The following is a 72089-nucleotide window of genomic DNA, read 5'->3' on the forward strand; positions in this document are numbered from 1 at the left end:
TCGGTTCCATTAGAGTCTCTGAGTGGCTCCGGGTTAAATAAAGTGAAACGGGCATGCCAGCTGCTGGGAATACTGATTTTGAGAAGATCATAAATAGATATATATATTTTTTTTTCCATTTGTGGAAACTGCACACATGGACATTTCTGGTAGGCAGACACGAAAGCGCACAAGAGGGGAGTCTTGGCCCATCTTATGAGCCAAATTGGATCAACTGCCCAGGTTCCTTGATGGATTGGGCGGGGATTGTTTAAGAGAGCCAAAAGAAACCAATTTGGTCCAAAAATATCAACTTAATGGCCATTGAGCAAGACAGTGAGAAGCATGGAATTACCAGAAGATGTGAGAAACCTCACGTTTCAAGGTGTTCCTTTGAATCTTTTGTGAACAGGTGGGATGTGGGTTTCTCTACACAAATAATTACATCTGTGTTGATCTAGTGTTGAAATAATGGCTGAAGAGTAAAAATCATATTAGTTCCATGAAGCCAAATGACATTTGCGTGGAGGTTTGAAACCCTGACTCCCTTCCCATCTTCTTAAGGGTAGGTGGGGCCTTTCCTGTGTTTCTGTTTGGGGTGAGGGGAGGAGGGACTTGGCTTTGGGTCACTGGATTGCCCCCCCCACCCCGCCCCAGTTCAGTTTGCAGGGATGCTGGGCGGAGGAGGAATGTATCATCCCAGTCCGTGAATCCTTCTGAGATCGATGGGTGGTGTAAACATGAAACAATGGGTTCACTCCTCCTACCCAGCCCTGCTCTTTTTACAGGAACTCTCCTTCTCTGGTATCACAGTGTATTCTACTGTTGGGACTCCAGGAAAACTACTTTTGCTTTTACTTTTCCTCCAGTTTTATGCTTTTCTCATTTGGAAGGTGATCTGCTCTCCTATGAATGTGTCCTTGGTAATATGTTTGTGGCTTTCTTCAAACATGGATCGACCATTTCAGAAGTGCATTATTGTATGCCCTGGATTCCTTTCATTAACACATAAGTTTGTCCTGTCACTCGTAAGCATGTACTTACTTCAGACTTGCATTTTCTCAGTCCATGTAAAAGGAAGCTTCTGGATTTTTTTAAGACTACAGGTTATTCAAGTTACTAGCTTCCAGTAAATGAATTTCTGAACAGATGTAAGAGACAAGACAGATGATAATGTGGGTGAGGAAGAAACAAAATGACGAGGAGTTGTATTTGACTACTAAGGACCCAGTTCTTGAATCATGGACGTAACTGGGAGCTGTTGCCATCCAACTGTGGCCTCAGGAAAGGCCTGATGGGGAATGGTGCTCAGGCAAGAGGGCAGGCTGCTTTGCAGTGCGAGGTGACAAGAAACACCAGACTTGTCCTGGAAGGCTTTTGGGCACAGTGAGAAACTGCATAGACTGCCCGGAACCCTTGTAGGAGAACACTGGTCAGAACTGGGGCTCACAAGACTGTGATTTGAATGGATTCTCTCCATATCTGTTCTAATTTTATGGTCGCACCTTTCTTCCTTCCTTGGTGGGGATTCTGGCCCAGGAGACCATCTGTCCCCAGAGCTGTATTTCAGAGCTGAAGAGGTACATGGAGAGTGGCCCCATTGACCCTATAAGATCCAGTGTATAGTCCAAGAGTGTTGTATCTTTACTGTGAAAAAGAAAAAGGAAAACCAAACAGGATTCAAAGTACAATTACTCCCTTTCCTAGGATTGGCCAAAAATGTTGGCTTTTATGAAAAAATAATTTTTAAAAAATTACAAAGATACAGAAAGAACTTTGGTTAAGTAGTTATTTGTGTAGAAGAGGTAACAGGGTTAAAGATTTACATGTCATTTTCAGAGGTATAGCTTTTTGAAAGAAATAGAAAATCTCCCACATACTACTTCTTTTCATGGAGTGGGGCTTAGGAAAAGCAAACTCAGTGGAGATAAAAGGGGGATCGTGCCATTTCCCAGTCAGGATCCTGAAGGAAATGTCGGAAAGCAGTCTCTCCACAAGCCCAGTTTGCTCTAATTTCTCTAAGGAACAAATACTTTAACCAAATGTATTTTATGTTTCACCCTTTTTAGAACTGTCAAGTCTGTTAATAATTTTCTTCCTTGGTACAATTGGAAGAAAGATTAATCATTTCACTCTATATATACCACGGCATCAATCCGGCATTCAATCAAAGCCTAAAATTAGCTACTAAATTAAAATTTCTCTTGGTTTTCTACCTTTCTCATGGAAATTAGGTACAATTACTCATGTGGTTTTGTAGTCACAGTCTCTTTCTTTTTCTATTTAAAGATATCTAATAAAACTACTATGAATATAGAAAACAGGGAAAGAATGGAATCCAGTGGTCTAAAAATAATTGTTTATCAATGGGCTTTGACACAATGTTTGTGACAAGTTTTCTTTGTAACCTTCTAAATGTCAAATTCTCTCCCATTAAAGTGTATATTCAGATGCCCGAGTACAGCTTTGCTCTGATGTTCATCTGCGTAACTAATAGTTGCTTGATAATGAAATCATCATAAAATGCAATTTCAGGAACATTTGACTTATTTAATCCATGCCACCTTCCGGGAAATAGAAACACTTAAAAAATCAGCAAATTTCTTTAACGTTCTTTGAAATGTTTAAATAGACAGTGTCATGAAAGTCCAAATAAATTTAGATTTAAACACCGTCATCACCAGGCCCCACTTCCCGCTCCCAAATTCTGGAGCCTAATTAATATCCCCAAAGGCAGGGCTACCTACCTGTCCACCTGCCCTGAGACAGAGAAGCCAGGATGGGAGGCCACCAACCAATTAGAGAGAACAGAATTTCAAAAGCTCTATAGTATTTCTCTGAGAGAACATGGTCCCTACTTGAAGATGTCAAAGTGTAGAATCTTGCTGATACTGTAAAATAATGTTTCCTCATTTTAAAGAAGCCAGTGATCAGATTTTTATACCTGTTATCTTCTGAGAAGTTTCTCTTGGCTTCCATAGCATGTATGAAATCACTTGCTTCTGAAAGGTCAAAATGCCATTTTCCTCAATGACCAAATTTAGCTGTCATTTGACATTTCTGAGCCTCCCTGTCCCCATGAAAAAAGAGTTATTTCCCATATTTTTGTAAGGGATAATTGCCACAAGGTAGTAAAGTACTTAGCAAAGTTATCTACATTCAAGGGACTCACAAAGCATATCATAGACAGACAGCAGTCTGTCTCTGTCCTAGTTGGCAATGTTTTCAATTTACATTGAAAACATTTACATTTTTTCAATTTACATTTACATTTTTGTTTGCATAATGAGTGACCCAGAGAAAGAAAACCTGGGTTTGCTGCAAACACAGAGATGTGTCCAGACTCGGGCGATTCCTCTCCTTCAATCCCTATTCCAAACTGTGGGTTTGCTCCAGTTTGCTACCTTTTCATGTCAGAGAAGTGTCCGTCGTTCCAGGAATCACTTTCTGACATGAATGTTTCCAAATCTGCAAGGGAGGATTGAGGATCAGATGGACTTTCTCATCACACTTTCATCTGTGCATAATCCTCCCTGTAGCTCTTACTAGCTGGAGATGGACCATATGGGCAAGATTGTAGAAACCCACTTAACAGGACTTTTAAGACTCTTTAAGCTCTCTGTAAGTGGGTTGAGAAAGAAAAAGTAGATGGATATCGTATAATCACCCAACAATATTTTCATTAAATTGGTAATCCTATTTTTTATCCTGAAATTATCCATTCTGCGACCGTTATGCCCCTTTTCTGTTGCACTGAACTGTTTCCTTTAGTTAATTGCTAGCATCTTCTAGAATGTGTTTTATTTGGATTGTTGCAAATCCAGACGAATTAGATGACATAGCTCCTGGATGGTATAAGAATGCACAGTGAGTCCCCTTTTTGCCCAAGGCCAGAGGCCAGCTGATATTTACCAACTGATTGCAAAGCCAAGGGTGTGTCAGAAAGAGGCAAAGTTGTCACAGTGTTCATCTCTCCCCTAAAAGAATGTACTCTGGCAGTGAGTTCAAAGAACCTAGAAACAATCACATTCATCACAAGCCCTTATTCATGTTAAGCAGAGAACTATCCAAAATTCGGTCCAACAAAAAAATGTTCACTCAGTTATGCGCAGGAATATTTTTTAGCAATACTTGAAAGCGCTGTTTATTTAGTAAACAAATCTCTCTCTGCCTGTTTTGCTGAATACATTGAACACAAATCACAGGCTCCACAAAACGTATTAAGTGCAACAATGATAAATTCTGACATCAATTTTTTTTTCCTTCAATAGTTTTGGAGTAGAATGATCAATAATTACTCTGTAGAAGACCAATTCTGTAAATGCCTCTATGTGGTTTGTGGTGTGTGTGTATTTAAAGGTAAATTTTGTTTTTCTCTATCCAAGTGTTCTAAATGTTCTTGAATCAAATATTTTTAGGTCTTCTTTTCAGTAGACTTCACTGTTTTAGGGCACCTATTTCATGAGTTGAGCTGAAATTGAGAAAAATGAAAAATGCAAATGACAGAATTCTAGAAACAACACAAAAATGAAAAACGCCACCATGTTGACTCATAGCCTGGTACTAGGCACTGCCTTTAATCCAAAGACAGAAAGAGAGAGAATAAATTAAAGGGTCAGTATTAGCTGCAGAGGCTTCTCTTGGCAGAAAAGAATGCTGGGCATGGAGGGGCGTCTCCCATTTCTCTGAAAATACTGTGTTTCATAAACAGTTCAGTGAGGATCAAGGGGCCTGCTGTTGGCATGTGTGGATTTGCAATGTTTCTGATAAGAAATAAGACTTTCTCTGTCATTGTAAAATCACCATGGAGTGGATTTAATGATGTAGGCACCAGAAAAGATGACATAGTGAGGGGAAAAAATGGCAACAATGGTTATTAATAGAGAAAGACAATCTCAGCCCTGCCAGAAATGAATGGAGACGCTTTGATAATGAGCTGTGGCCTGATTTTACAGGTGTAAACCACAGCAAGCCAACTTTGGACCGCTGTTTATTTGTGTGCTAAATTTGTCAGTCTTAGAAACAATACATTAATATCTCAATGTAGTATTTTCTATAATTCTATGTATTTTTTTTAAGATTTTATTTATTTATCAGAGACAGCGAGCGAGCACACAAGCAGGAGTAGCAGCAGGCAGAGGGAGAAACAGGATCCTTGCTGAGCAAGGAGCCCAGCACAGGACTCAGATCCCAGCACCCTGGAATCATGATCTGAGTCAAGGGTAGAAGGAGCCACCAGGCATCCTGTATTTATTTTCTGATACATGTTGATTTATGTGTTTATGCTATGTTGTTTGGCTTCCAAAGGTTCATATCTATTTAACTACATTACATACCTATAATGAAATGGAGCAGCAGTTTTAAGAGTGGAGTCAAACCACCCTCCCTCCCCCCCCCCCAAGAAACTCGGGGAGAGTAACTACTTCGTGCTGTATATCTTAGGTCTCATGTATGTAAAATGGGCATTACACAAACTTCTTCACTAATGAAGAAGGAAGCAAATGATTAGCATAATCCTGGCACTGTTTAAACGTAAAATAGAAGTTAATAATATTAGCTGTGCTCTTATTATTGTTAATATTATCATGACATGATTAAAGCAGACATTAGCTGGGAGTAAGCCTTCTTATTCTTGTTTCAGAGAAAATTTTCCCAGGACACAAGTAAAAAGCCTTTTGATAACTACAAATAAAGCCAAGTGTTAGTATGAGACCTAGTTTGCTTCCTATCAACTGCCTTAAGTGCGGAAACCAGTGGATGCTGTGTATGGCACAATGCTAAGATGATTTTGTAAAGAGAGCCAGGTAGTTGTACAGTATTTTGCTCACAGGCTGTGTGAAGTCTTTATTTTATGACTATGAGCTATGTTTGGCAGCATTCCTTCTGTTATGCAAATACACAGTCTCATTACCCAGAAGAATAACACTCATTGACATTCTCTACCTTCTTCTTGTGTTCTGGAGGAGGATCAACTATTGATTAGGGAGCCATCAAACAACAGATTTTAAATCCCCCTTTCAGATAAGGTATGTTGCAATGGCTAAGATCACTTAGTTATTCAGAGCTTTGGAAAGTGTGACACAACAGTTACTCTGACGAACATAAACAACTCAACAGGGCATGTTTCAAATAAATAAAACATTAGTAAGTTGTAGGTCAGCATTGGAGAAGATCTCCACATTATTTTACCTTTTCTGTGACTCTGCAGCAGAGGGGACCCCCTGACAGTGTGTAATGGAACCCTTCCCCCCCAAAAAGAAAGAAAACAACAGAGAGAAAAAAAGAATACAGAAATAAAACCAAAAGGGGGGGGGGAACCCTGTGGGCTGATACGATGAAACATTCATTACTTTGTGGGAAAGCAGCCAAAATGATTTATACTTCAATACTCCATACTGAAATCAAAGAGAATGGGGTAGAAATGCCGATACAACTCTGGATGGAGAGAGCTCGAAGCATGGTACTGCAAAAGAATATTTTGATTGAGACATTTAATGGCAATTCAAACAGACTAATTATGAATTAAGGTACTAAAAATGCATGTGATTTCACTTCTAAGGCAACAGCTGAATTTTTATTTCTAGATGCAATATTTGGCTACTCATCATAGTATGATTGGGACAATATAACTTTATTGTGTAAGTGATTTTGTGCCAACAATGTGAAAAACGAATTTCAGAGTCCGCTTTTATGCAAAATGGAATGCATTGAAGATATCACTTAGACTCTCTTGGTTCTTTAGCATTTACAAACAAATCACATGAAAACTAATGTTTTTCATGTGTTTCCAAAAATATTGTTATTAGCATTAGTCTCACAAAAATAGACATTTTCATCTTGACTACATACCATAATGCATTATGTTCAAATTCAGTTTTCCTTACCAAGAAGTTTTAAGAAAGAGTTATGATTATAAACTATACATAGTGTAATATCAGAAATTGAAGTATGAGGAATTTATATATTTAAACCCCTTGATATCATTTATGTGCAATTTATGTTTACTGTAAAGGTGTGTAGACCTGCATAGTACTATGTGGATTGTTATGTAGTTCAAATCAGTGAGGTTGGAAGTGCAAGTGTGTGTTTCAGGTTTCTGGTTGTCACATACATGATTCTCTATAATAGATGAAGTGAATGTTGAACATTTATTCTAAAAACACTCTAAGAGTCTCATTTAGAAATAATTCTTAAGGGGTGCCGGGTGGCTCAGTTGGATAAGCAGCTGCCTTTGGCTCAGGTCATGATCCCAGGGTTCTGGGGTTGAGCCCTACATTGGGCTCCTTGCTTAGCGGGAAGCCTGATTTCTCCCTCTCCCTCTGCCTGCTGCTCTGCCTATTGTGTTCTCTGTCTCTATGTCAAATAAATAAAAAATTAAAAAAATAAAAATAAAAAAAAATCTTGACCTTATTCTTGTTTTTCTTTTCCTTTTTATTTGTTATGATGTCCTTATCACTGATAGTTTAGTTCTGCTTCTCCCTGAGTTATAGAAATGATAATGCCCAAATCAAAATGGTACCCTATCAACTTCCATCTCCTTGCTTTACTCAGGCAACTGAATCATGGGTGGTGCGTGCTTTAAACAAAATAAGCAAATGAAAGCACCCTGAAATTAGTTTAGAATATTAGTTTTAATATTTTTGTCATTGATTTGAAGGTAGCTAACTTTAATTTTATATCATGGGGCCATTTCAAAATAAAAGATTATAATCCACAAAATCCTTTTTTTAAAACTTTTTAAAACATTTTTTAAAGATTTTATTTATTTCTTTGACAGATGGAGATCAAGTAGGAAAAGAGGCAGGCGGGGGGGTGGGGGGGTTGTTGAGCAGACTCCCTGCTGAGCAGAGAGCCAGATGCAGGGCTTGATCCCAGGACCTTGAGATCATGACCTGAGATGAAGGCAGAGGCCTAACCCACAGAGCCACCCAGATGCCCCCCAAATCCTTTTTTAATAAAGGGAAAATACAGTCCATCTTCTCATAAGAATAACTTATTTTAATGATCCTATAAATGGGCTTTCTTCTTAAATATAGGAAATTTGATGTGATTTAATCATTTAAACATTGGTAAACATATGCCTCTTATGTATAAACACCTGAGAAGGAATATCAAATTTTATAGAGGATTTAAATTCATCTTTTCATGATAAATTAGAAGCATTTTAATATGTATATTGCATTACATAGTTAATTACAAACATGTATTCAAGTGTCACAATTTCATAGAAATAAATCTAATTACAATGCAATATTTCTCATGGAAACAACAAATGAACTGATGTATTTATAGCTTTCTAGAGCTTTCTAATTTGGTAAAAGCTAAGCACATTAAAAGTCATGAGTGTCTTATCAACAAAATTAAGAAACACTATTATTACAGAGTACCTGTGCAATGGCTATTAAGAAATGTCTTAGCTATGAACAGCATAAAATATGTAGATGAAAATAACAGAAAAATTGCTCTAATCAGACATCAGTTGATATTTTAAAGTATCTTTCCACTGAAAAAAGATGACCTTACTAAAAAATATTAAGAGTCAGAAAACCAGGCCTGATGGGACAATTTTTTATCCATTAATAAGATTCTGAAAGAAAGAGTTAGAGTGTGTGGGCAGTCAGTTCTGATTAGTGAGTATGTTACAGTACTTTTAAAGTTCTGATATATTACTTCCTAAATGTACTTCCTGAAGCATGTCCCTCGTTAATTAAAATTTCTGAATCACCCAGCTTTAACTTTATGAGCTCCATTCTGAACTCTATCCCTGAAACTTCCCTAAGATACTGCGTAAGACCAGCCATTTCGGAAGGTAATCAAATACGGTCATGTAAATGGAAGTCTTTGGGGTCAAAAGACTCCACATTGGCATTTTAGGACTCATTTCTTGACATGGCCATGTAGGGAGAATAAATAAACATATAAATTTAAAATACTAAATAAACAGCTTTCTAGCTTGTCTTCCTGATGGCATCCTGCTGATCTCTAATGTTTTGCTTGAACACCACTTACTCCATGGTCCTTTCCATGACTGCCTTCTCCCTGTCTCTACATCAGGAATTTTTTATCACATTGTCTGCTAAGCTATCCACACACTTTGCCCCTGACATCCCTCTTTTGTTGTGTGTCATCGTGGTGCCTGTGTCTGCTGCACTCACTAGACGTCACCTTGGAAAGAGCATCAGTTATGTCTTTTTTAATGTCATGTCTTGTCTCTTTGGTATAATACCCAGTACAGAGTAAATGCCTCAATAAATATTTGTACATTAACTTGAAGACTAGATAAGCTCCTTCCAGAGATTTTTGTCTGGAGCCTTACTTCACAGAGGAAAATATTTCCACTCAGCTAAATAACTACATTTCTTAGATCCCCTAGAGGTAAGCTATTGTCATGTGACTAAGCTCTGGTCAGTATTACATAAAGCGTGTGTAGTCTGAAGTTTCAGAAAATCGTCTTAAGAAGGGGTGCATCCCTCTTTATACTTTCCTCCTAGGGCATGCATTAAATGTGTGCTAAATGCATCATAGACAGCACCTGGAAGTCCAGCCACCATCTTGGACCATGAAAAAAGGGCCTTATCCTGGGCATATGGGTGAAAGGAGCTGAAAGAATGCTTAGAGGCTTAGTGGTGCCACCACACTGGGCCAGTGACATGGGCTGAAGTGGTTCCTCCAAAGGTCTTATGTTTAAGTTGTAACCACAAGTATCTCAAAATGTGACTGGATTTGGAGGTTGGGTCTTGCAGAGGTAATTAAGATAAAATGAGATCATTAGGTTGGGCCATGAAGCAATACGACTAGTATTTTTGTGAGAAGAGGGACCAACTTGCTCAGAAGGAAGACCTGGTGAGGACAGAGAAAAGACAGCCATCTAGACTTCAAGCAGAGGGGCCCCAGAAGGAACTGATCCCACTGTTCCCTTGATCTTCACTTTCAGGTCCTAGAACTGTGAGGAAATAGATTTCTGTCATTTATTCCATACCCAGACCACAACACTTTGTTAAAGCAACCCTAGAAAACTAACACAGGTCTTGGTACAGAGAATTGGGACGTTGCTATAGCAAATACCCAAAATACCAGAACTGTGTCATGGGCAAAGGCTGGGAGAACTTTGAGGTACATGTTGGAAAATATCTAGAATGCCTTGACAAGGTTGCTGGTAGAAAAATGAGCACTAAAGACATTCTGGTGAATGCTCAAGAAGAAAAGAGAGCTGTAGAGAAATCTACATCTTAGTGGTATACATGTATTATTATGAACAGAATGCTGGCAGAATATGAACAGTGAAGTCACTTCTTGTTAGATCTCAGATGGAAATGTTGGGGATGTTACTGGAACCTAGAAGAAAGGTGATCCTTGTTAAAAAATGGCAAAGAACTTGTTTAAAATGTTTTCTAGTGTATTGTAGAAAGTCAAACTTGTAAGTGATGGACAGTTACCTGAGATTTCTAAGCAAAAAGTTGAAGATCCAGCTTGGTTTTTCCCTATTGCTTGTAGTAAAATATAAGAGAGAGTTATATAAGTTGAAGAAGAAATTGTTAGGCCAAAAAGTACCAGAATGTAAAGATTTGGAAAATCCTCACTCTATTCATATTGCAAAAAATTAAAATGATCTGGAGAGAATATCAGGAGTGTAAATGGACAACCATTTTTTTTAAAAGATTATAGTATGTGACTTATGGATACAATCAGCCATCTCACCAGAACTCAGGAATAGAGATGGGAAGCATACGGAGATTTGTGGGGGACCTTCTTATCTGGTGCCTTGGCCTTGGGAACTGTATGAAAGACCAAAAAGGTTTTTGAGAAATTGTTACTAGTAGAAATGTTCAGTTTTCACTGAAGTAGATAGAAACAAAACAAAGGAAGGTGTCAGATTTCTGTGATTCTTAGGATGGGGCCATACACATATCTGGTGGCAAATATTCACTATCCTCCAGGGAAGAATGACTTTGAAGGTGGTTCGGAGTTTGGCAGAACTGCCACTCCCACCATAAACCTAGAAGATAGGGGTCCAGAAGGCAGGGCTGTCTTCTTGGTCCCAAAGATTGGAGCCATGTCCTCAGATTCTGAGGGTGGGGCTATCTTCTGCAGGGCTGAGGGGGCATGGTTATTCTTGTAGGCCCAGAGGACAGATCATGGAGCCAAAGGGAATGATGCTCAAACCTTACAATCTATGGAATTGGGTAGTTCAGTTGGCTAAACATCTGCCTTCAGCTCAGGCCATGATCCCAGGATCCTGGGATTGAGTCCTATTAGGCTCCTTGTTCCACAGGGAGCCTGCTTTTCCCTCTGCCTCTTTCCCCCATTTTTTTACCCCGTCTCTCTCAAATAAATAAATAAATAAAATATTTTTTAAAAAATCCAATGCAATTGACTGTGTTAGCTTTTCAGACTTGCTTGGGATCCACGACCCCTTTCTTCTTTCCTCCTTTATCCTTCTCTGTTTTGGAAAGGGAATGCCCATCCTGTGACTGTCTGTACATTATATTCTGGAGGCAGATAATTTTTCATTTGGTTTCACACTTTCAGAGCTGGAGAGGACTTTTGCTTCAGGATAAATTATAACCTAAGTCTCACCCTTACTTAAGATGATATTTAGATGAGATTTTTGAATTTAGAGTTGGGGCTGTACTGGATGAGACTTTGGCGGCTGTTGTGATACAGTGACCATATTTCCCCAGGGGGAAAGATGTGGATTTGGAAGGACAGATGGAAGAATGTTATGTGTGGAATTCTGTCCCTTCCAAACTCGTAGGTTGATATCCTAACCCCCAGAAGCTCTGAATGTGACTCTTTGGAGACAGGGATTTTACGGAGGTAATTGAGGTAAAGTTAGGTTGTTAGGGTGGACTGTAATCTGATTATTACTGGTATTCTTACAAGAAGGGTTAAGGACAGAGAAATACAGAGAAGAAAGACCCATGAAGACGCAGAAAGAAGATAAGTATCTACAAGCTCAGGAAAGAGGTCTTAGAAGAAACCAAACCTATTAGCACTTTGATATGAATTTTTAGTTTCCAGAATTATGAGAGGGGCACCTGGGTGGCTCAGTGGGTTAAAGCCTCTGCCTTCAGCTCAGGTCATGATCCCAGGGTCCTGGGATCGAACCCCGCATCGGGCTCTCTGCTCAGCATGGAGCCTGCTTACCCCTCCTCTCTCTCTCTCTGCCTACTTGTGATCTCTGTCAAATAAATAAATAAAATCTAAAAAAAAAAAAAAAAAGATAGCCAGAATTATGAGAAAACAATTTTCTCTTGTTTAAGCTGCCCAGTCGATGGTACTTTGCTATGGTTGCCCTTATAAATTAATACATCCCGGAAGCCTGCCTCAGTACTTTTGTTAGGTGAAGAAGAAATACACGTATATCCTATTGAAGACACCAGTACTTGGGGATTTTAGATAACAGATAACTAAATCAAATCATATATAGTCCAGGGAGTTGGAGAATGAGATAGATCACAACAATGTTTGCAGACTTCTTAGTGGAAACTTTAAGCCAAAAGAAAACTTCACTCAAAATCATAAAGTATACTTTCCAGGTTAGAAGTCCATATTGATCAAATTAAGAATCAAACATAATAGATTTTTTAATGCATGTTTTCAGGTATGCCAATGGACCCTTTCTCATGGAATACTAGGGGAAATGATCCATCAAAAACAATAAACAAGTAGTGCGATCAAGTAGCATGAATTTCTCTCATGACGCTGAAGAGAAGCTTCAGGGCAAAAATGTTGCAGCTGGTTTTTAGAGCAATAGCCAGATTGTAGCTGGGGAATAAAAAGGTAGTTAGGGTGGAATGCAAACTATTTAATGAGTCATATGCCATCAGCACTGAGCAGTTAGAAGCAATGCCAGCCCAATCACAATGGATGCAAGCTGCGAACATGATGAATAGCTAGATTGTGTTTTACTGACTAGATATTAGCCTCACTTGGGCTGGCTTCATGGCACACCATTTATGCAGTATGCACAAACACTTTTTCAAGAGCCCTGCGTTTTGTTTTATGCTCTGTTTTTCAGTCATTAAATTCTCAACTTGATCCAAGCACTTGTGTTTTGTGTGAAGTCTGAAGGACCAGCGGAGCATGCATAAAAGCAGGGGCATCCACCAGGTGGCGTTGTGTGCATGTGGGCTCAGGCCCTGGGCGGGGCAGGCAGCAGGCCTGGGCAGTCTGTGCCCAGAGTAATTGGGCTGGAGGTTCTGTGTGCACATTAGGGCCAGTCCCAGGAGTAGAACCTGAGCTAAGATTAGTACCAGCAATGGCAGCAGAAGCAGGAGCTGCAGAGATAGCCAGCTTGCCTTGGGAAAGGAGCCACTCCTCATTGGGACAGTTTTCTCTGGCTTTTAAAACTGCAGCAGCATGTCAAAACAAATACCCACAATGTAATTAAATTTAAAAATCATCACCTTTGATAGAAAATAACACTATTTTCATATTGAAATGTTCTTGTCCTGAAAGACACAGCAATAAATGCACAAACATAAATTTTGAATTATATAAAAATCATGACGCCATTTTCATTTCTGGTACAACCACTAGAAGTAACAACAGGTAACAGACTAAGTATTACTATGCCATTTTATAAATTTACATTTAGCTTGGGTTCAGACTTACATGAAACTAATGTGTATGAAGAGTTAAATCTTTTGAGAAAAATCATCCCAAAAGAACTGTCAGCTCCCCTTATATTAAAATTTATATTCTGAAATAATTCAAGATGCATTCTAATATTGTCATTAGAATAGACTCAGCTTCTGTACCAGTTGCAACAGCAGAAAGATCTTTCTCAAAATTAAAAATTATGCAAAATTATTGTGATCTTCCATTTGCCAAGAACAGCCAAAGTCATTTTCAATTATATTGATTGAAAACGAAGCTGGTAAAATAATAAATTTTGTTGAAGTAATAAATGAATTTACAGAAAAGGAAGCCAATACAATCTTATAATCAATCTATATATTAATAAATTAATATTACTTATTGTGTTATTTTAAATTTGATAACACAATTTTTCATAATTTATAAGTTTATGTCATGATTCATACCGTACGATTACCCCTACTATGTTTTATAAGTAATGTGACATCTTTTAAGAAATAGACTTAATCTTTTAGTACTTTTATTTATTTTTTAAAGATTTTATTTATTTATTTGAGAGACAGAGAGAGAGGATGAGAAAGAGAGCATGAAGAGGAGGAGGGTTAAAGGGAGAAGCAGACTCCCTGCCCAGCAGGGAGCCCGATGCGGGACTTGATCCCAAAACACCAGGATCACCACCCGAGCCGAAGACAAACGCCCAACCAAGTGAGCCACCCAGGCACCCACTTTTAGTACTTTTAATGGGATTTTTGATCAAGGGAGCTTGAGTTTTCATTTTGAAATGATGCAACTAGACCCTAATTGCCAAAAAACAAACACCACAATGCTAACAGAATGCCAGCTATTGGTCTACAAAATAAAAAGAGCTATAAGTTTATTAAAATATTTGGAGATGAAATAATGATAAGTCCAAAGAAAAAACCAAACAAACAATAAAATAAGGCATTGTTTATCCCAGAGGAAACCAAAAAGCATTAAGGGAAAAAAAAAATGCAGGGCACTTGGGTGGCTTAGTCATTAAGCTGCTGCCTTTGGCTCAGGTCATGATCCCATGGTCCTGGGATCGAGTCCTGCATCGAGCTCCCTGCTTAGTGGGAAGCCTGCTTCTTGTTTTTTTTCTCTCTCTCTCTGTCAAATAAATAAATAAATAAAATCTTTAAAAAAAAAATGCAGGGGCGCCTGGGTGGCTCAGTGGGTTAAGCCGCAGCCTTCGGCTCAGGTCATGATCTCAGGTCCTGGGATCGAGTCCCACATCGGGCTCTCTGCTCGGCAGGGAGCCTGCTTCCTCCTCTCTCTCTGCCTGCCTCTCTGCCTACTTGTGATCTCTGTCTGTCAAATAAATAAATAAAATCTTAAAAAAAAAAAAATGCAAACCTCACTTCATGCTATACCATGAACTTTGATTATATTGTCATAATAATGACAATACTGGCTATGACAGCACCCAATTGTGTTATACCTTAATGGAGGCATTATAAGCATAGTAATATGAGGTGTGCGCATGAGTGAAGCTGTAGGTAAACTAGCTCCTCACTTTCCAAAGTAGCAAGACAAAAGTAAATGCAATTCAGAAATGTTAGTAGAAGCATGCTAATTAAATTAAATTATGGGTTTAAATAAGAGAAGAAATTTCCAACAGAGTTGAAAATATGACCTCCATAGAACACAAGTAAGTGAGGGGTGGAGGGAGATATGATATTGCTTTCTTTGTGATAAGTCTGAAAGAGCCTTTAAGAAAATATTTTATCGTAATATGTATCACTTAATAATTTAAATTGAAAAATAAATACTACTGCACAATATGGAAAATTTTTGAGGAAAATATTAAGTAAAAAGTAAAAAACAATTATTAGATAGAAAACTTACATTTGTAAGTCAAAACATAGAAAAATAAATTGTAAGTCAAAACATAGAAAAATAAAATAGGTTTAATAATTTTAGGGAACATTAAAACAAAAGTGATTCATACATAGATCATCCTTCTCTACTCTTCCCTGGGATATATATTTTTTACCAGTGTTATTCAAAGCTATAGTTTTAAGGAAATTTTAACTTTTTCTTTTAATCCTTCAAGGTTCCTTAAAATGTCTGCCATGTGTCACTTAAGAGCATGGGGAGCCCCTGAGCACAGATAACTCCTCACGGTTCTATCAACCTATTTTGTAGCAACCTTGCCTCAGGAGTGCTTTAATAACATCTGGAACACATGGATTCAAAATATTTGTTACTTATAGCAGATATGTGCATAAATACCCATGGCGAGTTTTTCAAATTGTAAGAAGCTGAAAATAATTTGTTGACTTAGAGACCATTGACAATAAATAACCTGTTGCTGTGTTGGTTTTGTACACATTTTTGCTCTATCGTGTGAATACTCAGAAATAACAAAAATCAAATTATGTTAATTGACTCAACAGTTTGCAACAATTGCCAAGTAAACATTGAATCCCCAAGGTTTGGTTACACAGAGTTGTTTGCTATCCTTAAATGAACAGACCAGGTCAGAGAACTTGGCTCTCCAGGGAAACAATTCCTTTAAATAGTGTTTAGGTTCATTCTCTTCCCTGATTTTAGTATAAAACAGATATAAACAACAAATACATTGTTGCTAAGAACTACTTTTAGAAAACACCACCACCAACAACAACAACTCATGGTTCAATTAATGGCTAAATTACTGCTTTAATCTGTTTGAGCATCAAACGTCTCCCTTCCATCACAAGGACCAGATTCTACCCACTATAATGTCATACAAGGGAGGGTTTCACATAGAAGGTGGAAAAGAGGCAGTAAAGAGTTTATTTTTTCCCACAAAGACCATTCATAAATTTATGAAAGTAAATGCAAAAATAAAACAAATAGAAAAAACAACACCAACAAAAATTATTTAGCCACCACCTTATGCAACCATATTGAAGATGACTGGAAAGTAGTAGCGCTAAATCAAAAATTGGCTTTAGGTAGAAGAGTCTAAAATAAGTGTTCATTTTTTCTTGAAAGCAGTCATGCTACCTCAGAACATATAAAAACCGTGAATGCGTATTTGACATTTGACATGGAGATCTCTATTAGTGTTATTTTCAACTGTCAAGCTATTGTTTGATTGTATAAATTTGTAATTAAATATAAACCTCTGGTGGGCCTGGGTGGCTCTCAGTTAGGTGTCTGCCTTCAGCTCAGGTCATGATCTCAGGGTCCTGGGATTGAGCCCCATACTGGGCTCGCCACTCAACGGGAGTCAGCTTTGCCCCCTCCCCATCTGCTGCTCCCTCAGCTTGTGCTCTCTTTCTCAAGTAAATAAATAAAATCTTAAAAAAATAATAAATATAAACCTGTGAAATAAGTCTTTTGTAACATGGTGGCTGTAAAGAGTTGGAATGACTACTGTTTTCTACCACCATTTTTTTTTTTTCCCTTGAAGACTTACTTTCCCATACTAAGTATACTGAAAGGTTGTAGAATTTGGATGGAATAGAGGTTATGAGATATTTTGTATTAGATTTCTCTTGATGCAACAAATCACCACAAATTGCATGCCTTAAAACAGCAGAATGTGGGGTACCTGGGTGGTACAGTCTGTTGAACCTTGTTCTCTGGTTTCAGTTCAGGTTGTGATTAGGATCATAATCTCATGATCAAGATTAAGCCCCACTATCAAATAACACGGTGGTAACCTTAATAAAGTATAAATTACACAAAATATGAAATGAGGTACTGCTTTTAAAAATAAATTACTAAATCTAGCAATTAAATGACCTAGGGCAAAGAAATCCTAGTATTAGTGACCAAACCCACTACCACCTTACAGTGCTCAGTATGGGCTTAAGACTCTTCTTTCCCACCCCCACCACAGCTATGGTGCTCCTCTCTCAAATAAATAAATTTTTAAAAATAAGAATTTATTATCTTATGGCACTGGAGGTCACACACCTAAAATGGATCTCAAAAGGCTAAAATTCAGATGTCAATAAGGTTCCATTACTCTCTGGAGTTTCTAGGGAAGAATCCACTTTGTTGCCTTTTCCAGGTTTTAGAGGTTGACTGCATTCCTTGGCTTATGCAACCCCCCCCCCACTTTTTTTTTTTTTTTCATTTTCAAAGCCAGCAACAATGATTTGAATCCTTTGTATATCACATCTTTCTGATCTGGCCGTTTTAGTTTCTCTGCTTTTAATGATTTATTTTCACCCAGATAATTAAAAATAATCTTCCCATCTCAAGGTCCTTAATCTTAATTACATCTACAAAGTCCCTTTAGTCATATAACCAGAGTTAAATTATCCGCTGGCTCTGGGGATTAGGCTGTGGACATTTTGTGCAGACTATTACTCTGCCTACCACGTATTCCAATATATAGGATGAAAGCGTATTTGCACTTGTATGTTCTAATAATATTTTCATTTATGTTCTAAAATACCATCCATCATTAGAAGAATCTGTTGCAGTCTCAAATAGTAAAGGTAGATATTTTATTTATTTAATTCTTCTGCATATCTGTGGTTCTCAAATTATATTTCAGGAAGAGCAGGATCAGTACTATAGGGAATCTGAATAAAATGCAAAATTTTTAAAAGATTGTATTTACTTGTTTGTCAGAGAGAGCACAAGCAGGGGAAGGGGCAGAAGGAGAAGACTCCCACTGAGCAGGAAGCCCGCTCAATCCCAGGACCTTGATATCATGACCTAAGCCAAAGGCAGATGTTTAACTGACTGAGCCACCCAGGCATCCTGATAAAAATGCAAAATTTTGAGCAATATCCCCAAGCTCCTGAATCAGAGTAAAGTCCCAAAACTGTGTTTTCACAAAGACCATTAGGAAATGCTGTTGTAGATTAAAGTTTGAGAACTAGTACTCTACCCCGTAGAATTGTAGGTTAAGAAAAATAGTTTGATACAAAGTTTCTAAAAAGCATAAGACTCCCCCATTATTATTTATGATAGAGGGTCATCAACAAATTGAATATTGCATATTTTATTAATTTTATATCCCTAAAGGAGTCCGTAAGGGTTTATTATGAGCCATATGCCAGGTTAAGCTCTCATAGTAAGATGGGTGTGTCTCTCCTCAATTCTACCTTCAGTGACCTCATTGAAGAGTATCTACAAAATAGTTGTGATAGTAATTTTATCAGGAAAATCATTACGTGCCACTAATCAAGTCAGAATCTGACTTTCCTCCAAAGAGCTGGCTGTTAAATATTTGCCAGCAAACCTTTCAAGATACTAAAATGTAATCTCTCTGTCCTTAAAGAATTTATATATAATACAGGATGAAAAAATAGTGAAGAATGAGAAATGAGAAAATAGGAATAAATGTGTCCCATAGAATTTGGAAATAACAGTGAAGGTTGTTTTTATGTTCTCAGTGTTTTTTTTTTTTTTTTTACAATTAAATTTTGTGGTAGTGCTACTATTCTACTAATAGCATGGATTTAAAAACAGTGAAAATAAATATTTGATCCACACTGGGTAAATACACATACACACACACACACACACACACACACACACACACACAGTACTTATTAAAAGGAAATGAATTCATATTGGATTGCAACCTGAAATCCAACTCATTGTGATATAAAAGAAACATGCCTACAAAGTGGGATTCAGAAATGCTAAAGATAAAAGAAATGAGGAAAACTATAACTAGGCAAAGTCAAACCAAATACACAGTGTTTGTAATCCTGCTACCTCACAAAGTGAAATCCAGAATAACAAGCATTAACAAGTAAAACAGGACAACCTTTAGGCTAAGGGCTATGCTACACAATGAAGATATAACAGTTATGGAAAAAGTACTATCAAATAACATGGTGGTAACCTTAATAAAGTATAAATTACACAACATATGAAATGAGGTACCGCTTTTAAAAATAAATTACTAAATATAGCAATTAAATGACCTAGGGCAAAGAAATCCTAGTATTAGTGACCAAACCCAATACCACCTTACAGTTTTTGAAATCCATTACTAATCAAAATGTTGTGATGTTTCTTGGAACAATGGCTCGTTCCTTGGACAAAGTTTGTGGCAAAAGAAAGCAAGGTGAGCCTGGAGCATCTTATTTGGGCAAAAAATTAAGAAACTGGCCAAAAAATTAATTGTTTCAAAAGTGACAAAGGACACCATGACACAGAACTCAATGAAAGAATAGAACTAACCAAAAAGGAACAATTAGTGCTTAATCATAATAATAATAATGTAACTTATAATTTTGGTCAAATAAAAATCCAGATATGTATAATGATAGTCACAAAAGCAGAAGACAAACTGGTCCCTTCCAAAAGAGTGTATCCATGCACGAAGTTGTTATTTTGTTATACTTGTTGTATACATGTTATACTTGATGCAAGTGGATATGGTTATGAATAAAAACAAAACAAACAGAATATAAAACTAAGCTAAAACTCTCTATTGCTCCTCTAGTAAAATTCAAGGGTTTTGTTTTGTTTTGTATTAAATAGACAGAAAAAAGATACCATGTATATAAAGAAGCGACTATAAGAAAATGAAAATCTCGTGAGAATGTGTGCAATTGTTTTTGGTTTAAGCAAGTGGTTGTGGGAAAAGCAAAGTAAGAGGAGTGATGTCAGCAAGATGGTGCACTGGGGAACCCTTGGCCCTCCTTCTTCCAGGAAGACACTGACTTCAAAACAATACATGAGCCAGATTTCTTTGCTGGATCTCCACTTGAGAAAGTATAATGCCTTAACCAGGCGCAAGACGGAGAAGAGGTGCATTGGAGCAGGTAGGAAACTCTGTTATACTTTCTCATCTTAGCCCAATACCTCCCAGCACATTTGAGTATTCCCAACTCATGGCATCTCCTTTGCGATGGAAAGAGGAGTGTGGAACATGAGTTCAGTATTCTGCCCTATGAGGATACTGCCCAAAGACTACTTTCTTTCTTTCCATTTTCTTTTTCTTTTTCTTTTTTTAAGATTTTATTTATTTATTTGACAGACAGAGATCACAAGTAGACAGAGAGAGGGGGAAGCAGGCTCCCTGCTGAGTAGAGAGACCAATGTGGGCTCGATACCAGGACTCTGAGATCATGACCTGAGCCGAAGGCAGAGGCCCAGCCCACTGAGCCACCCAGGTGCCCCCAATGACTACTTTCTATTTCACTTGACTGAGAGAATTTAGGAAAGAAAGCAGCACTTTGCATGCCTGGGTACCTATCACATTACAAAATAATGGCAAATCACACATCAGATATGTGGTTAATACCCACTATACATAAAGAACTCCTACAACTCAACAACAATCACAAGAAAGCAATCCAATTAATAAATGGGTAAAGTATATGAATAGATAGTTTTTCAAAGAAGATATACAAATGGCCAACAAGAAAGTGAAAAGATATTCAGCATCACTAGGTATGAGAGAAATGTAAATCAAAACAAGAATGAGGTATTTCCTCACACCCAGTAGGATGGCCACTATCAAAAACAACAGAGAACAGCAAGTGCTGATGGAGATGTGGGGACTCAGGCACTGCTGGTGGGAATGTAAAATGGTGCAGCCACTACTGAAAACAGGATAGTGTCCTCAAAACACTAAACACAGAATTATCATATGATCCAGCTCTCCCACTGCTGGCTATATATTCAAAAGAATTGAAAGGAGGATCTTGAAGATATATTTCCATACTCTTGTTCAGTGCAGCATGATTCACAATAGCCAAGAATTAGGAGCTGCTCAAATGTCCACCAATAGAGGAATAAAGAAAATGTAGTATATATGTACAATGGAATATTTTTCAGCCTTCAAAAGGAAGGAAATTCTGACACCTGTCGCATGTATGAACTTTGAGGATACTATGCTAAGTGAAATTGGCCAGTCACAAGAGGAAAAATTCTGTATGATTCCCCTTATGTGAGATATCAAGAGCAGGCAAAATCATGGAATTGGAAAGTTTAATAGAGTTTGCTAATGGCTGGGGAGGAGAGAAAATAGGGAGCTGCTTTTTGACGGGTATAGTTTTAGTTTTTGCAAAATGAAAAACTTCTAGAGAGGTGCTACATGACAATGTGAATATAGTTAACACTAGTGAACTGTGCACTTAAAATGGTTGAGGATAAATTATATATTGTATGCTTTTTACCACAATTTTTTAAAAAGCTGAATAATATAGACTACATTATTGATGAAATTATTTTTAAAGAAATACTATTAAATAAATGTTGGAGAGAGGCTCCTGGGTGGCTCAAATGATTAAGGGCTGACTCTTGGTTTTAGCTCAGGTCATGATCTCGGGGTCATGGGATCCAGCCCCCTCCGCACCCCCATGCCATCCCTGGGCTCAACACTCAGTGTAGAGTTTGCTTAAAATTATATCTCCAGGGATGCCTGAGTGGCTCAGTTGGTTAGGCAGCTGCCTTCAGCTCAGGTCATGATCCCGGGGTCCTGGGATTGAGTCCCATGTCGGGCTCCTTGCTCAGCTGGGAGTCTGCTTCTCTCTCTCCCTCTGCCTGCTGCCCCCCTCCCCTACTTGTGCTCTCTATCTCTGTCAAATAAATAAAATCTTTTAAAAAAACGATATCTCCCTCTACCTTTGCCCCTCCCCCCGCTTATACTCTCTCTCAGATAAATAAATTAATTAAATCTTTAAAAAGAAGTTGGAGAAAGTTGGATAGTGTAAACACAGACGGTGGAAAGGCCAACAGTCAAGGAGTCAATAAAGTGTGGGTTCAGTTAAAATAAAACAACAATAAACATTAGTCCACAATGGAAAAATGAATTAGTGACTTTAGGGATGGAACTGCCAACCAATTAAGTAACATTCTTGTAATTCAGTAAGACATTATAACAATCCAGGTTAGAATACAGGTAGTAAGGTAGATAATCCAGCAATGAGAGATGATAGCAGAGTGATAGAGAACTCATTAGTTATGATGACTAAGGAAAGAATGAGAGCTATTTCATCAAAAGCATTCAACCAAAAATTCCATTTCAACCATCCTATCCTTTAAATATTGGCTCTTACCTTTCCAATTACCTTCTTGTCCATTGACATAAAATTATACAGACCCAGAGACTTCCACTCCAATTATTTTACAGTATTTTCACTAATCCCTTGGGTCCTCCTTTTCTTCCTTAGCTTAGATTAGAACCCAGGCACAGCTGAATTGAAGGATAGGTAAAGAATGCTGATAATATTAATAATAAGTGATAACCAATCTGGATAGATAATTAGAAACCATAAGCTCCTTCCCCTACTTGGCTACAGAAACACTAAGAGTGAGACTTACATACCCTGTTATGTCCCACCATCCCTTGCTTCCTCATTCAAGAGAATGGAAGGTTTGTCTTTTGAAAAATAAGTCCAAGAATGGGAGCTAAACATAAAGATCAAAACTATTCCCTCCTGAAGACCTCTAGCCATCCTTCTTACTCCTCACAGATTATGCTTTTGACTTGTTGAACAGATGTTGGCTCAGATGACTAGCTACAATCTTCAAATATGTGGGAACCCTTCTTTCCAGGATTCCTTGTCCTCATCATTTTGTATTTACTCCAAAGTTTTCTGGAGCAGAAGACTTAAGAATATTCTGAGAAAAGGTGCATGGGCTATGTATTATAAATTTTCATTAACTGAAAAGCTTTAATTTTTTTTAGCTTTATGTTTTATGTATAGTTTATTTAGGTATAAAATTCTAGAGGATAAATGTCTCAGAATGTTGAAGCCACTGGTCCAATTTTCTTCCATCTTTCAATAATAATATGTGGATAACTGATCCCACTATGAAAAAAAAAATCTCATCATATAGTCTTACCTTCAGAGTTCATTTTCTTATTGGTTTTAGGTTACTATTCAACTATCATTTTGTTAAAATGGACAGCTATAACCCCCATTTTCTCCCTTACTGGATGAACTTTGTTGTATTTATATCTATTGCCTACGGAAAACACTTTTTCAGTTTCCTGCAGAGATTTTTTTTTTTTTATTGTGTTACATTAGTTACTATATAGTATGTCATTAGTTTTTGATGTAGTGTTCTATGATTCATTGTTTACATATAACACCCAGTGCTCCATGCAATCTGTGACCTCCTTGATACCTGTCACCAGACCAACCCACTCCCTACTTCCCTCCCCTCTAAAACCAACCCTCAGTTTCTTTTTTTTTTAAATTTTTTTTTTTATTTTTTCAGCGTAACAGTATTCATTGTTTTTGCACCACACCCAGTGCCCCATGCAATCCGTGCCCTTCCCAATACCCACCACCTGGATCCCCCAACCTCCCACCCCCCTGCCCCTTCAAAACCCTCAGACTGTTTTTCAGAGTCCATAGTCTCTCATGGTTCACCTCCCCTTCCAATTTCCCTCAACTCCCTTCTCCTCTCCATCTCCCCTTGTTCTCCATGCTATTTGTTATGCTCAAATAAATGAAACCATATGATAATTGACTTTCTCTGCTTGACTTATTTTACTCAGCATAATCTCTTCCAGTCCTGTCCATGTTGCTACAAAAGTTGGATATTCATCCTTTCTGATGGAGGTATAATACTCCATAGTCCAACCCTCAGTTTCTTTCTCAGAGTCTGCAGTCTCTCGTGGTTCCTCTATCCCCTCCAATTCCCCCACCTCTTCATTTTTCCCTTCCTTCTCCTAATGTCCTCCATGATGTTCCTTATGCTCCACAAGTAAGAAACCATATGATAATTGACTTTCTCTGCTTCACTTATTTCAGTCAGCAGTCTCCTCCAGTCCTGTAGAGAATATTGAGGATGGACTGGGCTTTTAGTTTTCTCAGAGCAAGGTGGGAAAATCAGTTAGAAGATCGATCATTCAGTGTGTTATTTTCATTCATATCTTCTCTTGGATTGCCCCACCCACACCTCTCACAGGGGGCTTTGTGGTCAACCTCTGACAAGGGAAACCTCACCTTGCCCTCCTTGGGAAGTCACCTCCAAGTTCAAGGTGGGGAAGGGGACTCGGTATCCACATGCTTCTGGAGGGCACAGCAAATGCTCTTGTTTTAAGCTCATATGCACAATTAATTTTCAGAATCCTTAAGTTAATGGTGGTGATGGTGCACGGTTGTGGATGCATTCGAGTGCATTAAAAGAAAGAATGGCAAGGAAACAAATGACCAATTGGCTGCATAAAATGATCAAAATAAATCAAATTAAGAAAATACAATGCAAAAAACATAATGGAAATCATGACTCTCAGAGTGTTCCTATAAATTATTTTGAGGGCAGAAGCTAGAGAATACACTTCAGAATTGAGATCAAATTGGCTGGTCAAAAGTTGGATTTTCTTCAAAGACCCACTTTTGCTTAAAATTAACCCAAATTTTATATTCTTTTTTATATTATATCTATTTATCACTGAAATATTTTAATGACTTTACATTAATGGGTGTTCTAGGAAGTATACCACATTAATCATATGGCTGTGGATACCTCCAGGATCTCTCCTGCCCATCCATCCTGGGAGATAAGCATCACTTTAAGTTTGAGAGTTTGGGCTGAATTCAGATGTATAAGCTATACTATGCATATATAAGCTATACCATGCATAAACCTAGCAGTCTTCCTTTAATTTAAGGTACCAATCACTAAAAAATGACAAAGCACTTGAAATTCCGTGACTCGTCAAAGTCTGTGTTACTAATAATGCTTCTATAACATTATAGCATATTGATGTACTTCTGAAGTGTGTATACTGAGAATCAAAAATTCTAAATGGTAATTGGTTTAACACAGTACATTCAATGTGAACTTTTATAAAACCACATATTTATATCTATTATTAATCAATCATTTTATAAAATATCATGTAGAGTTGGAGTTGGCATAGATCAATTGAATTTTTATGATCACTGATGCTGAGATATCAAATACAATTTGCCCAGCAACACAAAGATAATAAAGTAAGGACCCGATTCAAACCCACAGTTTGGCTCCTGGGTGCATAGTTAAAACCAGTTACTGCTGGGGTGCCTGGGTGGCTGTCATTAAGCATATGCTTTCAGCTCAGGTCATGATCCAGTGTCCTGGGATCCTGGGATAGAGCCCCACATCAGGCTCCATGCTCAACGGGGAGCCTGCTTCTCCATCTCCCACTCCCCCTGCTTGCATTCCCTCTCTCGCTGTGTCTCTGTCAAATAAATAAATAAAAATCTTTAAAAAAAAAAAAAAAAGCTACTGTTGTTTCATTTTTAGAAAAAAAAAAACTCTTTATTTTACACTCTATATTCATATGTTCTTCCCCAGAGAAACACAGTATCCCATGCTTATCACTGAAACAGCACTCTTTGCTTCTTTTCTATCCCTACATAGTTCTTGGACCTTGGTTCAGCTGTTGTTTTTAGCAGTAAGTCAGAGAATCAGGCTTTTGTGCTATCAGCACTTTATTTCCTTCTGCCAAACATAGCTGTTGTTTACCAACAGCTTAGTGATTCATCAAAATTTCTCATCAATTCATTTTTTAAAGCCATCAAACTCCTCCAAAGCCACTCTCTTTAAAACTGGGGGAGATCTACTTTGTCAAAATAGTTACAGAAGCTGAAGGCAGAAAGGGCTGCTACATCTTTCTTTATGTTCTGGGGTCCTTTTCAAAGTGCCAATTTCATTTGTACCTATAAACTTTAAAGATACTTAGTTCACCCAAACTTTCTGGCTGACACAAAATGGAATTCTCGGTACCTGAATTGCAATCATGGAAGATAACAGGCTCACACTGTGTGCCTTGTACTGTGATTGATTTTCAGATGCTCTTCAGCAAACCACTTGCAGCTTAATTGAAAAAAAAAAAAAAATCATTCCTCCAGGCTGTGTAAGGTGCAAACTTAGAGAAAAGTAGAATTTTTCTTGATTAGAAAGAATCCAAGTACATTAGAGAATAGGTATGAACAAAGACAATGCCTAAACACCAGGTGCCTAACCCCACTGGGATAGCTGTGATCTCCTGTTTTTCTATAGCATAGTGGTTTCAAGAGTTAGAGATTCACAACCAGTAAAATGTCAATAAAATATCTGGGGACTGATATGAGGTTGTTAATATTTTATTTTTAATTTTTTATTATAAGAACCCTTAAATAAATGCAGACACGCATTCATTCCCACATGGTCCAGTGATCATCATACCACGTACACACAGATAGTACCACGTATAATCTAACCTTTTGAAAATGTCACTAAAATGTTCTAATTTTTTCTAATTTCTCCATGAATCCAATACGATATCTCTATAGAATAAGAGTGGTCAAAGGAAGAAATTATTTTGGAGGCTAAAAAGATTCAGCTGGAATTCGAAAATCTGCTGAGAAATGCAATTCAATACCTTACTTGGATATCTATTCACGCAACAAATATTTGTTAAATTTCTATTATGTGTCAAATTTCTGTATCTAAGCCAAGATATGACAGCCTTATAAATGAGCAAGAAGCAAGACCTTGTAGATGTATGTGTATAAGAGGGTGACATATAAACACTGTGCACATACTCTATCATGAAACAAAATAAATAATCCCATACAGTAGCTCCCACTTGTCTGTGGGAAATGTGTCTTAAAACCTCAATGGATGCCCAAACCACTGATAGTACCAAACCCTATATATACTGATTTTTTTTTTCCTGTACATACATACCTATAATAAAGTTCAGTCTAAATCAGGCACAGTAAGATATTAGCCATGATAACTAGTCATGAATAATGATAACTAATAACTAATAATGAAGTAAGATAATTAGAACAATTCACTATAATAAAATTTAGATTAATGTGATCTCTCTCTCTCCTTCTTTCTCAAAATACTTCACTGTCCTATACTCACCCTCCTTCTCCTAGTAATGATGTGAGGGTAGTTGCTGACGCGATGAGATGTGGTGAGGAGGACAGAGCAGACGTAACATTGTGACATACTGTGAGGTTGCCACTGACCTTCTGACAGTGTATCAGAGGGAGGATCATGTATTTCCAGACCTATAGTTAGGGGAAGACCACTGTACAAAATGAAAACACAACAATTAAATAAATTTAACAGAGGTCACTATATTTTTCTTTTCTTTCTTTTTTTGGGGTTAAAGTCTATTTTTATTAATAGAAAATAAACACGTATTCCAGTTTCAGTTGTTATACTTGAAATTACTAATTAAAAAATTTTTAAAAGAATCGTTTAAAAATCCTGTTTTGACTAAGACAATGAAACTGTGTTTTGTTTTGTTTTTAAATAAGTATCCAACACCATTTTTCATAGACTTTTCAGAATTTGTTCTTAAGTTTCTGGAACTTTTCTGCCTATAAAGTATAGGAATCACTGAGCTACATGAGGAAACTTCTCTGGGACAACCAGTGAGAAGTTAAGTAATAGTCTTTGTGTGATTAGGAATCCCTGTACGTCAACTCGGTAACATGGACTATACAAGGGTCCCCTCCCCTCCAGCTTAGGAGGGACAAGCTTCCAAGCCCTGAGTTATGAAGAGTCAGACTGTTATTTGCTGTTAGAATTAACTAATAAGAGTAAATCTCTAGCACAGATGCTACTCGTCCTTAATACCACGTGCTTTTAGGAAATTCTGTAAATAGTTTTGATTTAATTTAATTTATTCAGAAATTAAACATGTTTAATATGGTTCACTCTATATCAGAGTATTTGCTGCTTTAGTGTCCTTATAAAGGACACTAAATACATGTAGGTGAAGCATAGTCTTAAAGCATACTTAGAATTATGCATTATTCAAACCAAGACCTATTTTAACAAAATGTCTATAATTAAAAGCAGCTGATGAAACGAAATCCAAAGTTATGACAAGGGAGACTCATCTCATTTGAAGCTGTGTTACTTAGAGAATTACAAAAAAAAAAAAAAAAAAAAAGTTCCCTTAAAGGCATTCAAGTACAGGTAAGGAGACACCATCTCCTCATTCTTTACCATAGGATTCCAATCAAGGATGCATTTAGTATACATGCATATATGTCTTGTGGAAATGGCATTGGATTGGGTATCAGTAATTATGAATTCTGGTTCCAGATGTCTTGTGTGTAAATCAGCCCACCTCAATTTCCCTCTCTGTAAAGGTAACTTTAATCTATCTCTCAGGGACAACATATTAATAAAAATGTCTCATAAAAAAATGGGCAATACACACATGACTATCAATTTTATTGATATGAATTTCACCCTGTGTAAACACCAATATTCTGAATGGGAGTTGTTCTGGGAGCAAAGTATTGTGACAGCAATCCAGGAGCTAAACAAGCTATCATATGATTTGAAACCTATTCCCTGTATTATAGAAGCAACACATAATTATGGAATTGACCAGCAGAGGTCAATGATACCATTTTCATATGCAAAAGCTATACACAATCCTTTTCAAACACTTTCTGTATGTTCTGCTTTTTTATTGGTTGTAATAGCCATAGTCTCTTGGTGTCTCCATTTCTTTTAATGATGTGATGAAACCTGATTATCTTCTTTTCAGACTTAATTTTCACAGTTTCTTTTGAACTCATCTACTTGAGATCTAACAAAGGAAGAACTAGCATTGTTGCTAGGGGCAACATAAGAAATGAATTCTGTCCTGTGTGAAACAGGCTCTCCCCTTGGAAAGTCTGTCAATAATGATTTCCAGTCCAGACATCTCCAACAGGTAGATAGTGACCTATCAATAGCTTTATCACCCTGTGTTCTCAATTGCAGAGCATCTTCTTCTGTGCTCTTCTGACCCACAAAATGGGTAATGATTGGTAAGACTTCCCCATATCTCTGCTGTCCCAACCCCTAATTGATTATTAGGTAATGATTACCAAAATTTGTTGGCATCAGGCAACTGTCAAGCTCTTTGCAAATGTTAACTCACTTAATCCACATGGCAATGGGCATGAAATAGGGACAATTAGCATCTCCATATTACAGAAGAGAAAAGAAAAGTATGCAGTTTGCCTAAATTTGTACAAGCAGAGCTGGGATCTGAACCCAGGTAATCTGCATGAAATGTGTTCAGCCACTAGCCAGGTTGACGCCCAATACTTGAGTTGAGGATTTATGTGAATGAGTAATAAATCCACCCAATTATATTTTAAAATTGTTTATAAAATTCTCTGATAAAAATTTGTTTCTATTTTCCATTTTTGCTTAATTTTTAACTCTGGTTTGATAGTACTCTTTTTGCTGTGACTACATGGTGTCAAATCAAGTTAGGACTGAGTTTACAGCAGAAGCTCAAGGGGATAGCATGAGGCTTCATTGCTCTTACGTGGACACAAAGCATCTCTATTTTTAGGGCAGCTTTTCCATTACTAAATTACACACCCTAGTGCTAGATCTGTAAACTGGTGAAGGTCATCTGTAAACTGGTGAAGTAAAGTATCTTTTTGTGGCCAGAAGCAAATGTTAAGATTCGTCCTGGTCTCCAGCATGGAGGAAACCAATACCCATAGTCCTTCACTTGCAACTGAGTTGATGTGCCATGATGTCGCTGAAGGCCTGCATGGGTGTCTTTCCTAAGATCTCCCACTGCCGTGTCCTTTGACTTCCCTGAGACCAGGGCTCATCTGCCGGTATTAAAGGCAGGGAGCAAGCTTGCCATTTGTTTACTTCAAGCCAACTGTGATCAAAAGCCCCTAACATAAGCTAAAAAGATAGCTTAGTGGAATCAACATCTGGTAGATAATACTTAAATTCCCTACAATCCTGCTTTTACATCCTAGTAGGGTAAAATCAATCTTCCCTTTACTGGGAAAAATGCAATAAGCTATAACTTTCTCAGTGTGAATTTGTTGGTTTTAAACTTTTAAAACTAAATCATATTTGTTTTACACAGAGACAACTGATAACTTTTGAAGTAATTTGTCACATCTCCGGACTAACTGAGTATCTGATGAAAATGTGTCGATATCTTTTTATGACTGTTGGATCAAACACAAGGTTTAAGTTGAGAAGCAGTATCTTAATAAAGTCTTAAAGTATATTTATTTTTATTATGAAATGATGTAAGTATCTAATAGAGAACTCAAAAGTAAAGCAGGAGTTATTCTCTAACTTAGATATATAGAAAGCTGGGTTTAAATTTGAAAATGACAATAATAAAAATAAAATAAAATTACATTTTACATGTATTTTTTTGTAATTAGGTGACTTTGAAAGATTTATCTTTTTTCAACTGTCGACCTTCCCATTCTGAAGTGAATCTGAACAAATGAAAGTTATGGCCATAGTGAGTCACTATTTCTGGTGAAATGATTTCAGTTGTCTTGGTATAGAAAATATTTGAGACTAGTAACTTGAAAATTATCATACACCTTCATTATATGTGATTTTATTGTTATTAACTTATTATTAATTATATGCTATTGATTTAACTTTCTCCAGACTGAATAAAGGTGTAAATAACTAGAAAAGTAGTACATTATAAAGAAAACAGACCCTTAAATAAATGTTTTATTTTAATTTTCAATAAAAGTCACCTTGCACTCAAAATTTACTAAGTCATATATAATTATAGGAATATTTAATTTGGATTTCAAATTCCAAAGACAGACCAAATCAAATATCCTTAAGATGCAAGTATTGAAATTGATACACCATAACAAGTAACCGGTAGATAAAAATTATTTAAATCAAACTTTAGTTTTATTTTGTAAACTTAAGTTGTAAGATAAATCTGGTTGAACTCAGACACCAATCTAGTATACTTTTTTTTTCCCAGTTCAAGAGATTCTCTACAAAGTCCTATTAGAAAGGAAAGAGAAAAGTACCCCTTTCTTTTCTCACAAATCTTCTCTTAGACTGCCCATTGAAAGTTATTTCCTGTATACTTGCCATGTACAGAACAGCTTGTTAGGAAAATGGATGGATAGGATGCTCACACCAAACGAACACATCCTTTTAGAAAACGTTTTGTGCATTTGGTCATCCTTCTTGGAGCAATGAGACCTCAGTGTAGCTTTTGGATGCTAGCAAAGCAATGAACCCACGTCCTTCTCTATGAAAATTCTAACAGTATTTCAGTAGTTTGAGATACTGCACAGAAAACAAATAGGTAATTTGAGAATAACTGCACTTATGCAATCCTTGGAGCTATATGAAATTTACATAATTATATTAAACAGTTACACAGCAGAAACCTATCATGGGACACATCCACCAAATACAACATCATGTAGTACATATTTGGATTCTGGTATTAATTTCTTTTTTTTTTTTTTAAGAATATTTATTTATTTGACAGACAGAGATCACAAGTAGGCAGAGAGGCAGGCAGAGAGAGAGGAAGGGAAGCAGGCTCCCTGCTGAGCAGAGAGCCCGATGCGGGACTGGATCCCAGGACCCTGAGATCATGACCTGAGCCTAAGGCAGCAGCTTAACCCACTGAGCCACCCAGGTGCCCAACATCTTTCTTTTTTTAAGTGTAGGTATTTATAGCTATAAATTTGTTCTTAGTACAATTTTTGCTGTATCCCATAGGATTTAGAATGTTGTGCTTCCACATTTATTTGTCTCAAGATATTTTTTGTTTTGTTTTGTTTTTTAATCCATTGGTCATTCAGGAGTCTGTTGTTTAATTTCCACATGTCTGAGTTTTCTTCCTGCTATTGATTTTTTGTTTCACATCTTTATAGTTGTAAAAGATACTTGATATAATTTAAATTTTCTTGACTTTTTAATACTTGTCTTATATCCTAACATATGATCTACCCCAGAGAAGTGATGTGTGCTTGAGAAGAATATGTATTTTGCTGCTGATGCATGTTCTGTTAGAAAGTTAAAAATGCCCTTTAGGTCCATTTGGTCTACAGTGCTGTGAAAATCTGCTTTTTTCTTATTGATTTTCTGCCCAGATGATTTATCCTATGTTTATAGTAGAGTCTCCTACTGAAGTTTCTTACTATTATTGCCTTGCTGTTAATTTCTCCTTTCAGTTCTGTATTTTTTTAAGGATTTTATTTATTTATTTGTCAGAGAGAGAGAGCACGCAAGCACAAGCAAGGGGAAAGGCAGGCAGTGGGAGAAGCAGGCTCGCTGATGAGCAAGGAGCCCAAGGGGGACTGGATCCCAGGACCCTGGGATGATGACTTGAGACAAAGGCAGACGATTAACCACCTGAGCCATCAGGTGTCCCGGCGTTATATATTTAGATATTCTCCTGTTGGATGCATAAATATTTACAATTGTTACATTTTCTTAACTAATTGACTGTTTTACCATTATATAATGATCTTCCATGTCCCTCATGACCATCTTTAATTAACTTATTAATTTATTATTTATTAACATATAATGTATTATTTGCCTCAGGGGTACAGGTCTGTGAATCATCAGTCTTACTCAATTCACAGCACTCACCATAGCACATATCCTTCCCAATGTTGATCGCCCAGCCACCCTCTCCCTCCCCCACAAACCCTAGCAACCCTCAGTTTGTTTTCCTGAGATTAAGAGTCTCTTATGGTTTGTCTCCATCCCCTTTCTCATCTTGTTTTATTTTTTTCCCTCCCTACCCCCTACAATGCCCCACCCTGCCTCTCAAATTTCTCATATCAGGGAGATCATCCGATAATCGCCTAATGACCATTTTTAACTTACATTCTATTTGTTCTAAGTATAGCTACTCCTACTCTTTTGGTTACCATGTACTTTGAATACCTTTTCTACCCTTTCATTTTCAGAGTGTCTGTGTCCTTAAAGCTTCTTCTTCCTTTTCCTTTTCTTCTTCTCCTTCCCCTCCTTCTCCTCCTTCTTTTCCTTTCTCCTCTTCTTCATATTTTAATATAGTTAGCCTCCCTAGGTTTGTTGATTGCAGAATTTAATTCATTTACATTTAAAGTAATTACTTATATTTACTTACTATTGGAACATTGCTCATTGGTTTTTGACTATTTCATAGCTCCTTTCCTCATTTTTCTTCTCTTGCTGCCTTCCTTTTAATTTGAACACTTTTTGGGGAGTATGCTTTAATTCATTTATAGTCACCTTTTTGTGTATCTACTATACAGGCTCATCTTTGTTATGACTTACAATAAATACATTATCATTATATCATCTATTTAGGCTAGGGACAACTTGATACCATAGCAGAACTATATTTTATAGTTCACATTTTAGGTTATTGATATAATTTACATTTTTATATTATGTATCCAATATTAAATGATTGTAGTTATAGTGATTTTTAATGTGTTTGTCCTTCAACTTCTAAAGTAGAGTTTAAAGTGATATAGGGACCACCATATAATATTAGAAAATCTGATTTTGACTATGTATTTACCATTACTGGTGAGTTTAACCTCATATGTTTTACAATACTAATTAACATCTTTTCATTTCAGCTTGAAAAACTTCCTCTCTTATTTACTATAAACAAGTTCTAGTGGTGATGAACTTTCTCAGCTTATGGTTTTGGTTTTGGGTGTATTTTGGAAAGTCTTTATCATTTCTCCTTTTCTGAAGGATGGAGCTTTGCTCTGAAGTCTATTGTACCTGAAGTTAATATAGCTATCCCAGCTTTTATTTGAATTAGCATGATCTATCATTCTTTACCCTTTGCTTTTAACCTATGTGTCTTTATATTTGAAGTGTTTCATAAAGACACATGCAGTTGAGTCTTATTTTGGGGTTCAACCTGACCCTGTCTTTTAATTGGTATGTTAAGACCATTGATGTTTAAAACAATTATTGGTGTAGAATGGATTAATATCTACTATATTGGTTTTGCTTTATGTCAATGACACTTATTCTTTGTTCCTATTTTTGTCTTCCACTCTGTTTTCTGCCATTTGTGGTTTTAATTGAAAATTGTATATGATTCCATTTTTTTCTGCTTCCTTAGCATATCAATTATCCTTTTCTTTTTAACTTGTTCTTAGTAGTTGCCTTAGAGTTCGTAATATACATGGCAACTAATTCAATCCCACTTTCAAATAACATTTTATGACTTCTTGAGTAATGCTAAAACCTTACAATAGCAAAATACCATAAATATAAATCCATCCTCCCATATACTGAATCACTTATTTCACTTATATGTAGTGTATAATCATCAACAATATTATTGCTATTATTATTTTGACCAGTATTTTCTGGTAGATCAATTAAAATTTTGATTTTACCTTCATTTATTCCTTTGCTAATATTCTTCCTTTCTTTATGTAGATCTGAATTTCTAACAAGTGTCACCCTCCTTCTCTTGAAGACCTTTTAACATTTCTTATAAGGCAGGTCTATTGACCAGAAAATCTTCACAATATTTGTTAGTCTAAGAAAATCTTCATTGCTCCTTCACTTTTGAAAGATAACTTTTCAGGACACAGAATACCAGTTTGTTTTTGTTTGTTTACATGTTTGGTGTTTTTTAAACTTTTTTCCCCCACTTTTGTTATTTTATTTTGTTTTGTTTTGTTTTTAAGTATTTTATTTATTTATTTGCTGGAAAAATAGAGAGTGCACAAGTTGGGGATGGGGGGCAGAGAGAAGGAAAAGGAGGTTCCCCTCTGAGAAAGCAGTCTAAGGCAGGCCCTGGGATCTTGTCCTGAGCTAAAGGCAGGTGTTTAACCAACTGAGTCACACAGGTGTTCCTCATGTATCACTTTACTTATTTATTTATTTTATAGATTTTATTTATTTATTTAACAGACAGAGATCACAAGTAGGCAGAGAGGCAGGCAGAGATAGATGTAGGTGGGAAGCAGTCTCCCCGCCAAGCAGAGAGCCCGATGAGGGACTCGATCCTAGGACCCTGAGATCATGACCTGAGCTGAAGGCAGAAGCCTAACCCACTGAGCCACCCTCGTTTTCCACTTTAAATGTTTTCCTCCACTCTCTTCTTTGCTTGTGAGGTTTCTGAGCAGTTGGATGTAATCCTTCTAGTTTCTTCTTTTAAAGGTACAGTGCTTTCCTCTGATTCCTTTCAACATTTTATCTTTGATTTTCTGGGTAGTTTGAATGCTTAGGAGAAGTGGGCTTTTTAGTTTGTTTTTGATTTGATTTGTTTTGCATTTACTTTGCTTGGTGTTCTCTGTGTTTTGTGGACCTATGGTTTGGTGTCTGACATTTATTTGGGGGAGGACGTCAGTTCTCACTGCTTTAAATATTCCTTCTATCCCTTTCTTTCTTCTTCCTGTGGTATTCCCATTATGCATATATTACATACAACTTTTATAATTGACCCATAGTAATTGGATATTCTGTTCCCTGCACTTATTTTTTTCCCCGTTTTTTCTTCCCCCACCCCATTACTTTTTAGTTGTCAAAACAGCTATTCACAGATTCACAAATTTAAGAATCTTTTTCTTTAGCCATATCTGGTTTACTAATGAGCCCATCAAAGGTGTTCTTGATTTTGATCATAGCACTCATTTTGATTCTTTCTTAGAATGTCCATCTCTGTGCTTACATTATCATCCAATCTTGCATGCTGTCTACATTTTTTCATCGTTCTTTTAAACAGAATGTTTGATAATTCCAATGTCCCTGCCGTAGGTGAGTCTTATTCTGATGCTTACCTTGTCCTTTCAAGTTGTGTCTTTTACTTTTTAGTGTGCATTATACTTTTTTTTTTTTTTTTGGTGGAAAGCTGTATATGATGTACTAGGTAAAAGGAACACTACTAAATAGGCCTTTAGTGAGGTAGTGGTAAGGCTAAAAGTGAGATGAAGAGGCAAATAATTCTATTGTCCTGGGATGAGAGCCCAACCTTCTCAGGAGCCCGTGCCCCTGGGCTATGAACTTCACAAATACTTCTCCATTCTGCCTCTCATCTTAGGTGAGGCAGGATAGCTTGAGGAGGTTAGGTTGACTGGATTTGGGTGTTTCCATTCCCTCAAGTAGTTAGGATCTGATAAAACCCTAATAGGTTTTGGTAATAGGCTCTGGTAAAATAATTTATCTTGAGAGCAGTCTTTTTAGAAGAACAGAATGTTCTGGCACATTTCCACATAGCTACTTTTCAACTTCTGCTGCCTAAAGCCCAGGGGGATTTTTCTCAGCTATTCACTGTCAAAACCTGGTAGAACTCCAGGAAATAAAACTCACAAAAGTGTGGGAGACCCCCTGGAGTTTTTAACTCTCAGACTTGCCCATGAGGATCCCCCAGCACAGTTCAGGTTTTCCTGCCCCAGCACTGGTTTCCACTGAAGTTTCTGTTCCTGGGTTGGGCTTCTGCTCTAGTAAGTTGTGATTCCCAGTGTCAGCCTATATGTGTCTCTAATTTTGGGGGGTAGCTCTTTGTCCTGTGACCTCAACTGACCTCTGATAGCCCTCAGAAGAGATACTGAATTTTCAGTATGTTGGACTTATTACTTGTTATGATGAAGTGGAGAATTCCATGCTTCCTACATGCTGACTAGAATCAGGAAATACTAAATATCTTTCTCTTTCCGAAATAAAACATAATTGGGGCACATGGGTGGCTCAGTGGGTTAAAGCCTCTGCCTTCTGCTCAGGTCAAGATCCCAGGGTCCTGGGATTGAGCTGGGCTCTCTGCTCAGTGGGGAGCCTGCTTCCTTCTCTCTCTCTTTGCCTGCCTCTCCACCTACTTGAGATAATGAAGAGTCACCAGAGACCTTTCTACACACACAGAAGAAAGACCATGTGAAGACATAGCAAGAAGGTGGCTGTCTATGAGCCAGGAAGAGAACTCTTTTCAGAAACTCTGTTTACCTGTAACTTAATCATGAACATCCAGAATCCAGAACTGTGAGAAAATAAATGTCTGTGGTTTAAGCCACAAGTCTGCAATCATTTACTGTGACAGCCTGAGTTGACTGATAGGGGTATACATATATAAGCACGTCTATGCATATGCCCAAGAAAAACTAGAGATTGACCCTGAAACGTCATCTATGGCTGACCTTGAGGTCCTGCCTTACAGGAAATGACAGATAAGAATGACTTATGTTAGCTTTTTATCATCCTAAAATTTGAAGTTGTGCCTTTAACCAACCACAAATCCCCATGCTAATGTGTGTAATACTTACTAGGGCAAGTCATTTTAGGGACTCTTCTGACCCATCATTAGCTAATCATCACACTATGCTGACTGAGAGGCAGCCCTTGAGAAGGTCAGGCTTTAAAAAAAGCATTCTAAAAATAAAAATGATCAGAGAGCACAGTGGCTGCACACAGCCTTGAATACAGAATCTATTAAATCAGTTCTGGAAATCTGTTAGGCAGAAAAACAGAACAAGGGAAAAAAAAGTGTTAGGAACAAACCCCATGGGAAAGAGAGAACTAATTCCAGATTTGCTATATTATTTAACACTCCTGCTTTTCAACCAAAACAAACAAACAAAAAAAAGAGGGGGGGGGGGACACAACAAAGCCAAACAAGAAACAACCCAAACCAGAAAACCTGTATTGATGTGCTTATCTGTATAAAGGTAATATACAATGTATACAACAGTTGATGGATTTATACTGTATAAAGATGTAATCTATATGATAATAATAGCACAACAAAAGGAGAAGTAAGAGAAGTAAGAAGTAAGAGAATGCATGCTCAAAGAGAATAGGGTAGCCATTTCTATGCATTATGTAATCAAATTAGCATTAAAGTGAAATAGATTGTTTTAGGTTAAAATGCATATTGTAATATTCAGAGAAGCCACAAAGAAAGTAATTCAAGAAAACAGTTTTTTTTTTTTTAAAGAAATTTAAGTGGTACACAAGAAAATACCTGTTAAACAAAAAAGCAAGGATAAAGGAACACATAAAACATAGAGCATATTGAAAACAAATTACAAAACCCAACATACTAATAATTAGACTAAATGACGGGATTGAATACTCCAATTCAATGGCAATCTGACTGATGAGGCTCGCTGAGGACAAAGCAAAAGTTGACACCCTCCAACCTTCCCCATCCCCTCTCCTGGGTGGGATTTATGTGACATTCTTTAGGAATCTCCCACCCATCTTAATGTTAATACCTTGCTAGGGGCAAAATGACCTTGGTAATGGCAAGGCTTCTGGTATCAGTATCTTGTAGGTCCTCTTTAGCATATGAAAGTTCTATTGAAACCTCCCTTTTTCTTACCTCCCCGCAACTCCATGGTACATAACCTAAGACCCCTCATAATCCCGGGGCAGCAGCTCATCCTGCCCACAGGTCCTGTCCCTGTGCTTTAATAAACCACCATTTTGCACCAAAGATGTCTCAAGAATTCCTTCTTGGGCATCAGCTCCAGACTCTACTCCATGGGACCTCACATTCTAAAACTTCATCAGTTATGCTAATATACAAAATAGTACAAATATAATATACAAAAGGCAAAAAGTATAACACAAATAGTATTACTAGAGATGAAAAAAGATATTTTACAGTGATAAAAGATTCCATTCAACAGAAAACAATTACATATAATTACCTAACAATAGAACCCCCAAATACATGCTACTTACAAGGCAGAAATAGTTCAACAGTAATAGTTGAAAATTACAATGTTGCATGCTCAATAATTGATAGAACATCTAGTCAAAAAATCAGAAAAAAAGATAGACAACTTGAAAAACACTATCAACTTGACTAGAACAGGACAACCAATAACAGCACATTATTTTTTAAAGACTTATTTACTTATGTGAGGTGAGGGGCAGAAGGAGAGGGAGAGACAGCATCTCAAGCAAGCTCCTTGCTAAGCACAAACCCAGAGGCAGGGCTGGATGTCATGACCCCAAGATGATGACCTGAGCCAAAATCAAGAGCGAGAGTCTTTACTGACTGAGCCACCTAGGCACCCCAAACACGTTATTTTCAAGAGAACACAGAACATGCAAAAGTAATATAATATTAATAAAATAAAGAATATAAACCACATGATTAACTCCATATGCACAAGTAAGCCATTGGGGAAAATCCAACACCCATTCATGATTAAACATGCTGAAATTCTTTAGACAGTAACTCTTTTAACCTAATAAAGGTCCTCTATACAACACTTACAATGAACATTGTACTTAATGGTGGAAGACGATGTTCTGCCCAAAAGCAGGAATAAGGGAAACATGTTTGCTCTTGACTTCTATTAAATGTTGTACTGGAAATTCTAGCTAGTCTAATTGGCAATGAAAAGAAATAAAAGGCATCTAGATTGGAAAGGAGAAGGTAAAACTACCTTTTCTCACAGACAACATGATTTTGTATTAAAAAAACATTGGGGAGGGTGTGTGCTTTGGTGAGAGCTGTGAAGTGTGTAAACCTGGTGATTCACAGACCTGTACCCCTGGGGATAAAAATATATGTTTATAAAAAATAAAAAATTGAAAAAAAAAAACAAACAAACATAACAAAACAAAAAAACCAAGAGCATCTAAAAAATAATTAGAAGTAAAATACACAGAGAGCAGGGGTGCCTAGGTGGCTCAGTGGGTTAAAGCCTCTGCCGTTGGCTCAGGTCATGATCTTGGGTCTTGGGATCGAGCCCCACATTGAGCTCTCTGCTCAGCAGGGAGGCTGCTTTCTACTGCTTTCTACCTCCCCTCCACCCCTGCCACTGCCTGCCTCTCTATGTGATCGCTATCTGTCAAATAAATAAATAAATATTTAAAAAAACAAAAACAAAAACAAAAAACACAGAGAGCAAGGTTTTAGAGTATTAGGTCAATAATGAAAAATCAAACGCATTTCTTTTTTTTTTTTTTTTTTTTTTTTTTTTTTTTTTAATTTTTTATTTTTTATAAACATATATTTTTATCCCCAGGGGTACAGGTCTGTGAATCACCAGGTTTACACACTTCACAGCACTCACTAAATCACATACCCTCCCCAATGTCCATAATCCCACCCCCTTCTCCCAAACCCCCTCCCCCCGGCAACCCTCAGTTTGTTTTGTGAGATTAAGAGTCACTTATGGTTTGTCTCCCTCCCAATCCCATCTTGTTTCATTTAAATAAACGCATTTCTATATACAAGCAACGACCAATAAGAAAATGAAATTAAGAGGCGTCTGGGTGGCTCAGTGGGTTAAAGCCTCTGCCTTCGGCTCAGGTCATGATCTCAGGGTCTTGGGCTCGCATTGGGCTCGCTGCTGCTTCCTTCTCCTCTCAGCAGGGAGCCTGCTTCCTCCTCTCTCTCTCTGCATGCCTCTCTGCCTACTTGTGATCTCTGTTTGTCAAATAAATAAATAAAAGCTTTAAAAAAAAAGAAAATGAAATTAAGCATACAATTTTGCACAATCACATCAGAAAGAATAAAACATGCATGAATAAATTTGACAAGACTAGTGTAAGACTTGTACATTAAGAAATAATAAAATAAGAATTGCTGAGGGAAATTAAAGAAGGTCAAAATAAATAGGGCATGTTCTTGGATTGGAAAACGCAATATTATTATGATGTCATTTCTCCCCATTTTGATCCATCGATTCAACAAACAGGATTCAAAAATTATAGGCTGTCAATAGGATCTATAAATATTCTATAAATATTGAAACAAACTTTTTTTGTGCAGAAACTTTCAAGCAGATTCTAAAATGTATATGGAAATGTAAAAATCCAGAGAAACTGGGCGCCTGGGTGGCTCAGTGGGTTAAGCCACCCTTCGGCTCAGGTCATGATCTCAGGATCGTGGGATCCAGTCCCGCATTGGGCTCTCTGCTCAGCAGGGAGCCTGCTTCCCTTCCTCTCTCTCTGCCTGCCTCTGCCTACTTGTGATCTCTCTCTGTCAAATAAATAAATAAAATCTTTTAAAAAAAATCCAGAGAAACTAAGTTTTTTTTTTTTTAATTTCAATAGACTATTTTTTTAGAGTAGTTTTAGGTTCACAGTAAAATGAAGCAGAAGTTACAAAGTTTCCAAACACTCTGCCTCCACCCCTACAGCTCCTCTCCCCCATGATAACATTCTGCACTAGAGCCATCTCTTGCTACAGATAAACCTACATTGACAAATGATGTCATTATCACCCAAAGTCCACACTCCACACTAGGGTTCCCTCTTGGTGTATATCCTATAGGTTTCAGCAAATGTATCATGATATGTGGGCACCATTTTAGTTTCACACAAAAAAATTTCACTGTCCCCCAAGTTCTCTGTGGTCCACCCTATTCCCTAACCCCTTGTTACCTCTGATCTTTTTACTGTCTCCATAATTTTGCTTTCTTCCACAATGTCATACAGTATGTTGAGTTTCAGATTGAATGTCCAGAAAAAGCAAATCTATAGAAACAGAAAATAAATGATTGGTTGCATGAGGCAGAGCATGAAAATCGGGATTAATAGTAAATGTGACTAAGGATCCTATTGTTTGGAGAAAATGTTCGAATACTGCTTACTCATGATGATGACTTCACAGCACAGTAATTTTCCTAAAAAATCACAGAGTTGAAAAGATGAAGTGGGTAAATTTAATGATATATAAAATGTGACTTGTTATAATATTTTTCACAGTAGCCAAGATATAGAAACAACTTAAATGTCAGTTGATGAATAAAGAAAATGGAAACTATAAATACAATATATACAGTAGTGTCTTTTATTTTTAAATATTTTATTTATTTGACAGACAGTTCGCAAGAAGGCAGAGAGGCAGGCAGAGAGAGAGGGGGAAGCAGGCTCCCGGCTGAGCAGAGAGCCTGATGTGGGGCTCGATCCCAGGACTCTTAGATCATGACCTTAGCCAAAGGCAGAGGCTTTAACCCACTGAGCCACCCAGGTGCCCCTATAAAATATTATCTTATTCAGCCTTTACGAGGAAGAAAATTATGGCATTCATGACAACATGGATGAACTTGGAGGACATTTTTAAAGTGAGTTAAGACAGCCACAAAAAGCAAATACTGCATGATCTCACTTTTATGTAGAATCAGAAAAGTTGGACTCATAAGCACAGTCCAGTTGTTATCAGGGTATGGAGGGTGGGGGAAATAAGAGATATTGTTTCAAGTATACAGAGTTTAGATTATGGGGGATAAAGTTCTGAAGATCTAATATATAACATGACAACTATAGTTAGTAATACCCTACAGTATACTTGAAATCTGCTGAGAGTTAGACACACACACACACACACACACACACACACACACACAATAACTGTGTGAGTTGAAGGATATGTTAATTAGCCTGATTGTGGTAATCATTTCACAATGTATTCCCGTATCAAAATATCAGGTTGTATACTTCAAATATACACAATTTTTATTTGCTAGTTATACCTCAATAAAGCTGGAAAAACTATAAGCTATAAGAGCAAGTAATCAACCAAAAAGTAAATATTTCCCACATGCACATCAGATATTCGTTTGAGGAATAATGACTTCCTTCTCAATAGGAGTCAAAACAAAGGAACTGACTCTGGAATGTAAGGGGAACAGGAAAGAAATGTGTTATGCAGTCTCTAGTGTTCTCTGTGGCAAAACTGCAGCCCCAAAATATTAAGGACAGAGTTACAAGAATCATGTTCAAACATGATTTCAAATACCATGAATTTTGACAAGTTAAAAAACTAGTTTTAGGGCGCCTGGGTGGCTCAGTGGGTTAAGCCGCTGCCTTCGGCTCAGGTCATGATCTCAGGGTCCTGGGATCGAGTCCCGCATCGGGCTCTCTGCTCAGCGGGGAGCCTGCTTCTCTCTCTTTCTCTCTGCCTGCCTCTCTATCTACTTGTGATTTCTCTCTGTCAAATAAATAAATAAAATCTTTAAAAAAAAAAAAAAAACTAGTTTTAAAATTTTCAGCAGTATTAAACATTTACAACCATCATTATCGCACAGCTCACCAGGAGCACACTGTTGGGAACGTAGAGTCAGACTGTCCTGGTTCCAAGAAACACAAATCACCATACCCCCTGTGAGGATCCAATAGTTCCCATGAAATTCAAAGGAATTGTAAGTGTATCTTGTCCGATGATGGTCATTGGCTGATACTCTTTAACAGCTTGATAAAACTACAAGCAAGAAGAGAGGAAGGAATTTTCCTTTCAGAATTCATCATTAGAGAAATTCTGTGATTTTGTTATTGACTTGGGATTTTTGCAGATCTCGGATCAAAATATCCTATGGAGATGCCTTTCTAACAGAGGTATTTATTCTGGAACAAGGTGTTTGGCAGCGATGGACACTTGTATCCTTACTTACATTAAAAATGCATAGAATGGTTTTCTTCAATGCAATATGTACTCTCCTGCCCTAGAAGGTGGAGAAAAACAAGTGTTACCAGAAACCAACAGTGGCTTCAAGAAGTATGTGATTCTGCTGTCTCATTTTACAGTCCACCTCCAACCCCCAAAGAAATGCCAAAGCAGCTGGTTGACACACATTCTTTAATTTTCAGATGGATAAATAAAATCATAGCACAGGTCAGTTTGTTCTCTTACAGGGCACTGAAATTCTGCTTGCTTTCACCAGGATATATGATCGCTTAAAACTGACATCAGTTTCCACGTCAGGCAACCAACTATTAGATAAATTACATTTGTCATGTTTTGTGTATACTAAAATAAAATTTTCAAGCCTGTGTTCAGCATTGTTGGAGTTTTAGGTATTGTGGATTTATCTATAAATTGCTCTTTGAGGAAAACTTTTTTGTTTTACATAAAGAAATATTAAATACTACCTACACAAGTTTAAAAAGTAATTTTTTTAACTGACAACCTAAAAAAAAAACTAATATTCAGTAACTACAAATCTACAAATCTCAATTTGATGAGGATATAATCTCACCAAGTTCAATCTTGAATGATTTTGCTTGTTCAAAGCAAAAATCATTCACTTTTCCTCCAAATCGTGGCCCAGACATATACTTGGGTGAGAAAATGCATAAGAATAGTTTTTTAGGAATCAGCTACTTAAAACGCAGTCTGTAGGCAGGTGTGGAATCACAAACTTTTTCTTTCCAATCCATAATAGATTAAAAACAGCAAAATCTAGAAACTTTCATAGTATCTCGAGAAAAATTGTTTTTCTTTTGAAGATAATCATTAAAAAACAGATTTTTTTCTTTTGAAGATAATAATTAAAAATCATTAAAAATAGAATGTTTTATGTTATTTTTGTTTCATTTTGTAAACATATACGTCTGGGAGGTACTGGAAAACAAAAATTGTCCTTTCACCATAGAAACGGTTTGAGAAACAGTAGTCTAGAAGGAGTGAAGTTTGGGAAATAATAATGATTTCCTGTTTGCAGAGGATCTCATGGATATGCAAATAAAATGGGAGATGGTTGTGTTCATAAACCTCTTAGCAAGAGGTCCCAGGTATATGAACGGCATCAGAAAGGTATGGGTTTTTATTTATTTATTTATTTGACAGAGAGAGATCACAAATAGACAGAGAGGGAGGCAGAGAGAGAGAGGGAAGCAGGCTCCCTGCTGAGCAGAGAGCCCGATGTGGGACTCGATCCCAGGACCCTGAGATCATGACCTGAGCCGAAGGCAGCGGCTTAACCCACGGAGCCACCCAGTCACCCAAAAGGTATGGGTCTTAAGAGGTGATTACAATGGGCCAGAGGAGCTGGACAAAGGCTAAGTGGTCTGAGGAAAAACACAAGGAATATCCACGTTCCAAAAAGCAGTTAAGATCATACAGTGAGTGAATCTTTCCAAAGCTCCAACGTGGTAACTATCTCGTCCCAGGTCACACAACAAGTCTGAGTGGCAGAACAGGGCTAGATCTGGGCATTCGGAGGAATGTGATGTGCTCCCTTTCCCAATGCTTCCTTAGACTCTGGGGCCTCAGAAAGTTGAGGTGTCTTACCCCTGACCCTCTCCTGAGATTAATCTTTGAAGGTTTTTATAGGTTTGTATACACTGTGCCCATGTATATGTGCACACACAAGTGAACACACAGATATGCATGTGCCTTGCTTCACTTCTTCACACCCTCTACCCCTGCCCTTGCCCTTGCTGACACCTGTGTCTCCACACCTGCCACTCAAGGCAGTAGCTCTAACTCTGGATCTGCATCCAGCCCAACCGCAGCCTGAGAACTCTCTATGCACAACAGGTACCTCGGCCAGGACAGGTGTGTGACCTGGTCTCACCAGCCTGTGCCTGCGCTGCCCTCATCTCTGCATACACTGTCGACGTGGATTTGTTTTTAAAACAAAACAAAACAAAAAATACATAATAATCAATTCTCCAAATATCTAATGTATCTAAAATACAACTCGCTGAGTGTTTTGGCATTTGATTTTGTGTTCTACCACTTCCGATGTAGTTTTGGATTTTTAAGACTATTTTTAGCACCTGCATTTGTTAGTATGGATTTCTTTTTTCTTTTTTTTTTTTTTTTTTAAGATTTTATTTATTTATTTGACAGAGAGAGATCACAAGTAGGCAGAGAGGCAAGCAGAGAGAGAGAGGAGGAAGCAGGCTCTCTGCTGAGCAGAGAGCCCGACGTGGGACTCGATTCCAGAACCCTGAGATCATGACCTGAGCTGAAGGCAGAGGCTTAACCCACTGAGCCACCCAGGCGCCCCGTTAGTATGGATTTCTATAAAGCATTTAAAAAAGCTTAGATTTTAGGAATGGTAGACTTGTTTTGTACACATGGGATTCTCTTTTAAACATCGTATCATCTTGAGCAGTAGAGGAAATTTAATGAGTTTACATAAAGGCAGGATAAAACATTTAATTCTGCTTTTAGTTTTATTTCTATTTAAAATAAACAAATGTATTAAAATGACATCAAAAGTGATTTGGGGGGGGCATCTGGGTTGCTCAGTCAGTTAAGAGTCCAAGTCTTGGTATGGGCTTGGGTCTTGATCTATTTCTTGGTCCTGAGATCGAGCCCCACAATGGGCTCTATGCTCGGTGTGGAATCTGCTTCAGATTTTCTCTCGCTCCTTCCCCCTCTGCCCTTCCCTGCTCAGGCACGCTCATATTCTCTCTCTCTCAAATAAATAAATAAAATCTTTTTTAAAAAAGTGATTTATTTTGCATCAAAAATATTATTAAATAATTCCTCATTAAGAAAATGGCTACAATTGAAGAGATCCAAGTGGGGACTTTTCCATAATTCAGCCCTGGTGAATACATTTAAGTTCCTGTTTAACTTATTTGCTTGATTCTGCAGTAACCCCCTGACTTATTTGTGTAACCCCACTAGAGATTGTGTTTAGGAGTTTTCAGGTTAATTTCCTACTCTCTCTCAGAGCTATAATTTACTGATTTACTTAATCCTCTAGCAGGGTAAGACCCACTTCTCCAGGCTAGGGTAGTAGTAGTAGGGCGGAAGGGGCAGTCTGTTTTATTGGTCCCTCTGCCAGTTATAAATATTAAATACTAAAACAGTGTACATTTGTACCCCCCTTCTAACACACATGAACACACACACACACACACATACACACACAGGGGGAAAGTAAACAGTATCAGTGATTGATGGCCTATGTCATTGCAAGTTGAAAATCAATGGATGCCTGCATTCTATCCATTCATTCCAACAAATTTCAAATTTGTCCTTGCCTCAGGTTAGGTGTTAAATCTCATTTGATTAGCTTCTCACAAATATCACTTCAGTGAGTAATGGCATTGGGGATGTTTTGCTTTTTTCGGAGGATAAACACAAGCTACTGCCACATCAAGAATTTCTGTGTGAAACCACTTTTTAAGTTTGTCCAATTTCTTGTTCAGTGACCATATGGCAATTTTGTTGAGGTAATTAGTTTCAGTGATTAGTTTCTATAAAAAAAAATGATATTTTCTTTTATTAGGCATTGAATACAGATACAACTTTCCTTTTTATATTTTGATGGGTACAAAGCGTAAGCCAAATTTCCTATAAAACTGGGATATGGGGTGCCTGGATGGCTCAGTGGGTTAAGCCGCTGCCTTTGGCTCAGGTCATGATCTCAGGGTCCTGGGATCGAGCCCCACATCGGGCTCTCTGCTCAGCAGGGAGCCTGCTTCCTCCTTTCTCTCTCTCTGACTGCCTCTCTGCCTACTTGTGATCTCTGTCAATAAATAAATAAAAACTTAAAAAAAAAACCTGGGATAATAATCACCATAGCTTAAATATCTGATATACATTTTTATATCTCCACCTTGGGGTTTCAAAATTTTGTTCTGCTTGTATTCTAATCATCACAGGCCAACGTTTCCCTTCTATGCAAAGTTCTTCAAGTCTTGTCAGTCACACACACATTTCCACTGAATGCATTACTACTGTATTTCCCTTGCTGTTTTTTGTTCTCAAGAATTTGCTTTAATTCCACATTGTAATTTTTCATTCAATCCTCTTTAAACAGAAAATATTAATTCCTTAAAACACTTCACAAAAATGCCCTTAATTTTCCTCATGACAAAATTATGCTTCAGTTTAAATAGGTGCGTTTCAAATTGAGGATTGTGTGTGTATGTGTAACTCTCCCTACACACACACACGCACACACCAAATACAACAAACAGACATTTTGAACACAGTTAGCAACATGACGACGTGCTCAACTGTGAAATTACCTGTTTGACCATCCACATTCTTGTTAAGGGCCGCAATTCACCTCCCAACAGCTGTTGCAATTTCCATGGGGCAGCTTTCTGATCAATACTGGAAGCACTTCTTTATATATGGGTTATAAAAACCCAAAAATGATACATGAAATCACCAAATCCATACCATAAATTAAAATTTCAAATTCATACGATAACCTAAAATTTTATATAAACATAAGCTAGGCATCCCTAAAGTAGTATTTCCAAGTAGAATTGATTAAATTGTAACCTGTGTGGGCTGAAACTGTTTCCTTCTTCCTGTTTCTGTGTCTGCAATGGTGGGGGGGGTTCCTCTCTTCTCTGTCCTGTACTTTCTCCAGTGTGTTTGTTATCAGTACCTCCGAGAATCATGGCTGAGGATTTCCAGTCTCTTCTTTCTTGGATCTTATTTTTATGTCTCTATCTATTTCTGATCTTAATTCCATAGGTATTAACCCACTTCTTTACTCACTTGTGCATGTGGTGTTCCTTTGTCTATAAGACACTTAGAGGTTTTCCCTCTAAGTTGTGGTGTCTCTAATTCTGATTTTGACCTCACCAATGTTATGTTTAAATCTTTGCTTATAACCTTGACCTCTACCTTATTTAGCACAGTGGGGTCTAATCCCCAATTACCACTGAGTCAGGTTATCTGTTTTTAACACTACTTCTAACCTCTCTTATGCGCTCAAACAGACAGACTGCTATGGTGAGTCCCACACTTCTTTCATCTGATTTAAAAAAAAAAAAAAAAAAAAAAATATATATATATATATATATATATATATATATATTTCTAAGGAAAGAAAAAGCAAAAACTGTATCCTTGGCATCTGACCCCTCTGACCGGAAAGGATTCAAGTTTGGATGGGCATGTCAGGGGCTACTAGTCCAAAGCTCAAATTAGATTCAAAGGTTATAAGGAATTTATGATCTGTTGGTTGCTGTTACAAATAATCCTAGAAATCTCAGTGGCTGAACGAGAATAGAAAACCATTTTTTGCTTCTGTAGAATCAAACGTTGGTTGATGGGTGGGTTCGCATATGGTCATTCAAGGACTTAGGTTTGTCTAATCTGTCTTCTGTTTCCTTTAGGTTCTGGGATTCCTTGCCATTCAGTTAATGGGTGGGAGAAAAAAGCATGGAGGACATATACCTGCTTTGGACACAAGATCCAAACACAAAAGTCTATTCATATTCTATCTGGAAAAATGAGTCACATGACTCTAACAATGCAAAGACAGCTGAAACCATAGCCCAACCAGATAAGCCCCTCTCCAGAATTCTGCCTGATGGAAAGCAAGCACAAAGAGAAGCATTCAGAGCTGTGTTTGGAAAATCTTTCCCCCAGATCTTTAATTTCTTTCATGCTAAAACTAAAGCCCAGGAATATACACTATATGTACCAAAACACCAAGGTAAGTGGTAGCAGATTCAGCTGTGAGCCACTTACGCTGTCTGCCATGCTGCCTTCGATCATGTTTCCATGATGCAAGATCTCAGGCAGGGCTTGGTTCTGTCCATCCTTAGTGACCCAGGAACTGTGGCTTTCATGGAGGATGAGGATAGGCTGAGAGAAAAAATATAAGTTGCAACTAGGGTAAGCATATAAATTATAGTCCAGAATAGGACACTTTGAGATTATCATCGGCAAACCAGGAAAAAAAAAAAAAGTTCCTTCAAGTGTAATTTAACTCACAAAATTCACCTGGGAAGTTTTTGTAGCAAATACTTCAAGGTGAGAGTTGGTAACATATAGGATTTTGTTTTCACTTTTGTAGCCCCAATTTAACAATTATAACACATTTCTTGAGCAGAAATTCTTTCCTGTTGACATACCCATTGATTTTTAAAAGAACTCAAAATATAATTCTAAAAACTCTATAAAGACTTCAAAGAGCAACTTCCATAATGACAAACAACTGCATCGAACATAATTCTGAACAAGTTGTTTCCACATTGTGTCTGAAAATTTCAGAATTAGCGAGACATGGTGGGCAGACAGAAGATGGAAGCTAAGGGTAGAGATTGGGAAGTCACATTTTATTTTCAGCCTCCAAATCATCCCAGATATATAAAGTCTTTTAAATATGGAGCAAAAGAAAAAAATTGAATACAGAAAAAAAATACTTGATAAAAAAACATACCTTTATGTCATCTTTCCTGGGCAAGCTTCTTCAAGTGCCAAACCTCGCAACACAAGGAACGTCTCCCTCAAAGCATCTGTAAACATTTGCAATCCTCTGTGGAATGCCAATTGTAGCTAACATATGGTGCTATCAACGAAGTAGTCCAAAATGCCTGCCCACACAGATGAATTCACTTTTAGCTGTTCTGTTATTCCAGCTTAATGATGTAGTGTTGGCTAACTCTTGTGATACCTTCCAGCGGGAGACCAAACGGAGTGACTCCCAAATCCTGTTTCAAGCACGTTCTTTAAGCAAATTACACCATCATCTGTATCAATTTTGCCACGCCATCACCAGTTTTTATCACATCTCAAACATAATTCCTGTTTGGAGATGTTGATGTATGGTTGAATGTGATGAGCAAACGTCACATCCAGACAGCTTGGGATTAACAGCCCAATGAAGAGAGAGGCAGGAATTGGAGCTTCCATTTGGCACTGGAAGAAACAGTGGGTTTCCTTAGGAAATGGATATGTTTGCTTACTTATATAGTTTATAACTTTGTTTATGCAACTGTTAAATTAATAATTTATTATAAGGGGTGTCTAGGTGGCTCAGCTGATTATGTGTCCAACTCTTGATTTCGGTTCAGGTCGGATCTTAGGGTCATGAGATGGAGTCCCACATCAAGCTCTGAGCTGGGTGTGGAGCCTCCCAGGGATTCTCTCTCTCCCTCTCCCTCAATCTTCCCCCTTCCCTCTCTAAAAATAATAATAATTAATAATAATAATAAAAATAAATGATCTATCATCAGAATATAGTAATTCCTATTCCTAGCATAAGACAATGGATTCTTAGAAATGTTGGACTTCACATTCTGTTAAAAAAGAAAAGCGTTGTGTGCATTATCTGGCACAGTGCATTAACAATAGTAGCAAGGGCTGAGGATGGGGGATTACTCTGCACCAGACCTGAGTCTTAGTGTTTCCCATGTGAGTTCACTTAATTTTTCCAACTGAAACCCTATGAGGTAGGTGAGCTTAGCAGCCCCGTTGTATTATTAAGGAAACTGAAGCTAAATACGTTTCTCAAGGTAGATATTTATTTAGTGATAGATCAAAATAGACACATATATGTATATATGTATATGTGTGTATATATATATATATAAATATGTACACACACACACACGTGTGTGTGTGTGGCATATATATTCTATCTCATAGTATAAATGTCAGAATACACATTCACACATATACATATATCTAGCATATATATGGTGTGTATATAATATTTCAGAATATATACATCTGTATATATATCTGTCTAGTATATCTGTTTATACACACTATATACTATTTACATAAATATATAATTTATATGGTACTTGTATATACATATTCTGATATTTATCTTCTCCAGTTCAATGAAATCTTTCCTTATAATCCTAACCAAAAATTCAACCCTCTCTTTTATTTCCTCTGTCTTCTTTTTACAGACTTTTGCACAGTAGTCACTATCAGCAACTTTTTTTTTTTTTCCATTAAACTAAAGCCTGTCTCATGGTCCCCTCAACGCTGTAGGTGCCAGGAGCCTTGTCTTCTTCATTGCTGACAGCATCTGTAATAGTGTCTGCACACAACAGCCATTCAGTATTTGACTAAACGGTTTGGTTCATAGTCACTGTTGTATCCAACTTGCTCCTCCCACCCCCATCGCCTGGGATTTACATTGCAAGGGGAAAAAGCCATCAGTTTGAAAGATCAGTGGATAAAGTTTAAATAAAATGATCCTGGTTAAATCCCTCAAATCTTTATTCTTCAGGTCTTTTACCTGTACTGTAGGGGTACAACCAAACTCAGAAGATTGTAAGAGCCATTATACAATTGCACATCAAATTTGCTACATGTAACTTAGTGATACTTGAACTTGATTTCCACCAGGATTTCAACATGAGTGAATGTCCTCTGTTTATCTTGTTGGACATCATAACTCCTAAATCACTATCATGCATGACCTTACACTTTTAAACAAGTCAAAGTCAGTTTTTCCCTTCCAAGCCAGCAGGGCAGTTAGACCTAAGTCCAGAGGAGAAGCAAAGCCATCAGCCCCCACCACTGGCACCTGTACCTTGTCGTGTGGTGTTCCTCGTGAGCACCTCTGGACAGCTGGCCCCATGCCCTCCATGCAAATGGAAAGAGTAAGAACAGTGAACCTAAAACTCTCCAAATGTCTGCTTCCTGAGGTCTCCATTTCTTTTTATGGAGCACACAAATGCTTTAGGAGAAAGTGTTATTTATTGAGCATCTATTTCTCAAATGTTGTACTAAGCATATATATTTTCTCTAATATTCATGGCATTGCTTGAATGAATAGATCGGTTTGGTGAGCTAAACAGAGGCTAGGAGGTAAGTAGATATATTAACATTCACACAGCAAGGAAGAGAGGCTACAGTGCAAGTGTCAGGCATGAAGGACAGAGTGAAGGGTTCTCCCAAACAGGCTGGTGAAGGAGTTAAACACTGAAGATAAACAAGTGCAGGCTTCATGGGCTCTCTCGCTCATACCACCTGACGGTGTTCTGGGATGGCTCTTAGCAAAGTGTTTTGATAAAATATGGAAGTGTGAGATTTTCATTCTTATAATGTGCCCTCTCTCTCAGCTTCAGGGTTCACAAATCATGAATGTGTCTCTGTCCTTCAGTGCTCAAATTTAGTCTTTTATGCCTGCCTCTCCTGCTCTTAAATCCTGGGGAAAACGATTCTTGAAGCCTGAAAAATAAAGTTAATTTCGTCTTTTCTGAGTAGTCTCTGCGTGTGTCTCTCTTTATGCATGTGCACACACACACACACACAGACACACACACACACACACTTGGTCAGGCTAGCCAAAGGACAGTATTTAATGTATGCTGAATAGAGTTCTACTCTCATATTATTACACTCAAAGAATTTGAAATGCAGAAAGAAGATCCAACCAATGTTGATGGGGAGAGGGTATGCAATCATACTTGGAGTATTCATTTAAGGTTTCTGGATATTTAGACTATTTGTGGATTACAATATTATGTGGATTATTACTATTTAGCACCAAATATCATACAGTCATATATTTAGGCAAAAACGGGTTGGACATACCTCAACATAATAAAGGCCATGTATGAAGAACATTAGGGATGCCTGGCTAGCTCAGCTGGTGAAACATGCAACTCTTGATCTTGAGGTTGTGGGTTGGAGCCCCACATTGGGTGTAGAGATTACCTAAACATAAAACCGAAAAAGAAAAACAAACAAAAGACCCAGCTAATATCACCTTCAGTGAAAACAACTGAGAGCTTTTCCTCTATGGTCAGAAACAAGGGAGGGATGTCCACATCATAACTTTTACTTAAAATAGTATTGGAAGTCCTAGCCACAGTAATCAGACAATAAAAAGAAGTTAAAGACATCCAAATCAGCAAGGAAAAAGTCAAGCTTTCAATATTCACAGGCAACATGATACTCTATGTAGACAACCTGAAAGAGTCCACCAAAAATTTGCTAGAACTGATACACAAATTCAGTAAAGTTGCAGACTATAAAACCCATGTACAGAAATCTGTTGCAATCTTTACACCAATAACGAAGAAGCAAAAAGAGAAATTAAGGGATCAATTCCACTTATAATTGCTCCATAAGATACTTAGAAATAAACCAAACCGATGAGGTGAGCAACCTATATTCTGAGAACTATAAAATACTGCTGAAAGAATTGAAGATGGCACAAAGTAATGGAAAGACATTCCATTTTTGTAGAAGTAGAACAAATAACTCTAAAATTTTTATGTAACCACACAAGGCCCTGAATATCCAAAACAATGTTGAAAAAAAAAAAAAGTAAAGCTGGAAGCATCACAATTCCAGATTTCAAGTTATATATATTTACCTTCAACAAATGGTGGTGGTAAAACTGGACAGCTACATGCAAAACAATAAAACTGGACCACTTTCTTACACCAAACACAAAAATAAATTCAAAGTGAATTAAAGACCTAAATATGAGACATGAAACCATTAAAATCCAAGAGGAGAGCACAGATAGTAATTTACTTGACATTGCCCATAGCAACTTCTTACTAGATACGTCTTCGGAGGCAAGGCAGACAAAAGCGAAAAAGAACTATAGGGACTTCATCAAAATAAAAACCCTCTGCACAGTGAAGGAAACAAAACTAAAAGGCAATTTAAACAATGGGAAAGATATTTGTAAATGACATATTTGATAAAGGGTTAGTATCCAAAATAGATGAACTTATCAAACTCAATACCCAAAAATGAATAATCTAATAAAAACGAATAGTCTAATTAAAACATGAGCAAAAGCCATGATTACACATTTTTCCAAAGAAGGCATACAGATGACCAACAGATACATGAAAAGATGCTGAAGATCACTCATTATGAGAGAAGTACACAACAAAATTATGAATAGATATCACCTCACACCTGTCATAATGACTAAAATAAAAAACACAAGAAACAACATGGGTTGGTGAGGATATGGGGAAAAAGGAAACTTCTTGGACTGTTGGTGGGAATGCAAACTGGTATGGCCACTGGAAAACAGTATGGTGGTGCCTCAAAAGTAAAAAATAGAGCTACCCTAGATCCAGCAAGTGTATGACAAGGTATTTCCCAAAGAATTAAGAAAACAAACAAACAAACAAAACCAAACAAAAAAAACCACAACTCATTCAAGAGGATCCATTTACCCTGATGTTTATAGCAGCATTGTCCAGGATAGCTGAATTATGGAAAGAACCCAAATGTCCCCATTTGATGAATGGATAAAGAAAATATGGTGCAATGATGTAGAGTAGAGCAACTTGCTAGATTGGCAATTATACTCCTGCTGGAAAGAATATTATACAGAAATCCTCCATTTTTTTTTTTTTTAAAGATTTTATTTATTTATTTGACAGAGAGAAATCACAAGTAGATGGAGAGGCAGGCAGAGAGAGAGAGAGGGAAGCAGGCTCCCCGCTGAGCAGAGAGCCCGATGCGGGACTCGATCCCAGGACCCTGAGATCATGACCTGAGCCGAAGGCAGCGGCTCAACCCACTGAGCCACCCAGGCGCCCGAAATCCTCCATTTTTGTATGGGCAAATTACCTCAGTGTGGGGCACCTTGAATGTCCTCTCTGCCACCACTGTTGCTAGCCCTGCCTGGAATAGGTGCTGGTTATTGACCTTTTCTTCTGCTTAGCACGTGCGCTCCATGAGGGAAAAAGGTGGTCATGGAGAGAACATGGGATGCCCTTAAAAATCTCCAACAGTTTTCCTTAAGAATTTCCCCTTGCAGTATTTCGATCCCACAAGCCACCACACATCTGGCTCTCATTCTGTGAATTCCCACGGCTACTCAGAATATTACAGGGAGATACTAAACCTACCATGGCTGAACCCTTGCAGTGGAGAATGACGAATAAAAAGCCCAGTTGAAAGAGCCATCTGTTTTCCTTAGGTGACATCTAGCACAACATTTGTAATGGGATTAACATTATTCCTTCCAGTCTGAGTCAGGAATGTCCCCGCTTTATCTGCAAAGGTACTTCACTTAATTTGTTTTCCCCATGATGGATGTGTGATTGGATTTAAGACCATCATGGGGAATCAGATGTGCATGCCCAGAGTGAAAGTGCGCAGTAAAGAATTATGGGTAGAATGATACAAAAGTAATATTTTTGGTAGAGTCATTTGGACAAGAGAGAAAAAATAAGTGACATAAAGCTGGAAGGCCCTAGGAGCAGAATTATTCCAATGCTTCTGTGTATACCGAAAGAAGGAGAGTGTGACCCTTATGTTTGGGTGGGCGATGATAAAGCATGAACGCTCTTTCTTCCTGATAGAGGAGTAAATGATCCTATGTACCCTGCTAATGACAGCATTCTCTGCTCCTCAGAATCCTGCTTCCATTAAGACAGAATTCCCAGTTCCTTTGCATTGTTAAGATACAGGAATAAAACACAAAACAACATACACAGCACTTGATAAAAGCTTACAAGATGAGGTTATCTCCTATACTCGGTAGTCTGCCTTGGCTACCGACTCATTACCTTAAAATAGACATGAGTAATGTATTAGAATCTGAGACATCCTGCATTGCTTACATCTTAGCAGCCGTTTACTTTGTAGAGACAGGATGATTAATAATATTAATCAGCTTAATTTAAATGCCAGAGGGTAAATATTTTAGGTCACATGTTTTGGTGCACCATTTTTGCAAATGTTACTAGAGATAAATGAGCGTATTTTACATACACAAAGTCTATATGCGTTTTCTAAGCACTGATATATGATTAATTTTAAATCTTTTATGACCTGAATGTGAACATTTTAAAAGCTCATTAACAAGTCCCCTGGTTTTCAATACTTCTAGGAAAATTATTTACAGCTCTTTTTAAACCATATTTGACAGAAAAAAAAAATCTTATAGCCTTAAAAATATAACAGAGAAAATCTAGGATTCGGGGGCACCTGGGTGACTCAGTTGGTTGAGCAGCTGACTCTTGGTTTCCTCTGGGGTAATGATTTCAGGGGTTATAAGATCGAGCCCCCTGTTGGGCTCCACACATTCCTCAGGGAGTCTGCTTAAAGATTCTGCCTCTCCACCCCTTCCCCCACCTGCACTCATGCATGAATGCTCTTTCTCTCTAAGATAAATAAATCTCTAAAAAAAAAGAAAACCTGGGCTTTTCAATGCACATATTCTTGCTTTTGTTAATTAAAATTTAAATATTTTAAGTATAATTAAAATATGCTAATTACCATAAAACCTCCTCGCTGTAGTCCTATTATTTTGGTGACAATCATTTTGGAAAAGGTAGTGTCTACTCTCATCTTCCAAGCTCAGCTGCAAGTGCTTCCAGTTCTGTCTTTGATTCCTGAGTCACCTGGTCTGACGCAGTGCTCATTTCCTGGACCTTCATAGCAGAATGGGCTTGCTTGTCACTTAGCATTTTAAGGATCCCACAGTTGGTTATTTCCAGTTGAACTTTTATCTTCCCTTTTGTGCCTCTCCCAGTCCAGCCAACCAGGGGCCCTGTCTATCATGGAACCTGAATTAGATCCATCACGTAGGGTGCCTGGGTGCCTCAGTGGGTTAAGTGTCTGCCTTTGGCTCAAGTCATGATCTCAGTGTCCTGGTATCAAGGCCTGCATTGGGCTCCCTGCTTGGCAGGAAGCTTGCTTCTTCCTTTCCCACTCCCCCTGCTGTGTCTTCCTCTCTGTCAAATGAATAAATAAATAAATAAATAATCTTAAGAAAAATTTAGATCCATCATGTAATGGTTAACCCTCTGGACTCTGAACTTGAGCTAGATACTTGCTCAGTGTGGGATGCATAAATAAATGGGCACATGGATAGATGACCTCATGTGTAAATAAATGAATACACTTAGGAGGGACATAGATCAGTTGTGACTCCTGTCTCCACGTATTCACAGTCTTGTACACATTTAATCCAATAATAATAGTGAAATACAAAGCAGAGTAGGTTTAAGTGTTATGAGAATATCCAAATATCCATCAACGAAAACATTTCATGATTCTTCTCTAAATAAAATGGACAGGCATCCTGGCCCTTCACTGGGGGGCCCCAGTAGACCCTAAATAATCTTCCAACCAGGAATTGCAGCCCCCATATGTTACCACATTTTTGTCTTTTCCCAGGGCACTGATGCCCTCTCTTCATTGCTTACACACACAAGCTCAAACCTCTTGCTCCTTTCCAAACCACATCATATTCAATAGGGCAAACTTCAACCCTGGTTATATGCAAATACCCTTCTGCCTGCCCAGACACACATCTCATGACAGCTTCCTATTTTATCTTAAAAAAAAACAAGCAATCTGAAAAGATAAATCCACATTTTTTTTTCTCCTATCACAACTACAAAGTTACCAACATACAACGCTCTATACTCTGCCTTTTCTCCTGCTGTTATGGAAAAACTCATTTGGAGGAGAAACCAATCTCTCTCCTTGCCCATGAAGCCCTGTCCCCTCTTCCTTGTCTGGAGTATCTTGTGGCAACTCTCCATTCTCTTTCCTTCATTGCTAACTTCTTCTTCTCTGCAGGGTTAGTCCCATAAGCACAACGTACATTTGCAGTTATACGGTTCTGGAGGCAGGTGTTGGTATATGGCTGGTTAGTTCTGGAGACTGAGAAAATAATCCATTTACTTGACTGTTCAGCTTTTGGAGACTGCTTTCATTCTTTGACTCATGACTTCTTACTTATTACCACTCCAACCTCTCCTCTGTCATCCCATTTTCTGCTACTGACTGAGCCTCCTGCCTCCCTCTTAGAAGGACCCTTGTGATTACACTGGGTGCGTCCAGATAAGCAAGATTATTTCTCCAACTAAGTCTTTCATTTAATCATACCTCAAAATGTGTATGTGACAAAAATAACATATTGACACTTTCTGGGAATTAAGACATGGGCATCTTTGGGGAACCAGTATTCAACCTACACATCTCTCATCTAAAAAGAAAAACAAATCCTCTCTTGATCCTACCTCTGCAAGCATAGCTAAATCTCTGTCATCCTTAACATCAAAATTTCTTAGAAGAGTGTCACTATTTCTGTTCTTTAAGTTTCCTCTTCTCATTTTCTCTTGAACACATTCTAAACAGTCTTTCACTCCTACCACCCCACAAAGCTCATGTTGTTTGCCACCATCAGCATTACTAAATCCCAATGCCAACCTATTGAGTAGATTTAACAAAGGCCATGTCTCTTCTTTTTTTTTTTTTTTAACTTTTTTTTTAATGATTTTATTTATTTATTTGACAGAGATCACAAGTAGGCAGAAAGGCAGAGAGAGAGAGGAGGAAGCAGGCTCTCTGCTGAGCAGAGAGTCCGATGCCAGGCTGGATCCCAGGACGCTGGGATCCTGACTTGAGCCGAAGGCAGAGGCTTTAACCCACTGAGACACCCAGGCACCCCACCATGTGTCTTCTTTATAGCTCCTTTAAGGAGTTTGCATTCTCCTGTTAATTGTCCTACCTTCTTGGTTTCCTTCTAGCTTCTCTTCATCTCCCTAACTCAGTATCTCAGTGCTCAGTCTTTATTCATTCCTTGGTAATTCTATCCAGACTTAGGACTTTAAACACCACTCATGCTCAGAGCCTCTCCACCAAGCCTGACTGTCTCAATAAACTCCAAGCCCTTCTTTGACTAATAGATATTCAAATGGAATGTCCAAAATCATAACTGCTTCATCTTCCACTCCCCAAACGTCCTTGATTCAATGGAAGTTTCAGTCTCCCACTTTCTTATATAAAATCCTGTTCTCATTCTTGTTTTTTATTTTTATTCTCACATTCCCAATACAATCATGTACTGCATCCTGTGGTTTCTATCTTCAAATAATATCTGATATCTGGGCACTCCATCAATGCTTCCAAGACTCCAGTATCCCTTACCTGGATTATCGCTATAGCCTGCGAACATGGCTCCTTGCTTCCTCCACTTTCCCCTTCAACAGTTGTTGTCAACACCGCTATTGAAAAATCATCTTTAAATATAAACTCAGAACATGACATGTATTTGATGTGGGAAACAAAAACAAAAGCAAAAAATTAAATTTCCTTGCTACTTACAGCCCAATGACAAATCCTTGAAACAGGTAGAATGAACTTCCTCTGGGAACTCGGCAACCTGAGGCTTTGCTAAGGGCAAAAGACAATCTTAATTAATAGACCATTCTCCACCCCCCCAGTACCCCCCATCCCCAGACCAAAACACACCCCATGTCCCATCCTATGAGTCTATTTCAACATATAAAAATTCCTTTGGAAACTTCCTTTATTTCTAACCTTCCCCAGGACATACATTAGCAATCATCCCTCAAACATATGACCCACTAAAATACATGTGAAGGGTCTCATGACTAAGGCTTTTTATTAGGAAGTAATAAATTACCTTTTCTTAACAACAGCTAGCACCCTCAAGGTCCTGGATATCTTGCTTGCAAAATTCCTTCGAAACTTATGCTATCCCTAACTCCCTCCCAACTTGAAAATACATAATGGACCACCCTCTTCATAACGTCCTGCAGCCCTTTCTGCCCATGGGTCCTGTCCCTGTGCTTTAATAAAATCATCTTTTTGCACCAAAGATACCACAATAATTCTTCTTGGCTGTCTGCTCCAAACCCCAATAACTTTCTACAATATATTTACCAAAATTTCTCTAAGCTTTCCTCATATCAGACAGAGTATAAGTCAAAAATTTTTACTATGGTCTACAAGTCTCAAAAAAATAAGTAAAACAATTTGGCTGCATTTAATGCAGTCTTCACCTTGTCTTTTGTTTGTTCTCTAGCCACAAGGAAAGGACAGGCTTGCTCAGTGTATAAAAAACTCTTTCTCCAGGTATTTGTAAGGCATATTTATTTCAAAGCTTTGCCTTGATATCACCTCCTCAGTGAAATCTATCTTGACTACTGAAGGGTAGTGGAATATGCCTATTTAGCATAAATATTATTTTGAGATGATGATTTTTTGAGAAAGAGCTGACACAGGAGAAGCTCTGGAAACAAAAGTAGAGAAGTTTACCCTTCTGTAAGATTCATTTACACGTATAAAGAAAATTTCCATTTGTAATTGTCTCCCTCTGTGTACTTCCAAGGATTACTTTAAATCACAAAGAATTCTTACAAGTGGTGAAGACAGGACTTAAATTTGCATAACAAACCCACCCTGTTTACTGTGTGTTCCACTGTCACCTCCCAAGACCAGCATCCCCTCCTTCCTACTTCTTTCTTTTCTCTTAAGCGGAAAAGAGGATGTAAGGTGGTGGCTTGGGCCTTATCAGGGAGTTACTCAGTTTTCCCTAAGTAACTTCCATGTATACATGCAGTATACATGTTAATAAACTTGTTTGTTTTCCTTTTGTTAATCTGTCCTCTGTTACAGGTGGTCTCAGACAAGAGCGCAGTAGGGTAGAGAAAAATTATTTTTCCTCCTCCCCTACTTAAAAGTTCTCCTCTTTTCCACTCTCCTTCATAACATTTATCACCTTACACTATGAAGTATTTAATTTACTTGTTTTGCTTATTGTATATCTGATAAGGACAGGGGTTTAATTGGTTTTGATAACTGCTATATTCCTATTGCCCATATCAGTTCCTGGTGATGTGGAAATGTTGGGGTCAGAGCAAATGATCAAGAAAGAATTCTTGAGACATGCTCAGTGAAAAAAAGGTGGTTTTATTAGAGCACAGAGACAGGACCTGTTTGCAGAAAGAGCTGCATTAGGGTTGTGAAGTGCGGCCCATTATACACTTTTAAGTTGGGAAGGGTTAGGGATAGCGTAATTTCTAAGGAATTTTGGAAGCAAAGTTTTCAGGACCTTGAGGTGGCTAGCTATTGTTAGGAAAAGGTCATTTATTATTGTCTAATAAAACCTTAGTCATGAGACCCTTCAGATGTATTATTGGTGGTCCATATGCTTAGAGGATGATTGGTAACATATATCTTGGAGATGGGTAGAAATATAGGAAATTCTCAAAGGAATTTTTATAAGTTAAAGGACACTTACAGTATCTTGAAGGCATTGTAATGATGTTAAGCTAAGATTACCTTTTGTCAACATCAACAGAGGTCATCTTCCAGAGGATGGCCACGCTACCTGTTTCAAGGACTTGTCAATGGCTTTAGGCAGTAAGGAAATTTAATTTTTTTTCTTTTGTCATTGTTTCCAACATTACAAGACATATTAGGGGTGGCTCAAAAAAAATCTGTTGAATTGATCAGAGTTTAGTTATAAAAAAACTTATAAACAGATATGAAACAATATAGTTAGTAAAGTAAATATCTTCATGAGTTATTATGTACTTCAAGGAAAGCATTGACTGTGACTTTGACAATGAGATATTAAGTTGATTAACTTTGCTGCAAAAAATAGTAAAATACATGGGAAGTTTCACACAGAGACATTTTCCTTTTGATCTACCATATTTTTGCCATCACCTTCCTTTCAAGCTAAGAACTCAGCTAAACAATATTACATATTAATTTATTTCCCCACCATTTGTCCTTTTGCCCTTGCTTTGTCACATTAAACTAATCTTTCTAAAGCACCATCATAAATAGGATACCAACCAGCAAAACCTGTTACCATGATTCTCTTTGCTAATGAACGTCCATATTCCTGGAAGTGCCTGGTCTTGAGCAAAGGAAGAACAAACTGGCTCTTGACCTTGAACAAGGGACTCTACTAATTTTATGCATCTTTATGAGGATTAATAAAATTCCATTTTAACATATGAAATATATGAGCTATTGAAATCATTAGGATTCTTTTATTTATTTCCCTATGATCCACTGATGTAGGTTTACACTCTTATGTTCTGGTCCTAAGTTTTGTTTTCAACATTTTCACTCTCACTATTGTCTTGTACTTATGGGATAACCAAAATATCTTACTCAAAATTTCTTATCAGCATTTTTGTTGACACTGAATCCTACACCAAAAGTCCTCTGATGAATGACCCTTTTCATCTATCTTCTCAGCATGAACATTCCTTAGCTGTCTGTTGATTTCTGTCATCAACTCTGCAGATCAACGCACTTAGCACACATTTTATTCCTTTCTGTTGGGCTGGCAGGAAGGGCTACCAAAGATGGCGAAAGTTCCCGCCACAAGACCTGAGCTCGGACAGGAGAACAAAGGCCCAAGCAGGAATCTGAGACCCCCACCCCGGGCTCCTGTGGACCAATGGGATCCCGATGACCAGGAATATGGACGTTCATTAGCAAAGAGAATCATGGTAACAGGTTTTGCTGGTTGGTATCCTATTTATGATGGTGCTTTAGAAAGATTAGTTTAATGTGACAGAGCAAGGGCAAAAGGACAAATGGTGGGGAAATAAATCAATATGTAATATTGTTTAGCTGAGTTCTTAGCTTGAAAGGAAGGTGATGGCAAAAATATGGTAGATCAAAAAGAAAAAAATAAAATAAGCATCCATTCAGTTGAAAGGAAATCAACAAAAATAAAGATATTTTCAGTCTCTACATATTCCAGAAAGAATGCTCCATGGAAAGTTCTTTGTCACTATAAATTTTATTCAGATCAATACAAACTAAAAGTATCATCTTCTTTCCAGACTATGGAATAATTTGCTCATGTGTCCAGACCATGACTACTTTTAGTCCTAAGCTTATAAACTTTAGTTATCTTTGATGCATTTCTTTCAACTTCCTATAAATCTTGTCATCCAGTTTCATCTATTGGTTCTTTAAAAATATGTATTCATATGTACCTCCTTAATCCAAATTATATTTAGAAAAAGAAAACACTTATTTGCTTACATCATTACTTCTAAATCAAGATTCGAAAACTGAAACTCTAGGAGAGTAAATGACCTATATAAGAAAATGTTGCTTGATACCGTATGTCAGAAAATACACGTTTTTTCATTTCAAATCTGGGTTTCCATGTACCAAACCGCTGGGCCTCCAATGATGCCTCAACTTGGTAGAGTGTCTGCTTCCAACTTTCTCCAAATTCCAGTCTTCTCCCAACTTCCACGTTACCCCATCAACCTTATGTGTCAGAATTTATACATCATGGTGATGCTTTTGATCTATCAACATAAAATATTTGCCTTGAATTATTTGTTTGATTCTTATAAGGATCTGGTAAATGCACTAGGGATGCCACCTCTAACAGGGATGATGAAAGCTAGATATTTAAATTTACTTTTATAAGAGAGGAAAAAATAATCATTCCGCTGTCTTTCGAGGTTATCTCCTCAGACACTCTGCAATAAAGCAGAATAACACCTATAATTACATTACCCCACAAAGATATGACTCAGGAAGCTTCTCTACCTTTGGACAAAGAAATAATAAATTTATGACAAATTGAGAAGACAAAGGGTTTGAGTTAGCTATGGTAAAATGATGAAGAAGTAATAAGTTTTGCTTTTACATCCTTCCTGACCCTAAATTCCCTGTCTCTGGTGTTAAGGATGCCATCTTCCCTCCTAGTACAGGGAAGGTTCTGCTCACAGGGGCTGTGTATCTCCTGCTTCCAGGACAAAAGAGGGACAGAAAGTTCTTCTCACACTGGCTATTCCTCAAGTACCTTCATGTCAAAGTGACATGTTTTGGGGTGACATATTCTGAACCCCTATTCTTTACATATTTAAATACTCCTCTGTATCAGAGGAAATGATTTCATCATCCGTTACTTAGATGCAACTTCTAGAAGGGTAGAATAAGCCAGGTTTCAGCTCAACATAAGATGATTTTTCTATCTTCTTTTTGTAAATATAGGTCAACCGCAATACAAAGAGAGTCCACATTAACACGAACCTAAAGCAACAACGACGACAATAACAGCCATCACATCCTCTCCTTCCCTTACACACACACAGAACAAGGCTGTTTGTGAGGTTGATGGTGAGCTGAGTGTTTTTGACCATGAGACAAATTAGCTGCCCAATAAAGGACATCTGCAAATCTGATTCTCAAGGAACTGGATTTGCTGCCTTTATTATCTCAGGTGTTTAGAAGAGATGACCACTGTGACAAGTCCTTCAGATCAGCGGGTTTGATGAAGTTGATTTCATCTACCTACAAAGATGACCCATGTACTTCTGTAATACACATCTCAAGGACTGGGTGCAGGCTACTGTGACCCAGAAAGAAGAAGTTACGGGAGCATGTGAATATTTACATCATTGCCTTATTAGTCAGAAGTAATTGTCATAACCTGTAAACTAATACATAAATAAGAATATCTACCCAAATGGGATGTTTTTTAACATGCTGTGCTTCTGGCTGTACCTTGTTTCTCAGCTATGATTATAATATGAATGCATTTATTTTAAGTGATAGATAGTGTAATCATTTTTTGCATTTGTTGATAATGTGAATTTTGCATCTCTAGCAGTATTTTATTTTAATAGAATCATGTCATTGCTGGGAAAGTACATAAAGTTTGCTCCTCTCTTATGATTTAAGAGGAAGTTGTTTTCTAAAACTCGGGCATTGTAGTGCATCTGCTGTAATTACAGTTCTACAATTATGGTTTAATAAACTGTGAAACACCTACAGGTACTCCACATGGTAATTTCTGTGACAGCACAGACAGTGGGTAAGCCTGTCATATGCACTTAGAGGATCTCAACCTGCAGCAAGTGTTTTGATGGTTCACATTAATAACGGTTGAATGCATACATATCTCATACATTTAAAAATATTTAAAACTCTATTAACACCTGGCCAACTGAATTTATGACTTTTAGACAAATAAGAATCAGAATAGTCCTCATTTTTGAGTCCCCCGAAGTTCCCTCATCTCATGGTGTTTGAGCTCCAAAGCAAAAATCTCTTTTCTTCACATTTTCAAAGGAAGAAAATCGCTTTGCAGTCTGACAGACCTGAAATTTATTCTGACTTTACCACTTGAATAAAATACATTTAGGCAGGAAACTTGAAATCCTAAAAGCCTCAGTTTCCTTTCCTGTAAAATGATGATTGTGACATTCGTATTATGAGAGTATTTAAGAATAAATGAGTTAAGGTATCTAAAGCAGTTGACAAAGCATAGCAAAGCCCTAAGGGCTCCCCATTATTTTTATGTTAAATGATGTCACAGTACACCTTCTTACAGTTTTCTGCATGTCCATTCTTTTTTCCAACCTCTTGATTATCATGTTTCCTTACTTATGTATAATGATACCATGCATATGAACTTGTGCTGTTTTCGACAATATGGTAATGCCAGCCTGACATAGGTATACTTCTATCTCTTCTGTAGATGCCACCTAGATCACTCTCCAGTCAGCTACCATATAGATGTAATCACTACTGTGTATCTGACACAGTCCTCTCCGTTGGCTTCCCAATCCTCACTGCTGACTGTGTGGAATGCCAAAGTAAGGGTTCAGAAAGCCCATGCTGTCACAGCTTTCTAGGTCTCTGCCAATAAGAGAAAGTACCTGAAAAAAGATATAGAACTCACCAACTGAATGTTTGTGAACAGGGTTGTTTTGATGTTTCTCCACCTACCTACCGGATATGATGGTTTCGGCTTATCGCCCATCTACTCTCCCTGGTAGAATAATCCCAGAGATGATACCCACTGAAACACGTGCTTGAGGAAAGTCTATCAGCATTAAATATTAATTATTTGTCTGTCTAGTGAAATTAAAGTGTACAGATGCAAATATTTGTTTGTATCCATCAAAAGACTTAACCATCTGAATCTCAAAGGAAAGCCCAAATACTCCATACTAACTATTTGGGAAATAAAGAACTTAATAATGCTTTTAGAGAATGCCAATGCTCCTTCCATGGTACACATGCCTCTATGTCTTTATACTTTTTACTGATGTGTTGGGGATGAGGGCATGGAAAACATGGATTTAAAAATATATCTATCTACAGGGATTTGCTGGATGGGACAAGGTAGAAAAGTCTTAGCTCCCCAAGTTCATTTAGATCACTTACAAAGCTCTATAGCCATCGAGACATCATCGGCATGCCTTTTCATATTTTCTCTTACCCTAATAGCTATTTAGTTCAACGCATGTAAACGGTATGAGTCTGTACACATTCTCCTTTAGCTAAAATTGAGATTCCTCTGGAAGAAATGTTATATGAATTTTTTTCTATTTTTCTATTTCAATTTCTTAGGCAAAAAACAAGCAAACAAACAAACAAAACAAGAACAAAAACCCCAAAACTTCAAATACTGAAAAACTATTAGAATATGATTTTCCTAATTCTGCTTAGCCTGTGAGTGAAGTGGATATGAAATGAAACCACTAAAATAAGTTTGTCACGGATAATATTTACTCATAGTTATGCTGGCTTTCTCTGAGTGAGAACTGAGACATAGCATGTACATTCAGAATATATCCAGCTGATCCATTTTGTTATCCAGTGGATGAGAAGGAAAAATATTTTAAAGGTATTTTGCATTTTAATTTTGGTCAAAAGCTTACCATAAATACTAGACATGATTATATCGGATAAATATCATGCTTGGATTCTGATCCAGAATTTAAATTTTCACAAGGGGTGCTGTATTAGTTTGCTGGTACTGTCATAACAGAGTACCACAGGCTGAATGAACAACAGACATTTATTTCTCACAATTGTGAAGCCTGGACATCCAAGATCAAGGTGTCAGCAGGGTTGGTTTCTTCTGAGGCTTGACTCTTGATTTGTAGATGGCTGTCTTTTCCTTGTGTCTTTTTAAATGAACTAACATGATTTTGCTCCTCGATGAGTTACAGGTAGAGACTATACCAGTTGTCAGGTAAGGAGGTCAGGGAATAACCTCCAAAACCACGAGTCCCTGAGTAGGGGTGAATGGGTTTCTTTTACTTTGGGTTAGGACGAATATTTAGAAATGGGAGTTTGCCATCACAGGTAAAGATGGGCATCAGGGGGCGGAGGTCCTTGGAAAAGGTGCCTGCACAGACCTTGTATGTTACAGTAATGAGGCTTGTACTTCTCACAAAGTTAGAATTCAACACTGTAATGAAGCCAAGGGAAGGAACTAGAGGCATACCAGATGGTGTCTTGGGCTCTTTATCTCAGGTAAGGAATGCAGGGCCTTGCTTACTTTTACTGCTGGCTTATTGTCTGTGATACGGCTGGACTGGTTAAGAAACAAACTGAGGGGTTTGGAGGGAAAGGGAGTAGGGGTTGGGTGAGCCTGGTGGTGGGTGTTAAGGAGGGTACATATTGCATGGAGTACTGGGTATGGTGCATAAACAATGAATTTTGGGACACTGGAAAAAAAAATAAGAGAGAGAGAGAGAGACTATCAGTTCCTGCATTCCCTAAGTTCCCTTAGAATCCTTAACTCCTGAGGTTTTCACATTTGTTTGTAATTCTGCAAGAAACGTGCTCAGGCAAGTAGAGCCAGTAGGGGAAATCACAGAAAATACCTGCCGGCCTCAAATGACTTATTTTTCTGGGGTCCCCTAACTCTTTCTGCTTACTTGCATCTTCAAATGGGCTTTCTACTTTGTGTGTCTGTGTCTTAATCTCTTCTTACAAGGACATTGATCGTACTAGACTAGATAGAGCTCATTCTCATGACCTCATTTTAACTGAATTATCTTTACAAAGATCCAGTCTCCAAACTCAGTCACTTTCAGAGGTACTTAAGGTTAGAACTTTAACGTATGAATTCTAGGTACACAATTCAATGTATAGTGCTTATGATGTAGGAAAGACATTAGAGCTCAAACCCTATAGCCAAGAAAGAATTCTTGAGACATCTTTGGTGCAAAAAGGTGGTTTTATTAAAGAATGGAGATAGGACCTGTGGCCAGAAAGAGTTGCACTGGGGTCTTGAGGAGTGGGCCATTATATACTTATAAGTTGGCATGGGGTGAGGGATAGTGAGTCTCTATAGAATTTTGCAAGCAAGGTTTCCAGGACCTTGAATGGGCTAGCTATTGTTGGGAAAAATTAATTTATTGCCATCTAATAAATCCTTAGTCATGAGACCGTTCAGATGTATATCAGTAGGTCACATGCTTGGCGGATGGGGATAACTGCCAACACGTATCTTGGCGGGGATAGAGATAAAGGAGGTTTCCAAAGGAATTTTTATATGTTAAAGTAGAGTTACAGGATCCTGGTGGGGGTGGGGGGTGGTTTGGGTTAGGATTGCCTTTTGCCTTTAGCAAAGTATTAACATCAGGGCAGTTGAGTCCCTAGAGGAAGTCACTCTGCCTGTTTTAAGGACTTGCCAGTGAGCTGTAGGTAGTCAAAAGGACAACTGCATCTTGACCCTACAACTGGTGGGATGAACTTTCTGAAGACAGAATTGTTTACTAATACAACCAAGAATAGATTGGTTTGTGAACACCAAAAGAATAAAAGATCAATATATAACCCAAAGAGTACCACTTGGCCATTATTTTTTTTTCCTTTTGTGCACCTCATGTAATTGATCCCTCTTCTCCTTTCTCATGAAATTTCCTTGCTTTCATCACACAGCTGGGACTGTTACTGGTTACTACTATATCTGTGCTCCCCAAATTGCCATCCTTCAGTCCCAATACACTTTCCTTTGTCCCTCATGGTAGCTCTTTATCTTTATGTCGCCACCTTTGAATGGACTGATCAAAGTCTGGCTTAAATTCTGCCCTTTGTGGAAGGTTCGAACTTAACTTCCAAATACAGTATTCCCACTATCATTTGATTTCTATTACACATACTAATGACACTTCATAGTGTAATGTTCTTAGCTATTATTATTCTCTGAATGATTAGTGTGTTGGAGTCCTATTGTCTTCAAAGTAAAGCAGGCACTTTGTCACCTTTGTACAACCTAGACTCCACACTAAGTCCATAAAAGTTCTTCCATAAATACCTACCTGTTCATGGCCTGATTAGATCATATGATTTTACTGAAGCTGCTTTACCTTGTAATTATGCTGTATTTATTCCATTATGAAAATGAGTTCTAATTTCTTAACTGAGCAGCGGAGAGACACATCCTGAAAAGTGATCCAGGAACAAACTGGAATATGAGGTGATGGATGCAGAGGGGGCATACACACTGACTTTGAGAGAGAGCGTGGTTGGGTGATGGACACTGGGGAGGGTATGTGCTATGGTGACTGCTGTGAAATGTGTAAGCCTGATGATTCACAGACCTGTAATCCTGGGGTTAATAATACATTATATGTTAATAAAAATAAATAAATAATTTTAAAAAAACTAACTTTGAGCAGCATGCAGTCAAGTAATCTCCCCATGGTTGACCAAAAGATGATGGAGTAATTAAAATTGTTTTCTGCAGAAAAGAGAATTTTACATTCCAAAGACCTCACAGTTCTCTTCCAATCATTGAGAAGGGATGTATGTGTTTCATCCCTGGTGAAGTTGATGAACACTATGGAATCTGTGTTTGAAGTGAGAACATTTATCACCTCATTATATGTATTCGTATTTAATTTTTTAAAATTTGCAATACACTAGTGATTCTACATATTAGCCACTTAGTTTGTAAGTAGCAAGTAATTAATTACTTTGGGTGAGACAGAGCAGGGACTGGACCGGGGTCCCCTCAAACCCAACAGTCAAGTCTGGAGTTCCTGGATAGCTTTGTCACTTGAGCAGCATATCTTCTGGGAAACCTACAACTCGATGCCCTTGAATAGTATATCTTGCAAGAATGGAAGGAAGGATGCCCACAAACAAGAGGGACAAGAAAACTGGTGAAGACTGCACCAAATTAGCCTGCACATAATGGATTCCAATGTTGAACTTCCACCAACTCCTCCCCTTCCTAAAAATCATGCCCAGGTTGGGGGTGGGGGAGACTGAACATGTTAAGGAGACATGGAATGCACGTAGAGAAGCATGTTCTGTCCACTGTGCCTGCACACCCAACCACCCTGCTCCAACATGTTTAGATCTGTCCCCTTTCCTACCTCAGCCCCTTCAAAACTTTCCAGCGTTTGTTCTGAGACTCAGACTGAAGGACATTTTCCCTTTATGCCATCTCCCTTGTGCTAGCACATAAGACCTTATAAAAGCCTTACCTGGAATTCCTGTTTGGCCTCTAGCAAATTTCTATTGCTTGGAAAGCCAAAGGACCCAAGTCAGTAGCATTGGGGTTTCATACCTTTAAATATTTTGTAAATTGATCCTCCTTTGAAAACCTATGGGATAAATGAATTCCATCTACTTCTTGGAAATGTCAGAAAAACATAAACAGGACTGAACAACAGAACGGCCCCATACTCTAGATAAAGATCATGGCGCTGAGAAAATTAGTACTATTTAACCCTTCAAAAACATAAGCAAAACTAATCTTCTTCTAGATTGTCTTCCCAATGAAAGTTTTGAAAGTATACTAAACCGAGTTGAATCCAAGGAAGTAAGTATTCAAAGAAATGTTGAATGATATATGTAATATCTCTATCCAATAACTTTAATATTATTGATGATATAAACACAATTTATATGACTCATGAACCATTGCATGCCAAATAAGATACCATACAAATAGATAAAAATAGGCATTTCATAAGAAATGCAGTGAAAATTTAATCAAAACACAGTAACAAAGACAGAATTGATAATTTTCTTTTTTTTTTGTCTGATTTAGTCAACAGATAATAATAAATAGTAGTCAATAAAATCTAAAGCAATAATATGATTGATTTCTATCTAATATATAAAAGCATAAAAGGGCTGGAAGAAAATGTTTATATAGCACATTTATGTATAGCCTGGAGAAGAGATAGACATTATATTGAATATTAAAAAAAGTAAACTTGCAGAAAAAATAGATTTGAGTCCATGAGATTTATAAACTTTTGCATTACGAAAAACAAGAATAATAAATTTAAAAAGCACCCTAAGAAAGGTATGGATAATATGTAAAAGAGATGAAAGGTGAGTGAACTTAATATCTATTGGAGTTGCTGACAATCAGAGGAAAAGTATTCTAACAGAGTTTGAGGAAAGATCATGAATAGGTAATTGGCAAAATAAATGAGTGTAGTAAATAGACATAAAAAAGTGTGTTCAAAATTCCTAGTATTGAAAACCTGGGTAAGGTCAGAGATTGCCCTCCCACATCTCCAGATACAACTGGAAAAAGGCCCCATGGTCCACCTCTGGTGACACTATCTTATGGCTTCATGGACCTCTGTGGTATCACCTGAGATTATTGTAAGATTCATCTCAATGATAAATATGAGACACTTTATCTACTTAAAAATGTCTTGGAACAACAATGTTCAGAAAAACAGCATTTAATGGTTTCCTAAGATAAAATCCCCAATTTATTTTGTAGTGAAATAACTCCCAAAATTTGGTGATTCAGGAAGTGTATCAGTATATCAATGTTAGTATAACATATTTCTATAGTTGAGAAACCCATTAACACCCACACTTACCCCGCCGCCCCCGACTGCCCTTGCCCATAGGAACTTCGTTTGGAATCAAGAGGAAAGTGTAGACACAA

The sequence above is a fragment of the Mustela lutreola genome, chromosome 4 (assembly GCF_030435805.1).
Source record: "Mustela lutreola isolate mMusLut2 chromosome 4, mMusLut2.pri, whole genome shotgun sequence".
NCBI classification, from domain to species: domain Eukaryota; kingdom Metazoa; phylum Chordata; class Mammalia; order Carnivora; family Mustelidae; genus Mustela; species Mustela lutreola.